This window comes from Neopsephotus bourkii, unplaced genomic scaffold (genome assembly GCF_033783945.1).
Source record: "Neopsephotus bourkii isolate Nb327-2 ecotype Australia unplaced genomic scaffold, CSIRO-AGI_Nbou_v1 NB_284, whole genome shotgun sequence".
NCBI classification, from domain to species: domain Eukaryota; kingdom Metazoa; phylum Chordata; class Aves; order Psittaciformes; family Psittacidae; genus Neopsephotus; species Neopsephotus bourkii.
Genome location: NW_026900793.1, coordinates 313,625 through 384,356, shown reverse-complemented (window position 1 = coordinate 384,356; position 70,732 = coordinate 313,625). Strand labels below are relative to the sequence as shown.

The 70,732-nt window shown below is 47.7% G+C and overlaps 2 protein-coding genes across 5 annotated transcripts in view; one reads left to right on the top strand and one right to left on the bottom strand.

Annotated features, from left to right (window-relative positions):
* LOC133208793 (semaphorin-3D-like) overlaps positions 1-7,816 on the top strand; it is a 22,311-nt gene extending 14,495 nt beyond the window's left edge. The window contains exons 3-18 of the mRNA XM_061346926.1: positions 1,550-1,710; positions 2,362-2,424; positions 2,630-2,749; positions 3,056-3,158; positions 3,600-3,728; positions 4,028-4,173; positions 4,367-4,481; positions 4,635-4,704; positions 5,052-5,196; positions 5,276-5,498; positions 5,698-5,786; positions 6,203-6,244; positions 6,443-6,600; positions 6,771-6,835; positions 7,025-7,155; positions 7,240-7,816. Of these exons, the coding sequence (XP_061202910.1) occupies positions 1,550-1,710; positions 2,362-2,424; positions 2,630-2,749; positions 3,056-3,158; positions 3,600-3,728; positions 4,028-4,173; positions 4,367-4,481; positions 4,635-4,704; positions 5,052-5,196; positions 5,276-5,498; positions 5,698-5,786; positions 6,203-6,244; positions 6,443-6,600; positions 6,771-6,835; positions 7,025-7,155; positions 7,240-7,656 (2,177 nt within the window). The 3' untranslated portion in view covers positions 7,657-7,816. The remainder of the gene's footprint in view (positions 1-1,549; positions 1,711-2,361; positions 2,425-2,629; positions 2,750-3,055; positions 3,159-3,599; positions 3,729-4,027; positions 4,174-4,366; positions 4,482-4,634; positions 4,705-5,051; positions 5,197-5,275; positions 5,499-5,697; positions 5,787-6,202; positions 6,245-6,442; positions 6,601-6,770; positions 6,836-7,024; positions 7,156-7,239) is intronic.
* Positions 7,817-10,731: 2,915 nt separating this feature from the next.
* RAD54L2 (RAD54 like 2) lies at positions 10,732-55,877 on the bottom strand. 4 transcript variants are annotated; one of them, XM_061346921.1, is made up of 22 exons: positions 55,651-55,876; positions 30,833-31,031; positions 29,341-29,480; positions 27,584-27,715; positions 26,586-26,818; positions 25,933-26,115; positions 25,525-25,658; positions 24,069-24,265; positions 23,213-23,555; positions 21,424-21,601; positions 20,583-20,834; positions 19,877-19,995; positions 19,454-19,569; positions 18,378-18,477; positions 17,828-18,033; positions 16,544-16,719; positions 15,615-15,811; positions 15,307-15,503; positions 14,742-14,831; positions 14,095-14,187; positions 13,425-13,889; positions 10,732-10,837 (listed from the first exon to the last, which is right to left on the bottom strand). In XM_061346921.1, the coding sequence occupies exons 1-22, from the start codon at positions 55,799-55,801 to the stop codon at positions 10,770-10,772; spliced, it is 3,969 nt and encodes a 1,322-aa protein (XP_061202905.1). In that variant the 5' UTR covers positions 55,802-55,876; the 3' UTR covers positions 10,732-10,769. The 4 variants fall into 4 exon arrangements, with proteins under 4 accessions (XP_061202905.1, XP_061202902.1, XP_061202903.1 ...); XM_061346918.1 differs by lacking the exon at positions 10,732-10,837 and having other exon boundaries at positions 12,400-13,889; positions 55,651-55,877; XM_061346919.1 differs by lacking the exons at positions 10,732-10,837; positions 55,651-55,876 and adding an exon at positions 42,022-42,594 and having other exon boundaries at positions 12,400-13,889.
* Positions 55,878-70,732: the final 14,855 nt, after the last annotated feature.

The following is a 70,732-nucleotide window of genomic DNA, read 5'->3' as shown; positions in this document are numbered from 1 at the left end:
GTGGGGCTGTGCACGGTGGGGGCAGGAGGAGGGCCAGGAGCAACCTGAGGCAGGCTGGTGGCAGAGGAGGGTTTGTGTCCCGCAGTGACTGGAGCCTGACCCTGGCCGAAGGGGAGAAGGAAGCGCCAGTGGGAGTGAGCCTGGCTACGGCGGGTCCGGGCAGCGCTCCCTGCCTGCTGCCGCGGCCCGGCAGGTCCTTCCCCCGCACGGACCACGGACGTCAGTGGCATTTCCAGCCCGCAGGCACCGGCCCCGCTTCCCCTCTGCCCTGGAAACGGGGGGGAAGGAAGAGAGACGCAGGCTCCGGGGGAGCCGGTTCCCGTCGGATGGAGCCGTGCCCGTACCCACGTCCATCCCACCTGCACCCGCGCCCGCACGTCCACCGCTCCCTCTGACAGCTTCCCCCTCTGCTCTGACACACTGCTCCAACCATTTCGGGTCATTTCTCACACTGGGGCTTACGGATCGCCCTGGCCTTTCCAGCCACACTCCACCTCCCATCCAACAGCAGGCTGTCTCCAGGCCCCCTTCCCATGGCCCTGTGTTTGCACCTTCTCCTGCACAGCACCAAAGGCAAGAGCAGCCTTGCCAGCGTAGCCAGCCTGTCCCTAGCGGTATCCTGCCACTCCTGAAGAGGAAAGCAGTGTGCTGTGGCTTCTGGAAGCTGTGAGGTCCAACCTCACTGCTGGCCTCCCTGCCTTTATCCCTGCGAGCAGGCGCTTGCTGGGGCGGCAGCTGCTGTGATCCCATCTCCGGTGCTGGGGGATGCTCGCCCCAGCAGCCAGCCCCAAACCTGGTGCTGCACATCACAGCCCCAGGGGTGTTGTTTCGGGAGTGGTTAACCAGGAGACAAGAGCTTATTGTGCCTCTCGCACACCCACATGCCTGCAACTGGGCTGGAAGGGCCATGCTGGCCACCTCGGGCTGCTGCACAGGAGGGGCTACAGCCTGAGCAGCAGAGCCTTTCCCACTGCCGTGTCTCTGCTCCGCATGGAGCTAGGTCCATGGCACACTAAAAGGCCTTAGGGTGGGCGAGGGAAGGTGTCCCGATAGGGCTGTGGTGGCACATACCCTTGGAGGGATGCTTTGCCCCAGCAGATAGCCAAAACCCATTTTTTATGTAAACTCCTCTGTTCTGAAGCCCAGGGAAACACGCTCAGAGTTAGAGCAAGCAATTCTCCTCTCTTCTTAGCCCTCTCTCCATGGTTTCATCGGGCAGAGGCTTTAGGACTCCAAGAGCTCCTCTGAAATGGAGCCTGGGCTCCTTGGGCCCCCAGCCCTGCAAACCAGCCCAGAGCATGGTCAGCGCAGGTTTCCCCTTTGCAGGGTAACTCACTGTTTCCTCCAGGCAGGCTCATGGGAGCAGGCTTCAGGAGCTTTGGGGCACCAAGGTGGTGGGGTTTGGCTAGGGCATTGGCTGGGAAGTTGGGCTCCCTTGGGCAGACATGGGTAGCCAGAGCTGTCCTGGAGAGGGGCAGCCCGGGGCCTCTGGCTGCTGCTTGTGTTGCTCATGGATGGGTTTCTCTCCCTCCCACAACGCGCTCCCCAGATCTGCTGAAATCCAACAGCTCTCGCCTGCTGCTGGCCTCAGGGGACGGGATGGATTTCCAAGCCCTCCTGGTGGATGAAGACAGGGCCTGGCTGATGGTGGGAGCGAAAAACCACATCTTCCTGCTCCACCTGGACCATCCCAGCAGGGAGCCTGAGAAGGTCAGCGCTGGTCCCTTCCTCCCAGGAGCCGCTCCTGGTTCCATGCGGGGCGCGGAGGTGGATGCGCTCGGAGCTGGGCTGCTCTAACGTCACCAGGGACACATTTACACCAGGATGTCCCAATCAGTGGGGTCATCCCAGCCCTGGCGGTGCTGAGCCCCACTGGGATGGGCCGACGCCAGGGAGGGCCAGGGCCAGGAGACCTGGGCGGACCTGGGTGCGGTGCAAGGGCAGTTCCCCCATCCCTGTAATCCCACCTCTCCCTGCTGCTGGTGCAGGAGCTCCAGCAGCCAGAGCACTAATGTCATCCCAAGACATCCTGCTGGCGGGTGCGCCGCTCCAGCCCCACAAAGGAAAAGCCCATTAAGGCGCTGCAGCCTGGCGTTCCCATGGGCTGGGATCCAGGATCCCCTGCCCACTGCCGGGCGTGCCGTGGCCCACCCAGCCCTGACCCCGTGCCAGGTTCCCTCTGAGCCTGTTTGCAGGCTGCCTGCCAAGCTCAGCCAGGCCCCGGGGACCCAGGAGCGTCGGAGCCAGTGCAGAGCAGCCCCTCACCGTGTGCCTAAGCCTGGCCTCTTTGGCCAAGTGCGCTCCCATCAGTGCCCCTGGTCAAGGAAAGCAGGGCTGCATCCTGGGGTCTTTGTGTTGCAGATATTCTGGCCAGCCTCCCGGGAGCAGGTCGAGCACTGCCAGCTGGCTGGGAAGAACGTGGAGGTAAGCAGCTTACCACGGGTATTAAACACCAGCATCACCCCGTAACGGAGCCCTGCGCCCTGCCTGACATGAGGCTGTTGAGCCAGCCAGAACTCAGCTCAGCTTGCCAGCTGCCAGGGCAAGAGCTGGCGGGGCTCCTGCATCCCATCCCACCGTGGGGCTGGGCATGGGCTCAGCCCTATAACAACCATCTCCCCTCGTGCAGACCGAGTGTGCCAACTTCATCCGCCTCCTCCAGCCCTTCAACAGGACCCATGTGTTTGCCTGCGGGACCGGCTCCTACCAGCCCGTCTGTGCCTTCATCCAGCTGGGAGCCCGGGGGAAGGTGAGGGACACCCAGGCCAGACCCCCCTTCCTTCACCCCATTGAGACCTCCCTTTCAGCAAGTGGGGGGTACTGGGAGCCCGGGAGTCAGCCTGGTGGTCCCTGGCACTTATGCGTCCTTGCTGAGCACGGCAAGGAGCAGCCCTGGTGTGGCAGTGCCATGTGCCCTCCATGGGGAAAGCACCAGGCCATAGCAGCCCTCTCAAGTGACCTGCTCATCAGAGCTGAGCCCTTCCAGCTCTTCTCCATGCACCCAGCTTGTTCCCAGCCTCCCCCATGGCTGACACGTCCCCTTTGGCTCTGGCAGGCTCCTGGAGCTCCCACCATGCGCTTGGTGACTCACTCCTTGGAATCGGGGCGAGGACGGTGCCCGTACAGCCCCCATGAGCCCTTCACGGGGCTCCTTGTGGGTAAGAGGAGAGGGCAGCAGAGGATGCTGAAGGTGGGAGTGCTGGGACCGGTCTGTGCTGGGAGGTGCTGGCAGCAGTGCCTGCTCCTGCTGTGGTCCTGTGCTGATGCCCAGGTGTGTGTGAGCGAGAGGAGCCACCCCGCAGAGCCTGCTCCTGGCCCAGCTCATGGCTCCTGCACAGAATCACAAGTGCGGGTGTAGATGGAGCAGGGCACACATGGGGAGTGCAGCAGCAGCAGCAGCAGCAGCAGCCGCCTGCCCACCTTGTACCAGCACTGAGGAAGGGGCAGGCAGTGGCTGTGCTGGCTCACGGGCCCAAAGGATGCTCCCAGCCAGGCTCTGCGACCTCCACCCTCCCTGCACCTCCGGGGACACAGGGGAGTCCTGCCAGGGAGCCTCCATCAGTGGCACCCAACCCACCCAGCACCCCTCTGACCCGCAGATGGGGAGCTGTATTCTGGTACCTCCAGCGACTTCATGGGCAGCAGCGCTGCCTTCTTCCGGACCTGGGTCCATGGGGCCGAGCAGAGCTACATCCGGACGGAGCAGAACCAGGACCACTGGCTACATGGTAGGAACAGGGGCAATGGGGGCTCTCCTGCCCGCAGGGGAGAGGCTGTGGCCAGCACTGGGCCCAGAGCTCGGTGGTCTGGTTCTCTTCACCTCTCCTGGGGGAGGCACCGATGAAGCCTCTGGTGGGACTCAGGCTCCAGCGCACACTCTGCAGCCCGAGCACCAGGAATGGGGCTCTGCCACGGGGCTCCATGGGGCTCCCTCCGTACCCTCAGCACCTCACACCGCTGCCAAGGGCAGTACCACAGGCTCAGATCAGGGCACAGGGACACGTTGTGCTGTTCCTTCCCCCTGCAGAGCCCGCATTCGTCGGTGCCTACGCCATCCCTGATACCTACAACCCGCACGATGACAAGGTCTACATCTTCTTCCGTGAGACAGCCATGGAAGCTGGGCAGTGGGAGAGGCGGCACATCCATGCCAGGGTGGCCCGGGTCTGCAAGGTCAGTCCGCAGAGGCCAGCAGGCCATGGCTGGGTGTCCCATCAGGTGGGATTCACCTCCTCCGGGCCAACAGCAGGACATGAGGGTGACAAAGAGCAGAGGGCTCAGGGCTGCGGGTGACCTGCTATGGGGATGGAGGAGAGAGGTGTGGGGGAGGCTCGGAGAGGGCTGAGCCTGGCTGTTGGTGCTGCAGAACGACGTTGGAGGGAAGCACAGCCTCATCAACCGCTGGAGCACGTTCCTCAAGGCCCGCCTGGTGTGCTCCATCCCCGGGCCCCACGGCACCGAGACCCACTTTGACCAGCTCGGTGAGTGCACAGCCCAGTCTGCAGCTGGAGCAGCGCGGCCGTGGCTGCTCCTCCCAGCATCCAGGGGGGTGGGACTGGCACTGAGGATGCCCACTGCATCCCCTGGGCTGGCGCTCCAGCTCCTGTGCCTCACATCCACCCCTCTCGTTGCAGAGGATGTTTTCCTCCTGCGCACCCGGGACCCCCAGAACCCCCTCGTCTTTGGGCTCTTCACGGTCTCCAGGTGAGCAGGGCTCTGCTACCCCCTCCCTGGGGCAGTGCAGACCACCAGCCCCTCGCTAGTGCTGCTCCATGGGGAGATGGGCAGTCCTGGATGGGCAGAAGGGCAAGAGTGGCACCCAGCTGGCAGGAGAAGGGCCACCAGCCAAGTCACTGCTTCCCCTGCTGCTGGCTCACCAATCCATCTGCCAAGCCACCAGGCTTGCTGTTGGCATGGACAGCAGTTGCCCAGGCTGGACCGGCTGTGCCAAAGGGACTCCATGCACAACCCCAGGGCTGACAGGAGTTGGGTGGGCTCAAGGGTGTCCCCATGGAGCAGCAGGGACCCCGACAGCCCCACGCTCCCCACAGCGGTGTCTTCAGCGGCTCTGCCGTCTGCGTCTACTCCATGGCTGCTGTGAGAGCTGCCTTCAGCGGCCCCTTCGCACACAAGGAGGGGTTTGACTACCGCTGGGTGGAATACAAGGGCCGTGTCCCCTACCCTCGCCCTGGCACGGTAAGGGGCTGGGGAGCGGGGTGGGAGCGGGCAGGACAGAGTGGCCCGGCCCTGATGCAGCCTCCGTGCCTCCATGCAGTGCCCCAGCGAGACGTACGACCCCCTCCTGCAGTCCACCAAGGACTTCCCCGACGAGGTGATCAGCTTCATGCGCACCCACCAGCTGATGTGGGAGCCCGTGTACCCGCAGGGCCGCCAGCCCGCCCTGGCCAGGGTCAACGTTCCTTACCGGCTGCGGCGCCTGCTGGTGCACAGGCTGGAGATGGAGAACCGGCACTACGATGTGCTCTTCCTTGGCACAGGTGGGAGCTCACTCTGCCCTGGGGATGCTGTCCGCATAGGGATGCTGTGAGCACGGGGATGCTGTGAGCACGGGGATGCTGTGAGCACGGGGATGCTGTGAGCACAGGGATGCTGTCAGTAGAGGGATGCTGTCTGCACAGGGATGCTGTCAGCAGGGCACACCAGCCCTAACAGCTCCTTCTCTCACTGCATTCACAGATGAAGGCAAAGTCCTGAAGGTGGGGCTGGCCGGTGGCGTGAGCCGTGGCACGGAGGTGATCAGCCTGGAGGAGATCAGTGTCACTAAGGTACAGGAGGCCAGGGCTGGGCCACGCAGCCACCCCTCACCCTTTGGCATCCTCCCTCCAAGCTCCTGCAGCAGGTCACTGGCCTCTCTTGGGTCCCTCGCCTCTCTGCCGGTGGCAGCCCATGCAGTTACCACGGAGGGGAAGCAGGAGCACTAGAGCCACATCATCTCCCAGCTCCCGATCCACTCCCTGGGGGCACAGGGGTGCCCACCAGAGCTTGAACTGAAATGGGGGGGGCTGAGCCCAAGTTTGAAAGCGTGGCTGCAGGCAGGGCCACATGGAGCAGGGCTCAGGCTGCTCACATGGAGCCAGAGGAACTGGGAGCAGGGACCGGGGCCAGGGTCTCCACCCCACTGGCAGGATGGGGCACCCAGGAGGTGCCCCCAGGGCTGCAGCGCCCTCTCCTTCCCCTCCAGGTGCCTTCTCCCATCCTGGACATGAAGCTGTCACTGAAGCGGGTGAGTCCTCCCTCCTGCCCCAGCCGCTCTGCCTGGCTGCCTTGGCCCCAGTGTTTGCATGCGTAGGGAATGGGATCCTGCCAGGGCAGCCTCGCATTCCCCCTGCCTCCCAGTGCCCCCACCCCAGCACGGCCGGTTCCGCAGCTTGCCCCAGTCCCCAGCCATGGGTGCTGACTGCTCCTGTTCTTGCCTGAGCAGCAGGAGCTGTTTGTGAGCAGCACCCACGGGCTGATCCAGCTCTCCCTGTACCGCTGCGAGCTCTATGGCAAAACCTGCACCGACTGCTGCTTGGCCAGGGACCCTTACTGCACCTGGGACAGCAGGACCTGCGCCCCACACGTGCTCACCGAGAAGAGGTGAATGTGAACCCGCCCCAGCCCTGCTGCTCCCATACAAGGGGATGGTGTTTGCAGCAGGGAAGGGCAAGCTTTGTCCACCGGCCCAGACCCCTATTTCCCCCCTGCCCTCCTTGCTCCCTGCCTGCTCTGCCATGAGGGGTCCCACAGCCCTGTCTGCTGCCCCACAGGCGTGCCCGCTGCCAGGACGTGCTGAAGCCGGACCCGCTCAGTCAGTGCCAGGACCCCGCAGAGGGTGAGCCCCAGCCTCGCCGGGGAGCCCGGTGCGGGCACCAGCTCTGCCCAGGGCCAGCGCGGTGCTGGGACCCCAGTGTCCAGCGCAGAGCCTGTGCTGGGTGCTCCGTGCTTCCCTCCCTCCCTCCCCGCCGGCCACACGCAGCTCCCGTGCAGGATGCTCACCCTTCCCCTGTCCTGTCCTGCCCAGGGCCGGCTGCTGTGGAGAAGCTGGTGTTTGGCGTGGAGAAGAACTCAACGTTCCTCGAGTGCCTGGCGCGCTCCCCGCAGACCACGGTGCGGTGGCTGGTGCGGCACGGCGAGGACACGGACCTGAGCGAGGTACGAGGGGCCGGGGCAGAGGGACGAGGCGCAGGGGTGGCTGTGTGCCAGGGGCTGACCCGCGGTGCTCTGCCCTTGCCGCAGGTCAGGAGCGACGGGCACTTCTCGGTGCTGGAGCAGGGGCTGCTGCTGCGGCAGCTGGCTCCGGAGGACGCGGGCACCTACGAGTGCCAGGCCATGGAGCGCTCCTTCTCGCGGCCCCTCACCCGGTACAGCCTGCGCGTCATCAGGCACGAGGCCATGGAGCTGCCACCTTACAAACGGAGCAAGGGAGCCGAGCTGGGAGGGAGCCAGCAGAGCCCCCGGCCCCGCATTGACCTGCACCCCGGTTACAAGGGCTTCCCGCGGGCCCTGGGGGCACCGGGCACCAGCCTGGATGCCTACTGCAACGCCCTGCGCCTGCAGGAGAGGCAGCGGCAGAAAGCCTGGCACCACAAGTGGCAGCACCCATCCGCGGACAGCAAGAGCGGCCGGGTGCGGCGGCACCGCCGGCCCCTGTGAGGCGCAGAGGAGCCGGGGCCGCCCGCTGCTCCCTCCCCGCTCCGCCCGGGGCCCTTCTCGCTCCCAGGATCCGCTCCGACCGAGACGCCTCAGCTTCCTGCGCACAAAGCGCCTCGCTGGTACTACCTCAACCCTGCCAGGCCCCTCCATGCTCCCCACAGGGCACGCAGCCCGCCCCGGCTCCGAGACTCAAAGCTATTGACACCCTGCAGAGTATTTATTCTCCCCGTTTTCCCCTGGCCCCTCATGACAATTGTTATCCGCAGCAATAATAAGCACAGAGGACAGAGAAGGGGAAGGGTGAGCTCCCACAGATGGCTCTCCAACACCCAGCAGCATCCAGCCCTGCCATGGACATCGTGCCCCCAGCCTGCCTCCCTTCCACAGGGAGCAGGCGCCTGTGGGGTGCTCACTTGGGTGGCTGCAGAGGTACCGGTGGATTCCAAATGGCACTGGAGCACCTGGGGTTTGAGGAGATGCCCATACCCAGCTCTGCTCCACTTCAGAGCACACCAGCTGGTTGATTCTGACATGTATTTTACAAAAACAAATCAAAGAGAGCCACCAGGCAGTTATACCAACTTACAATTTATTATTTTTTTAAAAAATGACATGAAACACAAGTAAAAATAAATACATCATATAAACAACAAATTGTTCAAAGTCTCTGTTCTGGGAGATCAGGCGAGTGCATCCCGTTCAACACAGGGAAGAGGGACGCACACGATCACGCGTGGGGCCATGCGACCAACCCACCCTGCTAGCGAGACTCCTCTTTCCAACCACAAGACAGGCCACAAACTAAGGCGGTAGTGAAAAGAAAACCAAACCAGGAAAAGAACCCCAAACCACCAGAAAACCCCAGATGAGGCTCAGCGATGGAATCCTTCAGGCTCCCTGGGTCTGCCAGAGACTGCAGCTCCGAGCCCGGTGCCACAGGCAGCCCCGTGGGAGGCAGCGGGTTGCTCTCCCTCCCTTCCACTGTGTCCCCTTGAAGGGAGCCCTTGCTCTGAGTCACAAGGAGCCATCACCTCACTGTATCCTAACTGGACTATGTTCCCCTCTTAACCTCTGCCCCCCGCCCCAGCCCTCCCACCCCGGTCCTTCCAAGACTGGATTAACAAAGTTCACTCCAGTGTGGCGAGAAACACCGGCCATGAAGGTATTGCCTGGAAACCACTCACAAACCAACAGCAATTCTCTTGCATACACCCATTTGCTGACATCATTAAGCCAAAATACAAAGTGAAGCCCCCATGGAAATCCCATCCTTTGCTTGCTGGAGTAGCGGCTCAGTGAGCACCTGCATCCACCCCACCCAGGCACCCCAGTGCAGTCAGTGTGCAGCAGATCCATGGGCCAGGCTGGGCTGCGTTGCTCCCTCCCCACAGAGCTTCCCGATACCCCAAGGGCCACACCAGTAGGAAGCAACAAGAACATCAAGACTGAGGCACAGCCACAGTCCCTCTCCCTGCCCCGGGCATTATGTCCTGCAGCAGTACCCAGCCTTCACCCACTGCACCCAGGAGGGGAAACCTCCCACCTTAAGAGAAGGGCTGGGTGCCAATGTGGGGTGCAGCTGGACACCCCCACAGCCCTGTGCTCAGAGATCTTCTTTAGTGTCCAAACCCCTCTACACTGCTGCCCTCAGCGTCACCCAAAGCCCTGGCACCAACTGGCAGCTGCTTCCATGCGGTCATTGGGAAACAGGAACTCAGCAGCAAAAGCAAAAGTTAACCCCTGCAGGGAGAGCCTCTGTTCTGGGCTCAGGGAAACGCAGACAGAACCCTCTGCAGCACAACCACAACATCTGGGGAGGGAAATCCCATGGGAGAGGGGGTTTAGGGCTCAGCGAGGTCCCCCCCACTTGGAAAGCCCCATCATAACCCACACATCCTCATGGCATTTGTGGGGTGGAGGAAACCCTTCCCACCATGCTGCAGGTGCCCCCGGTTGCCCTGGAGGACCCCCAGCTGCTGCCAGCCCCCAGCCAGGGTAGCACTGTTACCGCTGTGACCACCTCCAGGCAAGGCTCTGAGGCAGTGCCCGGGGCTGGTGAGGGGGACAGAGGTGCTGCATGGCCCCACCATGCTCAGGATAGGTGCCTGGGGCTCTAACTTGGGTGCTTGCTGGGCAGGGTCACCATGCTGTGGCTGTCTCAGGCTACAGATGTATCCCAGCACAAGGAAGCCCCTCGCAGCTGGTTGCATCGGGGGACAGACACAGCATGGGAGGGCAATGAGGGGTCTTTAAACTGCCATGGCCATGCAGGAGCCAGGAGAGCCCTTGCACTTCACCCTGGTGCACTGCCAGCCCATTGCACAAGCATGCATGGAATGGGCTGCCCAGGGAGGTTGTGAATGCTCCATCCCTGGCAGTGTTCAGGGCCAGGTTGGCACAGAGCTTTGGGTGCCATGGGTTAGTGTGGGGTGTCCCTGCCCATGGCAGGGGGGTTGGAACTGGATGATCTTAAGGTCCTTTCCAACCCTAACTCTTCTCTGATTCTACGCACCCTGCAGCAGCCAAGTGCTGGCCACCGCCAGCTCCTAATAGCCACAGGGCTTGGGCTGTGCCGAGGAACCCCCAGAGATCAGACAGCAGCATGGGATGCACCAGGGCCCACTGAGGAAGCCCCGGGTGCTCTCCTAGAGAGGCAAGGAGCAGAGAAAGGAGCACAGGCCCAGGTACCACATCCAGAGCCGCAGTGCCAACCGTGTCCCAGCACAGAGCCACAGAGGGTCCCTTGGATGAATCCCGCTGCCCTGACGGCCACCCATGAGGACAGGGGCTGCAGCAGGGCACTGGTGAGGGGCTGCTCCCACTCCGGCCTCCCGCATGCACCCACGGGTCTCAACACTCGCTACTCTGGACAAGGAAAGCCCTTGCCTAGGTCCATTCCCCAAATCCACCGGCAAACTGACAGCCTCACAGGAATGCAACGGACATCTGGGCAAGCTCGTCATACAATCAGTGTCACAGGGTTGGGCATGAGGTGGACACACAGAGCACAGGAGGGCACGACTCACAGATGCAGCACTGTCAAGTCTTTGGAGAAACTTGCATGAACACCATCAGTTAATTTGCTTTGTTACTTTTGTGGGGGGGTTTGATTTTTATTTCCATGGTGCATCCAAAGACAAGTTGTCCAGCAGTTTGCTCAGAACCCCTCGGTTTTCAACTCCTAGGATATGTTAAAGAAGAAAGCACTATTTTAATGTTTGATTTTTTTTTTTTCAAAAAATAATTAAAATAATTTGCATAGCTAAACTGTTGATCTAAGGCTTCTATGAATGGTGTGGTTATGTTTGACAGACAATGTCCACTGAACAGAGAAAGACACTAGGAAAGCCCCGTAACATCTTTTATTATGATTTTGTAATGCACGTATGCACACACACCCCTCTCTCACTCAGGAAGGGAGGTCCCAATCTTCCATCGCCCCTTTGATGGAGGATGTCAGGACATCCCGCTCTTTCCTACTAGTTGGTCCCAGCAAACACCAGTGACTGCAGCTTCCGCAGCCTGAGAGGTCCCCTACAAGCTACCAGTGCTCTAAGGTCCCAGGAACATCCCACATAAGGAAGGGAGCACATCTGCCTCGTAACACAGACGCGACACAGAGATTCCTGGATTCCAAGTCTCCATCCTAACATGTTCACACACAGTCACACACACCAAGTCCAGCTGCAGTTGGGTAGCCCAGCCTCTCCTCAGGAGCCCTGCACCAAGGTAAGCAGCCAGCATGTTTGCTGCCAGGGCTAGGGCCAGCCTCTGCTCCCATGTGCAGAGCTGGTCTGAGCCAAGCACAGCAGCTCTGCCTTCCTAACTCCGCATGCCCCACAGCCCTCTTCCTCACTGGGAAGGAGCATGGGAGGCTTTCCAGCCTTTCTACTTGCCCCAACACAACAAGAGGACTCCATCCTCTTTCCAGCTGCTGCAGAACACGCAGAGCAGCTCCTCCCTGCTCTGACATGATCCCCTGATGGGCACATGCAGCCAACATGACACGGCTCAGAAACAGGCAACCTCCGCAGCTGGCCCTGCTTCTAGGCTATGCTTTGGTCAACCGGCTGCTTCTCCCCACACAGATAACCCAACAAGCAACCACTGCACGATGGAGGCCAGCATTTTATTTTTTAACATGGAAATGAGTTTAAAAGTAGAAAGACTCCTCCAAACAATAAATACAATGCCTTCAAGAAATAAATTAATGTAGAGATTCTGTGCAGGGGGAAGTTGCTTCAATCACAGATTCAACAGCAACCAGCACTGGGTCCAGTGTGTGTGTGTGTCCCTCCAACCTTCTCCCTTGCCTTGAACTGTTCAGAAGCAGCAGGGAGCCCACCTCCTGTGGTGGGCCACAGCTGGGTGGGACATGGCCATGGAAAAGCCACAGAACCAGGGAAGTCACCAGGATTCCCCTCTGATGGCCACTGAGACATCTGGGATTGCTTCACTCATCTGGCACACAGAGCTGGCATGAGAACCACAGGACCAACCTACCTTGGATGGGACCCTCCCGAAGGGCCCAGGGGAGCCCCCACCAGAGCCCTGCGGCAGGGGCTGCCGGGAGCCCTCACGCTAGTTCCATGTGGATTTGAAGAGGATCACAAATTGTTTGTGGGGTGTTTCTTTTTTTCTCTTCTTTTTCTTACATCAATCCCACCCCCCATATGTGATGTAGAAGCCCCCCCCCACCCCACTCCCTCCCCAGTAAAAACACTTCGTCCCTGGAGTCACCCCCCCCACCCCAAGCCCACACCTCCAGGAGTGAGAGAAGTTCACAGATAAGGCAGTTCATGTGAAAGGGAGCTCGGCCCTGCCAGTGGTCAAGCCTGTGCCTCCAGGCCTGAGAAGGGCTTTGACTTGCAGCACCAAGCCTCCCCCTTCCAGACAAGACAGAGAACAGTGACAGACAGACAGACAGAGCATGGGAGGGAGGCACTCCTATGGTTTGCATTGCTGCTCCCCTCCTCCCCTGGCTCTTGCTCCCCTCGGCCCTCAGGCCCTCATGGGTCCTCTCTCTCCTCCTCCCATCTCCCAGCCCCTAATACAGTTCAGATCCTTAACAGCTAAAACAACAACGAAACAAAATGGAACAACGAAACAAAACCACCCCCACGCCACACCCTTCGCATCTTTCTCCACCTGCTGCAGTGGCCCAGAGGGGAAATCCTGACTCCCAAAAACGTCCTGCAACTTTTGCCTCCTGGCAGAGCTGAGACCGACCAGGAGCTGGGCCCATTATTTCCCTGTGATCTCTATAACATCGTCGTCTTTGTCCTCGTCATTAGAGCTGCATCCCACCTCTGGGACCTCCTGGGTTTCAAACTGAGGCACCTGGGACCGAAGGAGGCCCCCAGCCGGGTAGCCCGAGTGAGGGGACATGTAGCCAGGGTAGGCAGATGCCATGCTCCTGGGAAGGCTGCTAGGCAAGACGGGGGCTGGGAAAGGAGCAAACATCCTGGGCTCGGGCAGGAGTGACTGCGTGAAGGGAAGCGAGTAATTGGGCAGCACCCCTGTCAGAGAAGGGTTTAGCATGAATGAGGGGACGCTGGCGGTGACTGAGGTAGCAGCAGAAGAGCTGGCGGTGCCGGCTGTCAGCAGAGGGTCAGTAGTCACAGGGAACACCAGATGAGGGTCTGGGAGTAAATTGGGCAGCTGGTAATAAGAGGAGCCAGTGCCCATGTATAAGGAGTTTCCTGGTTGGGAAGCAAATGGATGGGTTAGGTTGTGGTTTAAAGAGACAGGAGGCATGGTGAACCCACCAGAGACGGGGTACCCGTGTTCGTACGGCTGCACGGACGATGGCAACTGCCGCTTCTTCTGCTGCCGGCGGGCTTGCTCCTCTGGAGCCGACGGTGAGGTTGACTTGCGCTTGTTGCCCCGTAAGTCCAACACTGAGTGGGCATCCACGTGCTGGCTGGTGGCTGGCAGGGCGGAGGACACGGAGGGAGCCATGCAGTGAATCCCCACATGCTGCTCAGCTCCTCGGGCTGCTAAGCCGGGCGCGTTGTCCGTGCGGGCAGGGAGGCCTTGTGCTGCGTTGGTGCTGGGAGAGCTGTGCCGGGACTCCCGGGCAGCCGCTGCCTCCGCGTACTGCTGCAGCTCGCTGATGATCTCGGGGCTGTCAGGGGATATGGGCCGAGTGAGCTCCTCTGCACTGGGGAGCTGCGGTGATGAGGCACTGTGTCTGCCGTTGCTTGTGGACTCCAGTGATGAGCTCTGGGAGCCTGGAAACAAAGAGACGGAGGAGGTGAGAAAGCCAACCTTGGAGATGAGAGGCAACAGCGGAAAGGAAGGTGGGGATGATCATGGGGAGACTGTGGGGCCTCCTCTGAACACAGGCATGATGGAACATGGCCAAGGAACACCACCCCAGACACTCGGGTATTAAAGCATGTGAGTAAGCCCCACACAGCACTCACAAGCCCCTACCTGAGGCAGCTGTTCGACGGTCTTCGTTGCCCTTTGGCTTCCCAGTGGTCCGGATAGCAAAAATCCGCCCATCGCTGGTCCGGATATACGTCCCTGGAACAGAGGCAGAACAACTTCATTCATCCTGAATCCATGAGCCTGTGAGACTGCCTGGACAGGAATAGGACAGCAGTGCTGCAAAAGGCCAGCCCATAGATCATGCAGGGAGGTCAGTGAGGGGTTTCTGCCCCCTTCCTCATTCATCACTTCCACTCTCAGCTTTCCTGTGTTGGAGCTCCCCCTCCCAATGTGCTGTGGGACAGAAATGTGGAACTTCATGCTTGAGACTAAGTTTGCTCTGGGAGCACCAGGAAGTGTTTCGCTGCCACAGTATATGCAGTATGTGTTGTGAAAATGAGACACCAAGCCACAAAGTTCAACAGCTCCTCTCAAAGGCATGAGCAGCCACTGTTGCAATAGTCCTGACACATCAGCTATGGTAGCACACCCGAAGCATGGGCTGCAAGCAAGCCACTGAAAGTCTAGATCTCCTCCCCTTCTTGTTTCTTTTCCTCTCAAGGGACTCATTCATGCTTTCACATCCTTGTCTTTGCTAATTAGCATTGGCTAGGACCCTATCCACGAGTCTTACCAAGACAGAGCCTTACCTTTTGTCCCTCGGATGATGTGGATGCTCTCTCCAGCACTGATTCTTGCCTGTACATCAGTGGATGTGTTCGTACCAGGGATCACAATATCTGGCAGTGGGGAAGAAACAGAACAGTGCCCATGAAATCACACACCAGCCACAGTCAGGAGTGGGGAGATGTACCACCAAACCCCTTAGCTTCAGTGCAGTTTCTTCTATAAGTGCTGCTAGAAGCAAGCCCTGGGTTGATTTCTGAGCAGCATCAGAAAGGAGCAGAGGCTCCAAGGAAGCAAAAGCCATGCTGCTCTGGCACAGCATCTCCCCTGTTCCAACAAGGACAATTGGTGATGGTACTTAAGGCCCTCTAACGGGAAATTCACTCTAAACAACTCACTAGGCCCATCCCCTTTGGACACCTGCAGGCAAAGTCCCCCAGGTACAGAGGAACCACTCAAATGCAGAGGTCATATCAGTGCTTCTGGTGGCCATCTGCCTACAGCCCATGAGGGCATCAGCAACTCACCCTACTCCTCAATTCACCATGGGCATTACAGCTCAACTCACTGTGAACATCAGCCACTCACCTGTGGTGGTGACAATCTTCTGCACAAAGACACCAGCTCGCTGTAGATAGTTGATGGGAAAATTGACAGCAGGGTTGGAACTTGAGGTTGATCCTGCATTGCCTATGGGGACATGCCGAGGCATCATAGGAATGGGAGTGGATTGAACTGGGCGGACACTTGCCACTGGCTTGTCCTCACCCTTGAGGGCTGGTCGCCTAGTGAGAGAAGGAGGGAAGTTCAGTGCCTCAATTGACAGGGATAAGCATCCTCTGCCTCTTCATTTCATGTCTATAGCACGGGAAGAAAAGGAAGAGGCAGGTACTCACCAGTTCCTCTGGCTAAAGGCAGGGATGCTTGTCAGACTCTGATCACTGGCTGGGTAATACTGTGCGTAGGACGGCCGGGTATAGGGGACGGATGCTCGCTTTTCCTCCTCATAGCTCTTCTTGGCTGCTTTCTTCTCTGCCTTGGTCAGCTTGTGCTCCTTCCGGTCGATCAGCAGTGACTCATGCTGAAAAGGCTCCTGCAACCCCACAGCACCGAGGTTTTGACACCAACATACCACAAGAGGGAACCAACATGCCTCAAATGGCAGCCACCCTAGTCCTGCATCAGCACTGTCTTCATCCCAGGCAGGAGCAGCAGAGAGGGGAGCTGGAGGCAGAGCTGGGCACAGCAAAGCATGCGTGGGGCAATGCTTGGATGTGACCAAAGCTCAGCTTGAAGAGTGAGAGAGACAGCTAAGCCATCACTAAGCCTGCCCAGCCAAGGTCATTGCTTACCATGAGCACACAGTAAAACCCACAAGCCAAAGGCCAGGCTGAGCACAAGCACAGAGACTACCAAGATACTAGACACCAGAGCCCCATGGCACGCGGTCACAGGCCCACTGTGCAGCACCACCCTGCCAGGGGAACTCTTGACAACACAGGCAAGTGCTGGCTGTCACAGCTTTGTTTTAAAGCCACACCAGGAAGAGAGGTGGCAGCAAGCTGGGACATGCCACTGCCACCTTCCCACCCAGCACCAAGTTGAAGAAAGGGATGCCCTACAACCTGCACCCAAACCTAATCAGGACAGAGGTGGCTCTAAATGTGCAGAAGATATTGCAAGGCTCTTAGGGCCCCCTGTAGAGGATTTTTTACCTATTTGCACCAGCACACACACGTATCCTCCTGGCCACCATGTCATCATCACACAGTCAGACTCCTTCAGACCTACTGCCTGTGCCAGCAAGGAAGCAGGCTGATCTTACCTTGGTGATGAGGTGAGGATACTTGAGACAGGCTAATTGTAGAACAGACTCCTTTATCTTGCTTGGATTGAGGGAGAGCTGAGCAGGGTCAGATTCCTCCTCCACAAAATGCAGCAGGTTCTCCACCTCTCGTCGAGTGAAGTTCAACACTGGGTTCAGATCATCCACCACCCGATCTGGAAAAGAGGGAGCAGGGTGAGCAGAGAAGGGAAGTGATAGATAGTGCTGCCCTTCCTACACTAATAGAGCTCCCTCATTGCCATCTGCACCATCCTCAGAAGCCTTCTGCAAACGTCAGCCACGTTCAAAGCCTGTTTGACCAAATCAGGCTGACAAATGCCTTGTCCTCCACACTGCACAGCAATGCAATCACTGGGCTACTGGCATACACAAACATGAAGCTAATTACAGATGATGTCCCATCTCACATCACAAAATGGGAAACATACAAGCCCTGAGACAGAACTGCAGCTATGTCAGTATGTGCCCTCCCAGAAGTCCCACTAAAAAAGCTCAAGTTAGTAACCAGGAACTGAAATTTTCATAACTCTGTTGAAAGCTCAGAAATACAGCAATGGTCCATCGCCCACAAGAGCCTAAAGTTTTCCTTGGACATTCATTCCTGCACACAGGGCAAATGGGAGCACATGGAGAAAACATTCATAGCCAGGACTCTCCTGGGAGCCAGGCCAGCTGCCAGGGGTCTCCACCTCGAGTGCAAGACAGCACGCTGGGCTGCTGTCTCTGGAGTTAGATTTCGAGACAAAGAAGGACATGGGCAGCAGAACTGTTTCTGGGTCACCCCAACCCTCAGCTGCCTGCTCTACGAGAGCAGCTTGACAGCTGGCACAAACCAGCACAAAAGGTATTTCTGGTACAAGCGCAGGTCAGAACTGGAATGAATTCATTATTCTTGGCCCTTAAGTAAGCACTATCAGTCAAAGGTATCAGTATGTATTTTAATCTCGCTATTTCCCCCTCTTGCTGCTGGAAAATTGAAGCACAGAGCTATTTAAACAACCAGTTGAAGACAGGTTGTGCACAGCCCTGCTGCAGGATGCTGGCTCTACAACCCCTACTGCTCTGCCATGAATTGCTTATAGGATGTCACGTCACTTTCAACTCATAAATGTCAAGCAAAGCCCTAGGATAGTATCTCTGTCACTTTGGCTGTCTGCTTCTCAACCTTATGAAACCAGAGGTTATGAAAACCACAGAAATGGAACTTAAAGGATCTAAAAGGACTAAAAACTAAGAGTGGAGTGCCATGTCCCTCAACATTACCTGACATGCCCTGCTTGGAGATCTGACGGTCATAGATCTTCTTCTCAAGAGTGTAATCAGACACCAGTCTGTAAATGTGGCATGGCTTCTTCTGCCCGTAGCGGTACACTCGGCACACGGCCTGGGCGTCATGGCATGGGTTCCAAGAAGCATCAAACACCACCACTCTGTTTGCTCCAATGAGGTTAACACCCAAACACCCAGCACTGGAAATAAAGGCAAATTTCAAATTGCTGCCTTGGCCAATTTTCAAAGCTTCTAGGCAGGGACAATCATCACAGCCAAGAGTCCATGAAACGCCTATGGAACATTCCCTCCAATCATGCAGGTAACTTCAAACCCATGTCTGGTTTCCAAGACTGTTGTTAAGTGTTGCAGAGGACTAAGGCTAAAATTCTACACCCCTAGGGAATTCAGAAGCAGATGGCACTATCATCCCATAGAGTCTTGAGACCATGTTATGAAGAAAGTTAAGAACTGAAACCTCGTGAGCATACAGAGCATCAGTGTGCGAGTTCTCCACTCTGGCTTTCTGCTCCAGCCAACTTACCGTGTGGACAAAAGAAAGAGCCAAACAGAGGTGTTGCTGAGATCATTGAACTGGTTAATCAGTCGTTCCCTTTCTGAGGCAGAGGTGCTGCCATCCAGTCCTGAGAAGGAAATTGAAGACACATTTAAAAGCTCTGTTTGGGGGAATCCCATCAGAATAAAGCCACTTCCCAAACACTGAGCTTTGTAACTTGCTCAGAACCAATTACGAGTCTGCCTCAAGCCATGCACTCCAGGACCTCAGCTGGGCCACTCTGTACCTCTAATTTGCCCAGTCAGGCAGGTGCAATACAGTCAGCCAGGCTGGGATTTGTTCAACTGAAAGATCAAGTGAAACATTATTCAAGCTTGGCAAGACCAGGACTGGGAGAGCTACAAAACACCTAGCCCATTAAGGTTCTGTATTAGGCAAGATGGATAGCAAGCAAGAACAGCAGGAACAAGAGAAAGCAAAATAATGAAAGCCTTTGGCAAAACCCCAAAGACTGGATTTGAGCACAGAGAGTACTGGTCTAAAGGAGTGCAGGGGGTATCATCTCTGTTCCTGGGCAGCAGCTTACTTCTGGCAGCTCTGCAAAAATCAGGAACACCATATTCACTGCTCCTCTCAGTCCTGGCTTGTAAAGTAGCCACACAAAACAACCGCCCATGCCAGGACAAGATTTAAAGCTGGGGAAGAAGGGAGGAGGAATTCACAGCCCTGAGCTAGTGGAAGCATTCCACAGTGATTCTGGCTTGGGAAGCAAGATCTAGAAGATAGCCAAATGGGAAATAAAAAGTAACTTTTCCAACTTAAAAAAGCACTAGTAGGCGAGTTGCTAAATATGTCTAACATCTTCTAAATAAGATGTTGAAAAGAGGATTTAGAAATTATCAGTTATTTGCTATCTAACTGACTTTGTCTTCTCAAGCACCTAAAGTAGGAAATCTGAAAGAAACTTCATCAGAAGAATGCTTCAAAAGAGCATTTTCATGCACAGGGACAATTACAAGAAGGTAGGTGACTTTCAGGAATTAGTCCATCACAGAGGATCAAACAATGTCACCTCGAAAGAGAGGAGGATTGGTTGCACTCACTGTAATAGTTGATGTTTCGGACCCAGTTGTGAACTCCCCCATCTGAGCCTGGAGGACTCGGCATAGGTCTCTTTGCCAAAAACTCTTCAATGACAGATAGGGTAGACAAGCTCTGGCTGCAAAATCAAGATCTCTGTTCAGGAGAATGCCCCACAGCAGCAAAGGTGGAGAATCATAACTCTTTCCCAACCATGCCAGCACTGGTGGTTATCAAACCCCAGTGTGCAGCAGCACACCTCTCAGTAATAAATGATAGTGGCAGAAGTATAAAATCCATGGAGGAAAACCAGGATTTAATACAACAAAGGAGAAAAGGGGAACTGCCACACTATTCACCTTGTGTAACAACCTCCTAGTACCAGGAGGGGTCCAACTACTCCAGCATTTAGTGACTGTAGGATCAGTGGTTGAAACTTTGCTTACCTGAAGACCAAGATCTTGTCTCCAAGCTTCACACTTTCTTCAATTAGGTGGAAGAGTAACACCATCTTAGGTGAGTTCTCCAAGACTCCTGTCTGGTAATCACACAAGATGTCTTTGGCCTACCAAGAAACAGAATACTATTACAGGTGGAGTTGCTCATTCACTGTTCAGTTCAACAGTGAATGCTGATGAGAGAAATAAGTCATTGCAGAGAGGTTACAGACATTCAGTTGGTTCAAGTGACAATGTCACTCCCAACTACTGCTGCCTACTTCACATTCCAGAAGCTCCAGATGACAGCCTTCTTGGAGTATGGACGAATGAGCATCCTCTTAACCTCTCCTGACTCTTTATCCCAAGACCTCTCCTTCAGCCCACTAAATTCACCACCATCTTATCTAGATTAAACTTTACCCTAACACCTTTTTAAACACCCTTTTTGGTCAGATGAAATCAATGGTATGAAAGAGGGCTGCCTGCACTCCAGCCTCAGGAGAGTCCCCCAAACCTCACCCTAACACCTTGCAGACATGCTTAGCAAGATGCCATGTGGTAAAGAGAAATTCCCAACTCTTAAAGAGAGGAGTCTTTTCTTTGTCCTACTTCTGAAAAATGCCTTAACAAAAACAGTTACAGTCTTCCAAAGTGTCTAACTGATGTTTATCATAACACTCCAAATGAAGAGTTTTCTACCACTGGTACTTACCCACTCATAAGTAACGACCTGATTTGCTCTCTCTTGAAAAGGGTTGAAGCCAACACTCTGGAGGAACTTGCTGTTGGTAGCTTCTCCAGCTGGTGATGCCAAAGCATTACTCTCTGTTTTGACTTTAATTCCCTGAGGCTGGCAGCGGGAATTAGTACTTGCTGTGCCAAGGTCATCCACATCTAAATCCTGCTCGTTTGCCAGATTTTGCTTTTGCAGAGCTTCGTACAACACATCTGGATGGTTCCAGATCTGAAGGGGTAACAAAAGAAAGTGGTTAGGCCTGCGCTGGCCTGCTGCTTGCCAATGATTGTGGACTGAAAACTCCCGCAGCTATTCAAAGGAAAGAAGTAATAGCTCAATCATCTCACCATCCCCACATGGAATTGCAAGGCGCTGCAAAGAAAACAAGTGTGACTGCATTAAGGTACTGAAAACAGGAAACATGACTCTGCCACAACACAAGGTATAAGCCATCTTAACTCAGGCTATCCCAACTTTAAAACTGCTCAATTCTTTCCTTGAGAAAAAACCAAAAGGCCACTGTGCATCCCACATAGCACAAACACAGAGGAAGTTGCCTGTTTGCACTGCAGCAGGTAAAGAGATAAAAGTACCAGCTGATGGCTGCAGGTTTCTTACACAAATACGAAAAAGACATTTAACATCTCTGCACCCCAGTTCTGGAAGTGGGGATAACAATTCTGCTAGGCCACTGCAGGGCACTCTGGGGAGAGAAGATGTGCCTGGTCAATCACATTCCGAGCTCCTGTTTTGACTCCTATTCTTGGCTTTCCCTTACATCCTAGAATATTTCTTTACATCTCCTGCCAAAACCTACCTTACAACAGACGCAGAAAGCTTTGAGTGGGTTGAGCCCCAGCCAGCCACTGTTGCCTGCATCTCGGAACCGGTTCATGAACTCCGTATAAAGGGCCCGCTGGATCTTTGATAGACGTACCAAAATGACATGTTCTTCCTTAGATGGGAGCTGAACCTTCAGCACACTGTGGCCTCGCCTGTGGAGGAAATAAAGAGAGAGATTAATAGAGGGAAGGGAATTTCCCATCTGATCTCTCTGTGGGTGCCTGTATAGTAAGATTTTGACTTCTTGTCCACCTGGCTGCAGGGAAAAAGACCTCTAGTTGCATACTTCTCTCATGCACAACACTTCCAAGATAGTCTCCCTGCAGCCAAAACCAACTGTAAGCACAATTACAGAGATCTCGAATGTTATAATCTTCTAGCACAGGTCGTGGTGTTAAGAGGGTGATGAAGTCCTGTTTTCCATGATCTCTTTTTAGCTCTGCCAATGACCAAAATCTCCATTCAAATCACTGATCCAGCATCTTAGAACCCTCACCTGAGAAGCAAAGCTGATTTGTTTCCAGAGCAGTGGAGTTACTGTCACTTTTCATGACTGAAGGCTCATGAAACACTTTCAGATCCTTGGGTAAAGTATGTCAAGAACTGCACACTGAAATTAACTATTAAGACATCAAAATAAAACTGAAATCACTCGTGCAGTTAGGGATATTATTCTCCATTGTCAGAGACTGTGGTACCAAAGCAAACCAACTTTACTTCTAACCACAAGGCAAAACAGAGCCATAAGGACCACTTTACAGTCAACAAATTGAACAAGACAGAGATTCTGAGGTAAATATGGAGCTGCTAACCCAAGAATGTCCTCTGTATGCTTAAGATCCTCCCAGAAACACAATTAAGGTACCTATTTAAAACTCAAGCCTAAGAAGCTGGATTGATGGGCTAAACTCAACTGTATGAGGTTCAACAAGGCTCAGTATTCTGTCCTGCTCTTGAGTCACAACAAGCCCATGCACCACTAAGACTTGGGGCAGAGTGGCTTGAAAGCTCCCCAGAGGAAGAGGACGTGGGGGTCTTGATCAACAGCCAGTTGAATATCCTGGCTTGTATCAGCAATAGTGTGGCCAGCAGGACCAGTGCAGTGATCATCCCACTGTACTTGGCGCTGGTGAGGCCACACCTTGAATCTTGTGCTCTGTTCTGAACCCCTCACTGCAAGAAAGACAGGTACTGGAGTGGGTCCAAAGAACAGCAACAAAGTTGGTGAAGGATCCAGAGCACAAGTTGTGTGAGAAGCAGCTGAATGAACTGGGGCTGTTTATACTGGAGAAAAGGAGGCTCAGGGGAAAGCTTACTGCTCTTCACAACTACCTGAACAGAGACTGTAATGAGGTGGCTGTTGTCTCTTTTCCCAGGTAACAAGTGACAGGACAAGAGGAAAGGGCCTCAAAGCTGTGCCAGGAGAGGTTTAGGTTGGGTATTAGGAAACATTTCTTCACAGACAGGGTTGTCAAGCATTGGAACAGGCTGCCCAGGGAAATGATTCAGTCACTATCCCCAGAGGTATCCAAAATATGTGCAGATGTGGCATTTAAGGGCATGGTTTAGTGGCAGACTTGGTAGTGTTAGGTTAATAGCTGGACTCTATGATCTTCAAGGTCTTTTCCAGCCTAAATGATTCTACGATTCTATAAGGCAGTTAAGATCAACTATATTGCAATAAACTCAGTAAACAAGCAGGCTAATTTGGGATGAAAGAACTCTTTGCATGGACTACCATCAAGAACTCTTTGTGGACTCACCGCTGCACAAAGCCTTCCAGCAGGCTATGCAGGACATGACTGCGATACCTCATGAGACGGACATCTTGAGGGGTGCTGTCAATACACTGCCCATTCAGAATAGGGCGCTCAAACATGTTGCTGAATTCCTGACGAGAGCCTAGAAAGTCAGGCCGGACAAAGTCTACCATGCACCAATACTCAATGAGGTTGTTCTGGAGCGGGTAGCCAGTCAGCACCACCCGCCGGCGGGAGCGGATGTTCTTCAGGGCCTGCGAAGTGCTGGCATGGCAGTTCTTTATCCGGTGTCCCTCATCACAGATAACCACATCTGGGCCAGGGCGAGACAAAGCTTTCTCAATCCCTGAGGACAAGGAAAATGAAGTCTTAGTTAGAGCTGAATAAGACAAAGTTGTGATTTTATATGGTCACCAACTTGACAAACGGAAAAAGAAGGGCAGTTCTGAAAAAGAGCGGTATTCATGAGTGACAGAGAGCAAAGCTGATTCAGGAGATAAAATGTGACTAGCTCCAATTGAGCATAATGTCATAATGACCAGACATAATTGTGCCTTGATTTCTGCTCAATGACCTACACTCTATCAATCTGGGTTTCTTGCATCAGATAGGACTGGCAAATCTCACACAGACAAATCCTCAAGTCCAAACTTTTATACTTACTTACAGCTATTGCAAGAAACAAAGGACTAAACCAAAGCTCAACAACCTTCTATCTCCACAGAGGATCCTGCCCAGCAGAATTTGATTGTGTCAGGGATGCTAAAAGTAAGTTATAGGTTGTTTCCCTGGGCTGCCAGAGCTGATAGCTGGACAACAGGATCACACTCTTCATCTCTCTCAAGGACTGGCTTCCCACCTTTCAGAAGCTCTTGCTGCCGGTCTTCTTCATCCAAGTCAATAATGACAGGGCCAGCTTGTTTCTTTGTTTTCTTCTTCCTGCCAGTGGCAAAGGACTTCTTCAGTGAGAGAAGACGGTACATCTCATATCCCATCAGCAGCACACCACCTTCTGTCACCCAGTCATTCACCACCTTTGCACGTGCAGCTGTTGTCCTGCAAAACAAACCAATCAGCCAAATAAGCTGTAAGCGTTCTCTCCAGTTTCAGTTTGAACTACTGGATTGGAGTCTGCCCAGAGCAAAAGAAACCTGTTCAATTAATTAAACCACTTTTCAAACCAGACAGAGGAATACAATGAAGTTTCCTCAGGACACAATCTGGTAGAGGAAAAGAAAAGTTGTCTCTTATGTGCCACAGTAGCAGGTTGAGAATGACAAATCCTGACAGGAACTGAGCTGTAAAAGGTTCTCATGTACAAAAGCATGTCAAACTCGAGAGCACCTTTTTAAAGAGCTGTTAAGGAGATGACCTCTGCAAAAAACATTTTCATTAACGTACATGGTTGTAACTGTCTAGTTGTTTAGCCCGCCTTGTCATCTCTTCCAATGCTAGTGTCCCTCAATTATTCCTTCTCTGCCAGCCTGCTCAGAATTGGTTCAAATCAAGACCCCATCCTCACTCAATCCTCCCAGAGCACACCAGATCCTATCCAATAGTAAACATATGGTTGAAGTAGCATCAGCAGATTCAAAGTACAATTCCACCCAGAAGGTGAAGATCTCAGCAGATTAAGTGCACGAACATATGTGATAAACAGAGAGTTCCTCCTTAGGATCACTACATTGTCCTGAGCCATGCAAGACAAGTGATCAGAAAGGAAGCAGAGACCCATGAGCCAAGAATATACTTCAGACCAGGCTGTAACTGCAATCACTAATCTCTCCTTTCTGGACAAAGGAGGCTTTGTATAACTTGCTAGAATCCCTCCAGGACAACAGAATTCACAGAAAGTCACAGTGCTGGGTAAAGGAATCCCAGTGTGTGTGAAAAATCTCATGAAAAAAACAATCCACATTTAAAATGAGAGACACCTGGTAGAGGGAGCACATGCCTCAGGAATCCCAAGCTTCTGACAGAACTAGCAGTGTATCACCAGAAACAAACCATAGCACTTCTGCACCTCTCTGCAGAAGGAGCTCTGTCTCTGGAACTGGGTTCCTGATCTCAGCATATATAGAAGAACAGTGTGAGAAGGAAGTACAAGATATAAACACTGAATGAATGGCAGTTATTCTTTCCCAGGTACCAAAATCCTCCCTTCAAAGACAGTATCCACAACAAATGCAGAGGGGTAAAGATCTGGGAGTCAAGGGCACAGAATTAGCCCAAACGAAACAGTCTGCAACAGCAATACTTATAACAGTTCCATAAGATGCATTTCAAGGGCTCAAAAGGGCTTTAGTGGCACGTACTTGTGTTCATCGTTCAGGATGTGGACTTTGAAGGTGCGGGGCTGGACCTCTTTGGAGTTATGATCAGCAGGAAGGTTTTCAGGTGCTGGGAGCCACATGTTGAATTCTGCTAGCCAGTTTTGGAGTGTATTCACCTGAAAGAAGTTAGCCATGGAAGGATTAAAAACCCAACTGAGGCACTCAGGATTTTAAGAGTAAAAATGAGAACAGGGAATGACACCCAGCTGTGCCCAGACAGGAGCAGACCACAGCATGTAAACTCAGGGATATAGGGGACGAAAGAGGGAGAAGAGCAGCAAGGGTGTGACAGAGCTTGTCATGAGATGCAACAAATAATTGATCTTCTCTATGCTAAGAAAGAAGTAGGGCAAAGAAGCCCCACAGCCAGCCCTTCACATGGCTACTTACAGGTACAATGGCAAGAACAGTCTTTGCCTCTGTGTGCCGAAAAAGTACATCCAAGAAAGAGATGACCTGTATTGTCTTCCCCAGGCCCATGCTATGTGCTAAAATGCACCCAAACCCACTGCTGGTTTTAAATCTCTCCAAAGACTCAATCAAGTTGTCATACAGGAATCGGATCCCACCAATCTAGACAGAAAAGTATAAAAGGTATTAGAATTGCAGGAGGAAAAAAAACAAGGTGGGTATGAATTTAGAGTGGTAAGCACATCAGGATTGCACAAACCATGAAGATATAAAAGGGATGTTTCAAGTTCACTACAGTACTCTAATCTAGGGAGAGCTCAGAAAACATTTTTAGATACTCATAAAACTTCCTGATAATATAACAGAAAATCAAATTTCACATATATCCAGAGAATCTGAATTGGGGTTGATTAGTTTGAGTATAAATATAATTCTATTTTTAAAGTGTTCATCTAAATCTGCAAAGGTCTGATGATAGCAATAGCCCTGGCCTTCCTTTAATTTGTCCTTACCATTTCCCTGTCCACAACAGCCACCACCACAACCTGAGGGGTCAGAGAGCCCACCAAAGAAGTTCTGTTGAGATTACAATTACCTGAATTAATTGCATTTTCAAGACTATTAAAGCCTACCTGATGAGGTTTTACTGCATGTGCAAGCTGGGGAGCTAGGAAAATGTCCTCCTCGTTTGGTGGATGGTTGATATTGACAATGACTTGCCCCAGAGCATCTGACTGATTTAAGGCATCATTCACATGAGAGCCACTGCTCTCTTCACTGCCATCCTCCTCCCCTTCATTGCCAGAGTCACTGCTGTCCACAATTTGGAGGGCATCATCCTCTCCTGAACTCAGCTCAATCACTTCTGTAATGTAATCGAAACAGCAGAGAGTAAGGGTAAAGGTTAACGTGCTATCAGGATTATCATGCTGCTGAGAAAACAAAAAATCGTATCAGGAAAATAAGGCTACCATGTTTTATAGTTCTACAATTGCCTAATGACCTATTCTGAACAAGTAGGCACAATGCATTGTGCACACATCAGGCCCCTCAGACCAGCATGTAAAAGCATGAGTTTCCATGAGTTTCCCCATGTTTCTGAGAACATTACCCCAAGCTGATCCAAACAGAACATGAGACAGTTTCTGTAAGTCTCCTCCACAAGTCTTCTTAATTCCCAAACCCAGAAACGCATTTTATCTGTTGATATAATGTCTAAAGACCATCAAGGAAATCAGGCACTCTACCAGAGTGGCACAGAAGTGTCAGGTTAGATCCATATGGGACAAGGGACACAAAGACCACTTTCAGTTGCAGATCTGAATACTCTGATGCTTCTTTTATACACAGCACATGATGCCACATCTCATATAAACATTCTTCAGCAGAGCTCTGAGCAAAATTAAGTGCTTTTATAAAGCAGAAATAAACACAAGTTTGCAAGAGTGCCTGACAGGCCATTTTATAAATGTCAAAAGTCCAGAACTGGCCATTTATTTGGAAACCAATAGGTCTACAAAAATCTGCAGTGATTCACTGCTGGAGCATCCGACCAGATGAAAACAGGAGATTTGTGGCTAAATAAGCAGCATAGTGTGAGAAGAGCAGGCCAAGGCAATTGGTCACTTACCATCTTTAATGCTATTTTTTCCTTTAGCATCATCTTCACTGCCACTGCTGGTACTATCTAGGCAGATCACTTCCTCAGCCAGGACCTGAGGAGGGAGCTGGGTAGCCTCAGCTGTTCTGAAAACTATGTCCTCTACAAACATAAATTACAAACAATAAGTAATTCATAATAATGGGGAAGGAGACAAAACTGTTCAGAAACCAGACAGTATTTTCTTCCACTTTTGCTTCAATAACTTATCCCTGGAATTTTCCATAACAGACTCTCACTGTCTACAATACTGCTATGACTCAGCTTCCTGGGTCACAATCTCCTTCTTTCTCAATATGCCTAACAATAGCCCATTGCTGAAGGCACCCTCTCTGCTGCATACCCTGGATAGGGTACACCAACCATGCAACGTGCTGAAGTCCCTTTTTTCTGGGGGGGGTGTCTCAGGAGTAAAAGCTGCTCTTCCTCCAGCAGAGAAAGTACCAATTGCTGAAGGGATGATAATGGCCCTTTGTTAGTAGGGACACTGTAATAATTACATCCCACATATCATAAACAACTTTTGATGATCAAGACCATTTGTTTGCATGTTTAAGTGCTGCCATGTGGGGAGAGACTAGCTAACGGGACCAAATCAGCACTACTGCAGTGACTCAGCAAGCAACGATGTTTTAAGGGCTGCAACCTACTCTGCAAGAGTTAAACTGTTTTAAATAACTGTTATTCTTTCTCCCCTACTTGTAAAAATGTTTTGAATGCTTGCACTTGAGGGAGAAGATACATTTTCTTCAGAGGCAAAGTCAATTCAAGAACTCCTTACCCCCACCACAACTTCCAACTGCACTTCTCTGCCCTTTACACCAGTCTTAGAGGCTGTGCTATGAAATATAGCACAGAAATCACCAGCTTATAAGACAATGCAAGATGACATATCCACCAGAAGACAAGGGTGATGCTTAACCATTTATACTGCCTATTTCACTGCTTGCTGAAACATGCAAGAAAGGACAAGGTTACACCATGAACATATGTGCATCCAGCCTATTATTCTACCATCCCTAGTTTCAGATCTATGCATTACCAGATCATTCACAGTACAAGTATAACCTGGGTCAAGGTCACAGCAATTCTGTCAAGACCATTGGTTTAAGGTTCCACAGCAGTTGGAAAGGTATGAGAGACCTGTTCCAGCATCCTGCTTACATGCAATTAACTTGTCAAAATACCTTCAACAAAAGTTACCTCTCACCATACAGCCACAGCATCTTCATTCAGGACTAACTCAGAAGTGGAACTCCTGAGTAACTACAGTGAACACTAAATACACTGAACACTAACTTCAACTTCTGAGTTACTACACTGAATCCACAAGTGGTTTGGAACTGCCCTTTCAAGAGTTTACACTTGAAAGTCCAAGCGCAGCATAGAATCATAGAATGGTCTGGGTTGGAAGAGATCTTTAAAGGTCGCCTAGTCTGACTCCCCCTACAATAAGCAGGGACATCTTCAGCTAGATTGGGTTGTCCAGAGCCACATCAAGCCTGGCCCTGAATGTTTCCAGGGATGGGATATCTACCACTTCTCTAGGCAATTTGTGCCCATGCTTCATCACTCTTATCATACAAAAAAATCCCTTGTATATAGCCTGAATCTACCTTCTTTTAGTTTAAAAACATCACCCCATGTCTTATCATGGACAAGCACAGCACTACCTTCTTCTTCTGTCCCTATGAATATTGCTTCAGGTGACATCTTCCACTACTTACCAGGAAGAAACTCTAGGGGTACGGTTGGTATAGTGGCTGGATAATCCTTCCGCTGCTGCTCTAGCCGTTTCCTTCTCTCCAGCTCTTCCTGTTGGGCTGTTTTTGTCACAGCTTCCAGTTGGTCCTCACGCAACAGCTTTCTGAACACAGGAGTAGAAAACCATGATTTAGTTACACTCAGTTTCTTCCAAAAACATGAATGGCTGTACTGCTGGCTCAAAAGATGATTGACAAGCTGAAGATAGTCTGTCAGCTACACAGACTAGCAACATCATCTCCAAATTCTATAGGCAAATTCTACAGCTATTTCAGGCCTGTGCTTCCCAACTATAGGTAACACTATTATTAGTCAAGGAAAAGATGAAAGTTTGACAGAAGCAAAATAATGAAAGACGGAAAACTAGGAGTGGGTACGAATATCCTTAAACTAGGTTATCACTGACAAGTTCGTCCACCTGAAAGGATGTTATTTATTGCCATGCAAGTTTACAAACAGAAAACACACAAAGTCATGCCAAGAAGATACAAAAGGCATCAATTTATTCACAAAAAAGTCATTACCCTGATTCTCCCCTGATGTACTATTTTCAGGAACTAGGAATTCTAATGGCTTTAGCAATTGTTTCAAAGGATGCTCACAAAACATCTTAATTTTACAGGTAATTCTCATTACTTCCAAAAAGTTGCTCCCCTCTTCAGTTTCACATGTGCTGCCTAGAAATGAAGGCTCTTTTGCCAGAGGAGGGGTGCAGCAGAAGGAGTGCTAAAATGCAGCTCCTTGAAATTAACCTTTAAATCCACCCAACCCACTTTCCAAGGCCTAGTCAATGCTCATTTCTTTGGCTTTAGGAAAATCAACCTGCACAAGCTTAAGTATGAACCAAAGACCACCAGGGCATTACATACAGGGCAAAAGAGCTACTTGCTGCCACTGGAGTTCCTGCTCCATTGTGACTTCTTTAAGCATTTTAGATCCCCTTGAACAGAATTTCAAAGGGAATTACCACTTCACAACCTGTCGAGGATATATGTGGTGACTTATGCAATCAATTACTGCCTTATAAAATCCAGGTGAAATTGATTTCCAACATTTCAGTCACAGCATCCTGCCAACAATTAACCAAGATAGTAGAGAGGAGGACTGTATTTTAGGCTATTTGCAATAGGATCCTCATCAGCAAATATCTGAAACTGGATATTTACTTAATGGTGATGCTGTTTTTCAACTGCATGTTTTAAAAGCCAGCCGCAAATACACCATTTTTGCAATATATTCCATATCCAGATATTCACTCTCCTGAAATACCAAACAAGTCTGCACCCACATGCAGCACTCCAGTCTGAGAACATACTACTCCCACTACTGAAATCCTAAGGTTTTGGAAAAGAAAAGCCATCTGGTTTGCCAGCAGTGGAAGCAAAGTCCAGAGATTTTGCTTTTACCCAAAGGGCTATTATGGGACCCTAGCTCCTTCTGTCCTGCTCTGTCTACCTTATGTTCCTCCGCATGTGAGACGGTTTCTGAGCCCTCTTCTTTTTGGTGTCCTCAGAGGCCAGGCTCTTGTGCTGGTTCTGCAAGTGTCTCTCTGCCCGCTCACTCTGAGATGAGGTAGTTGAAGTAGAGCGCTGCCATTCTCCATCCTCTGTGTGCTCAACATGGTCACTGCTGAACACAGCTTCCTGGGGTTGGTCTAAAAACACAAGGAGGTGATAACATGAGAACAACTTTGCCAGGCTGGCTTTTACCTGAGCGTTTGTCAGTATTTGAGCTGAATGGAAACCAACAATCCCTACTCACACTCATTTGCAAGCATGTTTCTCTCAAGGTGCAAACTGGGGTTATCTCCGACAGCCAAAGTGTGTTAAGTTTCACAGCGAAGGGTCTGTTCCCAGTGAAAGCCAAGACTAACACACAACCCAAAAGCATCCCAACAAGAAAACAAGGCAAAATTATTTCAGTCCATGTAGAGCACTTGCTGCCTCAAAGGCCTGTTTTCCTACTCGGGCTGATGAGCTCTGATGAAAACAACTCAAACCTCTTTCTTTGTTACACATCATTCAAGAGAGGTGGAAATTTCCATTTACATGACACCTGTAACCACCTTCCAAGCGAGCAGGATATACCATGCAAGAGGTTATGTCTTTCAAACACTGGCCCATGGCTTAGCAGCCCACTCTGTGGTTTTATCACCAGACTCCATTCATGAGTTAAATGGTAACATCTTGGCAAGCTTTTTTATACACAAAAGGTAAGTGGCAATACTCTTTCCACATTATAAATCACATGCATTCCCTTTCATCTGCATTCTACTGTTTTCAGACTTCCATTAATGGCTGATTTCAGTCTTAAGCACTATGTGAAATGACACCTTGTTCTATGTGACATTTTGCTCTTCAACAGGCTGGCAGTGACCAAACTAATACTTGCAGAACACAGAAAGAAAATGTTTCTTATCAAAAGCTTCCCTTGAAGTAAACTGGTTTTGACAAGCATTGTAATAGCTTCTTCAAAGCATCTTGTTCCCTTGTGTCAGGCGAAGAGATACCCTGAACCTCATCTCATAACCAGCTTTCTTGCTTATACAGTGTATCTGTGCTAATGACTGAACTGGACTGACACTTCGAATTATGAAGGAAAGACAACTTTAGTGCAGAAGAATGTAGCAGATGAAGTAATACAGAACCAACAGAATTCACATTGTGACTCTGGGATGTGGAGGCAAAGAGCTGTGAGCTTAAACAAAGGATGCTTCAGTATAGCACATTCCATACACAGGCGCCTCTACAGCTGCCACGTTTATGTGCCTACTAAATTAACCTTACCACTGGTATCACCTCTTAAAATCGAGATGACAAGAACTAGATCCACACCTCAGTCAAAAGTACCAATTTTGCAAGCTTCCTCTCCAGACATGCCTCCAGACCTGCCCCAGCATTTACTCAAAGTCTATCAGAATTTCTTTAGGATTTCAGGGCTCATCCCACCATGGATCAGTACCAGCAGGGCAGCTCAAACATTTCTGCAAACATCATCCCCAGCAAGTCCTACATATACTGGAAAAACGGGTATCCACAACTTACGGGATGAAACAGATCTCGTGATGAATGCAAGAAAGAATTACGCTGCATGTGAAGCTAAAGGCAAAAGGGTTTGCTGCTACAACCACGGTGGTTCTGCTGCCACAGCCAAGGTCTTGGAGCCCTGTCCTCCCACCACGCCTTCTTAAACTTCCAAGCTCAGATATGACACATCACATTCACTTGCAGACAGAGAACTGTGCTGGGAATAAACCCGGTTTCCCAGGCTCTCCAGACAACAGCTCTGCTATCTGAGCTATGGACAAGTTTCAGCCACACTACCTGCAATTCTTGGACACCGTTTCCTTCCCCCTGGCCCTCTCAACTCCTGCTTACATAACTAGATCAAAAGACTGGATGAAATAGGGCAAAGGGAAGCAGGGAGGCTGTACACGTGACCACACGCACTGGGATGAGTCATTAAACCGGAGACAAACACTGCCATGGTTACACTGCTGCCATCTCACCCTGGGCCCAGGGGACCTTGACAAGGCATCGGAGAGCACAAAGTCATGCTTGTTTGGAAGAGGAAGCACTTTTCTCCCCACACCCCTGCAATTATCCACGTCACCTCCTTTGGCAGTGACTCTGCCACCCGTTTTGCCATACTGGGAAAGGGTGCCTTCAGGATGGGGGTGATGCTAACAAAACCCAAGGGCTCTTCAGCCGAAAGATGAGGCCATTACATGTCTCCTCTCTATGTTTTCCTATTTGTCCAATTCCTATGTAGACTCATTCCACCTCTGCATTTTACCTTTTCTTTCCTCTTAATCATATGTAATACAAGTTCTGGTGAAAACTTTGCACAGCTGGATCAGACAGGGGTTTTTAAAATATGACTTATGTGACCAGGAGCCTGAAGCCCAAAATCTGATGATAAATTTGGTCCTGCACTGAGTGCAAGCTCTCAACTGCCACAGCCATGTCTGCTCAGGCTGGTGTTTGCCCTGTCAATACAAGTTCTGAGGTGAGGAACACAATCTGTGTCTCAGCCCACATTCCTGACACATATGTATGTAGACACTGAGATCTCTTCTGACTTAGTGACAGAGCCAAACATCACACTGATTGAGGTGCAGCAATCAGCAGAGAGGACAGCCCGCTTCCTGAGGCTGGGCTCATCCTTGCCACTATAATGAATAAAGCCACTTTCAACAAAGCTTAGTAACACAGTGATAAAAAGACAAGTTTAACCATGCAACAGCTCCCACCACACCTGTGACACAAGCTGGCAGTTACTAACTGGAATAGTTTGGTTGATGTTTTGTACTAAACTCCTGATTGTGTACACAGCCTGTGAACAGCGAGGCTCCCTGCTGCAGCCGTGTGGCTGTGCTCCAGCACGGTGAGCTCCAAGCTGTGTAACTGGGACCCACACTGGGACAGGAACACAACAGGAAGCAATAAATACATACACAAAAACCTATTTTGTACAAGACAAAGTTGCAGTTGGGTTGGCGTGAGTGTGGGAACAGCCTCATTGAACAGGTCCCATCAGGTAATCGATGGAATAATACCTGCCCCAATTTTGCCAAGACTAAATCTACAAGAGAAACACAATTATGGTTTTGTAACAGGAGCTCAACACGTTACTCTGACATGGCTATACAAGTAGCTTTTTACACAATACACAGATTCATCAATTCATCAGCTATGTTTGCACTTTGACAACTGCCTGATCATGCTCACGCTGTTGCTGTACTCTAGGAAGATGCAAGCAGTTACCCACACTGCCTGAATGAGAAAAGCATTGCCACCAGCCCACAGGTAACAATCCAACACAGCCTTGCACAGGGAGATCAGCCACATATGCCCAAGCACAGCTGGATGAAAGAGTGGCCCAAATCTGCTCAACAGGAAACAGCCATGGGTCAGTTGTGGCGGCTGATGAGGATGTAAACCCATCCATGCTTACACACTGTGGGCACTGAGAACCAGCTGGAACGCAAACAACTGCTGGGTTCACACCAGCTCTGTTGTATGTTTTGCACTGTGCTCATCAGAAGAGGTACCAGATCTACAAGAACAGTTTCCTGAAGGTAGTGGTGATAACAGCAATGCAGACAGTAAGCTTCAAGAAGCTTATTCAGGTGGGTTACAGCTCTCCGTTTGAGAGGTCCTCAAGCAGTTCCCACTGTGCGGGTCCTGGGTTAGACACTGCACACACCCAAGCACTCTAGCCTGCAAGGCATCCTGCATGCCAAGGGGGGCACAACTATTCTGTCATGCACTTTAAAGGTTTATATGTGCCGGCACTATCAAAACCCAACAGACATGATTGCAGCATGGTTCTGGTTTGTGCTGCAGACGAGGGGTTGCCAGCTTTCTTTGCTCAATAAGCAGCAGCAACCACCGCCCCCAGCCATACATACATACAGGGGGAGGTGTTTGGCTTCTCAACCAACACTAGTGTATTATGCTTTAGAAGTCTCTGTAAGGAATAAAGTCGTGACTGCTCTCATTCTGCTCTGCTTTTGATGCTCCCTATGTGGTGTGACTGCTGGAGCTGCCCCTAAACATTGCACACAGGTGTGACTCATGATGCCTGACAGAGCTAATGATTTGTCCCACAGTTGGGCATTCTATTGCACCCACACTTGTCCTTGCAGAGTACTCTCAAACTTCCCTTAAGACAGCATGGGAAGCAGCTGGGAGAATATTCTCTAGCATCTTCAATTCAGCAATGAATTGCTCTTGACACACACAGCCTTTGCTCTGTGAAGAGGCATAGGTTGCTGTGAAGTGTCATGAAGCAGCAGGTATGTCTATTTGAGGTGTGAGATTTCTTTAACTAACAGCCTCCTGACACCAAGGTGTGTGAGAAACGGTGTTATAGTTGCATCCAATCTCCACACTCTAAGGCAAACCTTGGTAAGTCCATGTGTTTGTGCACACGCAAGTGGACATCCACAGCTCTAGAAACAGTCCAGCACTCCTAGAGGCATTGAGGGTAAGGCCTGAAGGTCCCCTACCTGAGGCTGTTGCTCAAGGAGGCCCAAGAGACCCCTCATTGGACAAAACGCTGTGTAAGATGATTACTTCCTTACCTCTCAGTTACTAGCTAGCTCGTGTGGGTAGCTAGGAAGTACACCATCCTCCTGGGAGGCCAACTTCTCTGCTAGAGTAACATCAGCATCTCCAGGGAAGGCACACCATTGAAAAGCAGACACTTGTTTATTTCTAAAATCATTTCACTGTGGAAACTCAGGTTACTGAACAGCACTTATTTATTTTGCTGAGCCTTTGGGAATTATTTCCTATCCTAAGGACAGGTGTGTACACGTGGTGAGGAAGGCAGCTGCACAAAGAGCAGCAGGAGTTAATTCTTACTTTGGGAGCTGTCTTTTGTCCCGCACAGTGAGCAAGAAGCAGTTAAATATTATTGCAGGCACCCTGGGAACTTCCATGCACTTTGTGGGCAAAGGCTTGTCAGAGACTAGCTAGTACTAGCTGGTACTACTGCAGCCGGTCCTGAGCTGTCAAAGCAAGAATGGGAGGAGCACTGAGGGATAGCACAAGCAAGACTAATTGCACAGCTCCAGCTGCAACACTCGCAGCCACTGACACACTGAACTACAACTGTGCCAAAGGCTAGAGAAGGGAATCTGCAGAGCAAGCCTGACTGCAAAGGCACTGACAGGATGGAAGATGTTCTCTGGGGTTATGTGATGCTTTCCCAGTGCACTGGGCACTGGAGAGGTGTGCGGCTGATGCCACAGTTCAACTGCACCTGAGGAGCAGCAGTTCTCTGACTGTGGTGTAGCAACCACCTCAGAGGCTGGCAAGAGCCAGAGTGCTCTGGCTCATCCTGTATTCAGCTGTGGAACATAGAATATTCTGAAAATATTTGATTTTTCTCTGTATGCAACTGGTGCATGGGTGTCACGCAAGAAGGGAGGAGGGGTGTCTGCACAGAGCACCCTCTCACAAAGGCAGCATTGACACTCCACGGCTGGAGGCAGGAAACTGCTTGTGAAACCTCTCAAGGACAGTGTAGGCGAAAGCAAGGGGGAAGCTCAGACTCCCTCCTCCTACCTGTTGTAACACCCGGGAGAGCCACAAAGCCCCCTGCCAGGGCTTGACACACATCAACACCTGGTTCCTTCCTCCAGAAGCACCAGGAAAGCCACCCGCAGTGGGGATGGAGTGGAACACAGCCCCTCGGGGGACTCAGGGCCATGGCCACCCCCTGCAGCCACTATCAGGGCAGCTGATTAGCAACAAGGCTCTGCTCTCCTCAGAAAATAATGGGGCTCAGTCTCGGAGGGCAGGACGCTCCTCCCGGCCACGGCTGTTCAACAAAGCACTAATTATGTAAGCTTTACATAACCCAGCACAGCCACCCTGTGCCCGTGCAGCAGCACCCTGTGCCCATGCAGCAGCACCCTGCGCCGGACACCTCTTGGCCCTCCCCAGCTGCCCGTGCACTGCCAGCACGAGAGCTGGCAATGAGCAGGGATCGGCCTTCTGTCTGCACCCGTGGGTTCCTGCACGTGTGGGGTACCCCTGCGCTCACCGGGGTGCCCCTCAGGGATGTCCTCTCTGTGCTGCATCCTGGCAGCCCCCAGCCCCTTGCTGCATGCAGTCCCCACTTGACTCCAGCGCAACGCAGCCCACCGATCAGAGGAAGGACTGATGGCCACGGCTGCTCTCACCCAGCTCTGTGCTGGCTGCAGCGGTTGGTGTCCTGCTGAGTCACAGCCACAGTATTTCGAGGCACAAAGGCATCCTTTGGGCTGAGTCTGCCTAGCCCCTGAGCTTGCCTGCTCCCAGGAGAAGCTTCCCTTGCCTGTCAGGCAGCACATACATCAGCTCTAACATCTTCATCCCCGTTGCTGATTTATCTAGGAGTTAAACACCTCAGGACTTTTGCTCAGACTTGTCACTGTAACCAGACACAGAGACTGTCATATTGGTATAACAAATAGCACTGCTTGAAGTCTGAGTAACACATTTCTCATTTCTCTAGGTATCTGTAAAGTGATCGGCTGCTGAGGGTTCAAGACACCTACATGGAGTATGCTGGGGAGAGATGGCAGGCTGCCTCAATCCCCAGTCCAGGACCATGGGATGGAGGGGAGAGATGTGAAATGAGCTCTGAAGAAAGCACCACCAGCACAGGCTCTGTGGGCCAGAGCGCAGGGAGGGAGCCAGACCAGGAACACACAAAAGCCAAACCCATCTCCAGACTCCTTCTTGGGCAGGAACTAAGCCCCAGTCGATGGAAAACTTGAAAAGATAAATTACAAGGCAGCACTGCCCTTCTTTTTTCCCTTCAGACGTCTTTCAGCATATCAGTTACTGATGAGGTTATGCTGCAGAATAAAACTCCTCTCCTGGCCTGAAGGAATACTTCAGGAACAAAAGGCAGCAGAATTGAAGGGCAGGAGCAAGAGAGATACCACCCAAAAACCAAAGGGAAAGGAAGCAGCCAAGAAGTGCTGAGAGGCAAACTGGAACACCAGAGAGCCAACTTTGGTGACAGACAATATATCTTCTAACCCTGGGATTATGCAAGCAGAACCGGGCCCCAAATACCCAAGAGATCTTGTTCTGGCGGGGCCTCAGCACTGCGGACACTGAGACCCGGGTTACATAAACCCCAAAGAGCACTTATATAACAGCTGTATGGCACAGGCTGCCAGCCACCAGCACCCCATGACACCACAGCCCCTGCACAAGCCCACCTGGTTGCCCTCCCTCTCACCGGCACCACCAGGAGGAAAGGTGGTTGGTCACTCTGGAGCACCGGGCAGCCTCCTGCCCCTTCCCAGCTCTGATATGCTCAAAGGTGGGCTGTGAAATTGAAAATCGGGCATTTTCATAGTGCTCTGAGATGGCCAGAACTGGAGAAAGGTGACACACTGCTACCTGGCATCCCTCTTCTACACCCGCAATCAGAATTACTGCTCTCAATAGCCTCAACCCTAAAATGTAAACTGCCTCCTTCTCAGGAGCCTCCCCTCTCTCACGCAGGCACTGTGGGCATTAGTCAAGACAAGGAAACAAAGCCAGGAAACACAGGGAGTGAAGCAGGGATGGGTTACATTTGTCCTTTAGCCGGGGGTGTGTGAGAGCAACCGAGTTACATAAAACTACTGCACCGGAGTCAGGAAGTGTTCCAGGCTCGAGTGCTGGGAAGTTTTGAACAAGCTGTGCACAGGAGGGAGCTGAAACCTCCCCTTTGTGGCTATCCCAGTTAACCAGTAACCCAGAATACAGTTGTCAGCCAGGTGACAAAAATCACCGCAGGGATCTAAACCACCCGTAACCAGATTTAACTACCAGATCTTCCTTGTTTCCACAAGAGTTCAAAACTTCATGAAAAAAATCAAAGGAAAATCTGCTCTATTCTGTTAAGGTGGGTAAGTACTGATGTAGGTAACAGAGATAAATTTCCCCTCCCAACTTCAGAAAATAGATGCATACGGGGGCTTGACTGTTCCCAGCACAGTGAATCCAGCTGGCTGCAACCGTGACTCTTCTAGGGATAAATTTCAGGGACTAAGAAAAGAGGACGAGTAGGGGAGCAAGCATTCTGCATTATGCAATGATTACATAAGCATTAGTTTACACTAGGTAGCTGGGAGTTGTGTATTAGCTTTATACCAGAACACCCTCAGAGCAATGAGAAATAATAAAGAAGGGATTATTGCTGCCACACGCTTCCAAGGCCACCAAAATGGCAAACAAACAACAAGCACAAGCCAAGCTTTAATCTCTGCTTTAAGCCCTCACCATAGCTTTGTTCAGGACCTGTTAATGGCATGGGGGGGGGACGGGACATGAGACAATTGATACTCCTGATTTAAAAGACCAGCATGGGACATAAACCCAGCATAAAGTATCCTTCAGCATCCCCGTGCGCCTTTGTTGTTGCTCATCGTGGCAATGATACGAAAGATTTCAGAAGTATAACACCTGGCATCTGCACTTCAGTGTCAAAGGAGTTCACAAGCATGACCCAGTCATTACACTAACCTATGGTACACTCTCCTGTCCACCTTGCAGAGGAGGAAACTAAAGCAGAGAAACCAGGTAGGCATCAGTGCTGAGTAACTCCCAAGCTGCTGGCTCCCTGTCCTATGCTCTGACCAACAGGATCTCTTTCCTCTCCTGAAATATAATTTCTCTCTTGGAAAAGCAAAACATAGTTGTGGATGTTTTTAGAACTGTAACAAAGCACAGAACTTCCGCTGCATTCCCCTTTTTCTGCTTCACTCTCTAAAGTCATTTCAGAGGAATTTTTAAGGACTCTGTTTAATTAGGGAGGCATCACTTGGGTAAAAATGCGAATTGCTGAGTTTGAGCCTGTGTGCCACCGCATTCCACTGGCACTTCTCCCATCAGCTGCAGCCAGAAAAGTGACCCAGAGCACTGGAGAAAGCTAATGAGAGCAGGATGAAACACCATCACTCAAAGAACAACCTGTTTCTAGTCTTCCTTTTCTAAATATTGGTACTGCTCCATGTGCTGCTAAAGGAGTTTGACAAAGGGCTGCAAAGTTGTCCATGGCACTCAGACGCACACAAATTGAAGCCACAATGTCACAAAGACAGCCTCATCCAAAGTGTGTGACACCCCAAAAACTAAATACATTGCAGCCTGAAAAAATACCAAACAAATAAACAAAGCAAACACTGGTGCCTTCATAAGGCTGCTAAAATTACAACTACTTCTACAGTCAAAACAGAAGCATGTGTGTATATGGGGAAGAGACAGGGCTCATATTTAAAGACATTTTTCTTGCAGGGCAATGGGTGATGTACCGCAACAAACCTTGATGTTTTAGCCCGTGGGTGCTACCAAAAAAAACCAACTAAAATCCTCTCTACCTTCCCCAAAACACTTATAAAGTAATCAACAGATAGCAAAGCACTGCATATACAAGTGCTTGCTACTCTGAAGACCCCAAAGAAGTGTTCAGGCACCTGGAGTGAGAAAAAGCCATGTAAACCACTGGAAAAGAAGCACTGAGCCATGGTTGAAGCACAAGGGCAGGGAAGAACACGGTGTGTCAGCTCTGCCCCTGACTCACTCTGTGACCTTGTGTAGGTTTATCACCCTCTCTGGGGACAAAAGGCAACGGAGAAGTGGGATGGAGACCCTCCTGGATCCATCACTCAGAGCACAGCCACATTAGATTGGCTACCTCAAACAGAGGTACTTTTCCCACTGGTAGAACAGCCTGTGATAAACCTTGCTCTAGACTTTATGGCTTGACAAGCAATGCTGTACAAGGTGTTCATCTGCACTCTTGCTCTTTTAGGTTTGTACAACTGACCCCAAAATAATCTTAAGACAGAAATTTTTAGAAGGTCTCTAACCTTGCATTCTTCCTTCAACAATGACCTACAGTCTCATTTCCAAATCCATCTTTCCCTCCCGTCTTCCCTTTTTTATACCTATTATCCAGACTGAGTTACATAAGCCACTTGTATCACCCAGATTCCTCATTTATCCAAACTCATTTTGTATCGTAATTCCTTTCTCAGTTCACATGCTCCCAGAATTAGCTGCTTTCTCCTGCCACCACAACCACAGAAATGAGAAAGAAAGAAAAGATGGAGGGTTTTCTGCTAGAATCCACTCCCTTCAACAAATACTGCACGGCTTATTTCCATCAAAACTCCTCATGAAGACCATGCTGCACTGGACTCCTGCAATAAACTGGAAACCCTGAGCTGGAGCTCCTGGGGACCAGTTCTGACCTATTAAGTTCATAGCATGAACTTTGGAGGTATTTGTCACGTGAACAAGGTGGAAGAAGCTTGGCAGCCCCGAGGACCTGACCTCAAAGTAACAAGTTATATTACAGATTCAGAAAGTTCTTCAAATCTGAACAAAGTTTTTTCTCCAGCACACACCAGCCTCCCACCAGCAAGCAAACTAAACAGCAGCCAGCCCCAAACTGTAAACTCATGTCAGGGTTTCACCAGCATCTTCCATTTGATAGAGGGGAAAAAACCAGCCAAGTAGTTCTCAGTTTGTTAGGCACTACCTAGGGGATCTGGAGCAAGCACCAACAGCTCTGCCCAGTGCCCATACCGCTGCCTGGTCACCAAGTCACCCTATATTTCACCAACAAAAGAAGCTCTGGAAACTCTTATAAAGTAGGATGTTAGGGGAAAGTATACACAAAAAGTTGAAGGTGTGGGGGAGAGGACATCAGATATAAAAATCAGACTGATACAACACATTGATATTAATAACTGCCTCCCCTCTTGCTAAAAATTACTCTTGCAGCATTACAACATGACAGTGGCAGAAACAATAACAGCCAGACTCAGAGCGTCACATCAAAGTCTTCAGAATTAAAAGCACAAAGAGAAAGCCAGCTTCCTTCTCATATCCCCTCCATCAAACCAACAAGCACTGCAAGACTCTGAAACCTTAACCATTTCCAGCCCTGCCTGGTAGGTAGTGAACTAAAACCTGAGCCCCGCAGAACAGTGTGGGTTCCTGAGGCACTCTATTAGCCACTGAGTAGGGTGCTCCAGCACAGGGGCAGGTAAATGAATGGTCTGTAACAGGAAAGCAAGAGGCAAAAGAAAACAGGGAAGGGGGGAAATCAACCCACAAAAAAAGCAACCTGTGTCCTACCTGGAAACTGCTGAGACTCATCCAAGAGTAACATGCTGCTCAGTGCACCGAGGCAAGAGCTCTGCCCCAGCGCTCGTTCAACGAGGCTGCACACTCTCAGCCTTCTGCTATTCTTGTCTCAGGGTCTTCAGGACAAAAGTTTCCAGGCACTCCTGAGAACTCCTTATCTCTGCCCACAGCCCAGCGAACACTAAATCCACTCCCACTGGCTGCTCAGTCTGCAAGCGGGAAATGCCTCCTGATAAAACAGTCCAGGGTACAGGCAGCGAAACCTGCACTTAAGGTTTCTGAAAATAACTTTGGTAAATAGCTCCTAGTGCTTGAATCCACCCAGCCGGTGTGACGGGAATCAGTACGCACATATCCTCCTGCACCCAGCCGAGACGGTCCGGGTCACTTACATAACTGCTTCAATATGCCTCGTGTTCAGCCTAAATCAAAATTGTGACTATCTCCTCCCCTGCCTGGGGAGTCAAACAACACAGTCCTGCCCGAGGTAGCTGCTGCTCCACTGGCGATGGTGGGCGCCTGGAGCTGCACTGCCCGCCCGGTTTGGCTTCGGAATGCGTTCCCGATCAGCCGGAGCAACCTCAGTTATGCCTGGGAGAGGAGTTTGAAAAGAGAGCAGAAGAGCAGGGAGGCTGGGTGGGTGTGTACGGGGGAGGTCTCTCTCTCCTCAGAGCAACAGATCGGATCCCATTCACTCAGCCCTGATCCAGTTCAACTAGTGGCAGAGACCAAGACTGGGAATAAAATAAAAATCCTTACATAACCGTCAGGCTCCGACGGGGCCCCGCGCAAGGGGAATCCCAACAGACAACAGCACCTCCAGAGTGGGGACATCACCCTGCTCCCAGGTCTCACAGCACAAAAGGCAAAGAGATGGGGAGTGAGCTCAAACAGAAGTGCAGCCTTTTTGGCTCTGAGAACAACTGTGGTGTCTGTGATTTTATCAGTATTTGCCTGCTAACTTCCAAGAAACCTAGACAGCGGGGACTGAAACCGGAGTGACTCGATGCACGGCAACAGGCGAAAGAGCACCCTGTTCTCTTTGTTAACTCAGCAGCTTGTACAGCACTGCTGGTCTGCAGAAGGCTCTTACTGCAGCAAATGGACTACGAATGAGATTTCTCTGGTTTTAGGAAACAACCTGCCTGAACATGTGGAGTGCAAGTTCAGCTAAGCAAGCCTTCCTCCACATTGTCCAGTGACAGGTACAGCAGAGAATAAGTACAGGAGAGAATAAGAACTTTAAAGCTGTGGTTGAACCCTTAAAGGCTAACCATCACACTTAACCTTCTTCAGTGCTACAGTCTTCTTCCATGCCTGATTCCCTTCCTTCACAGGCATACCCAGTGTCAGTAACAAAGAGCAAACCTGGGCTGATAGACACATGAAATCCACTCACTGCTAGCAAGTATTTGTCCACATAATGAAGTCAGCTTTTTGCTTGAAACAGCTGCCAAGTGCAAGTCAGGAAAACCAGGATGGGCTCAAAAAGCCTGAAGTAAGACTGAAGAGCCCTAGCTCTGATCTGCAAGACTCCAGGGTAGCAAGCAGAACTCACAACAGTACACGTTGATTTAAAGGTCTGCAAACGCAGCCAAGGCAGAGCCGCATTACCCTTTGTGTGACTCCAGCCATTTTTATTAGAACTTTCATTCAAGAGGATGGTAGGACGCAGTGAATGCTTGTTACCATCAAAATATCCTTAATGGTACTGTGAAACAAACAACTTTGAAACAAACCAAAGGTGCTACAGTCATCATTAGAGCCATATAAATCTTACCAAAGAAAAGATGAACTGTATTAAAATTAAGAGGCTTGGTAACAAGACAGCCTTTCACCTATGTCACAGATTCAAATAGCCTGGCTGGTACACAAAAACATACACTGTTTATCAAGGGGGAAGAGGGACAAATATATTAAGTACCTAGCTGAGGATCTTGCAAGCAGACCTTATAAGGACTTTGTAGGGTTGGAATAAATAACCAAACATAACCTCAGCATCTGACCTAACAGATTCATGAAACTGGGAAGTAAGATTTAAAGACAGTATTTGTGTAAATACAACTGGGTACCTTCCAAGGCATGCTGTGCTGGTTTTGGCTGGGCTAGAGTTAATTTGCTTCATAGTAGCTAGGATGGGATCTGGTTTGGATTTGTGCTGGAAACAGTGTTGATAATTCAGGGATGTTTTTGTTACTTGTGAGCAGTGCTTACAGAGCATCAAAGCCTTTACTGCTCTTCACCCCACCAGCGAGAGGCTGAAGGTGCACAAGGAGCTGGGAGGTGATACAGCTGACCCCAGCTGACCCAAGGGACATCCCACACTGTGTACAGATCCCATGATGATACAGGACATCATGCTCAGCATATAAAACTGGGGGTAGAAGAAGGAAGCTGGGAACGTTGGGAGTGATGCCATTTGTCTTCCCAAGTCATCGTTACTTGAATGGAGCCCTGCTTTCCTGGGGATGGCTGAACACCTGCATGGCCATGGGAAGCGGTGAATGAATTCTTTATTTTGCTTTACCTCTTAAACTGTCTTTATCTCAACCCACAGGTTTTCTCACTTTTCCGATTCTCTCTCCCATCCCATCAGGGGGGAGTGAATGAGTGAGTGACTGCGTGGGGCTCACCTGCCTGCTGGGGTTAAAACACAACACATGCTTATTACAGCAATCAAGCACAAGGAAAATGGAAGTTCAGTACACTGGGGGAAACAGGTGGCTTATACCTGCACACAGCAATAAAAAGGGAATTTCCTTCTTCATCTCAGTGTGCAAACCAGAAAGGAATTTCTCTAGCACTTTTCTACTCAAAACAGCCTACTGGTGAGGCCATCACTGTTAGCCATGATAAATACATATCCACACAGCCAAGAATTAAATCTGCCAGAAACAGTCAGTTTATAAAATTATCTCCTCATGGAAGGTAATCTTGTTATAGATAAACCCATTTACTGAATAGCTTTTCTGTGAGGCCAGCCTTGCTGGTAAGGAAGAATGCTCTCCTTCCCCTACATGGTCTGAAACCTTACCTAGCTGTCATGCCTCACACCATCAGCTCTCTGCAATTGCATGACTGTGCTATACATCAGAAGAGGCTTCTCAAGAAACTGCTGTCACTTGAGAGGTTCCCTTGCAACAACATATGAGATTCCCTTGGTAAGGAAAAAATAAAAAGTCACTATAAAGTTTGTATTTTCAGAGAATATCAAGACAAAGGCCCTTTAGAACATGGTTTTTATTCAACTGACAACTCTTCTCACCAGCAGTGTCAGCATCCCCGAGCACTGCAAATTCTTAGTGGCTAAAACTTGCACCTAAATCTGCCTACACACACAAGAAGCTCAACTGGAAAGTTTTTCACACACTAACTCCTCTGTATAGCAGAGACCATTGGAGATGGGCAAGAGAGGAATCAACTAAACTCAGTTCAACTAAAAAGGTTCAATAAAGCATTACAAAACCCATCACAAGTTACTCTCCTTCCCCACCCTCTCCAGTTGCAGTAGCTCCTTCCCCATCCCCATGCCTGTTCTTCACTTTGAACCCGGTTCTCTCAACCCACTGCCCCCCCTTGCTGAGCTCTGCAGGCCAAGCAGCTCCAGGACTGCTCAGCATTAACCTGAGCCATTCCCTTCTCTCTAACGACCACCCTGTGTGCTCTTCACCTTCACTGCCACCCTGCAGAACAGAAGGGACATTCCCTGCATATCTCTGACCGCTCCATGCTGGCTGCATACTCTCCCTTCTCCATACTCCAGCTTTCTCACAGGCATGCTCCACATCCACCAGCTGCTTCTACACACCCCGCTGATCTCCAACAAGTACAGAAGCTGCTGCAAACCTGAACTGTTTGTAAGTTGTAGCTGCTAGCTGCTAGTAGCATGCACCAATACCGTGAAGGCCACTTTCCCTGTGCTGTCTTCCATGTTGTTTTAGCAACATGGAAAACACACAAGGATATCAGGTTTGAGCTAGTTATGGTTTAAGGAGGTGTTCATCAACCTAAAACAATTCAGCTGGAATCAAACTTGAACTCTATTATCTGTTGGAAACAGAGTATTGCTGGGCTTTAAGAATCATTTGCTTTTAAACAAACACTGCACTGTAAATAAAAACTCTTTCTGAGTAAGATCTAAACCAACCACAGAAAAACAGAGGAGTCTTTCAATTGACTTTAGTGAGTTTTGAACTGAAATATAAGGCATAAAATTTATCAATCTGTTTTTTTCCTCATCTGATTTGTATTCATATAAACCTTGGTACCACACTCTAACTCACAATGGAGAGTGGGGGGGTGGTGTACCGCACAAAATACAGGTAGTGACAAAATGAAGTGCCTTCTGCAAATACTTTTCCCTCTGTTACTGTGGCAAAACACTGCTTCACACTTCAGTCCCAGGTTTTCAAAGGTTGTTTAAATGCACTGAAGAAAACAAGATGTACTGATTTTAAGTGGAAGGATTTATATCATAGATAGTTATCATCATCTTAAGCTAAATCCACTGAGTTACAATCCCAGTTACATTCAAGAAGTCGATTATCATCTCTTCCTATAACTCACTACATTCCTGCTGCTGAACATGACATGAGGTATTTGTTCACCACAGAAGAGTGATTTTTTTAGAACTCTAATTTCATTTCAGTTTTCATTTCAGTGCAAATTTGACATAAATCACAAGCTAAGAGTACACAAAAGTGCCATTTTTTAAATTGCTTCTAATAGTTCAAGTAATTAAATATTCTACATAGATGAAGATTACCTACAGATGTTTTAATTGCAAAATCTGTTTTGACAGAGATTTAAACAACAAGTTTTTGCTCACCCCAAAAGATTCTCTCTTGCAGCTTCCTCCTGTCTCATTCCTATTTGCGTATTTGCAAGTGAAAATAATGTCTTCCAACTCCTACTTAGAATTTTTTTGGGACTGAGTCAGTGAACTGCATGTTGGAGAAAATGTGAACAAGACCTTTTCAACATCTGTCGTACAAACTACTGTTATTAAAATAAATGGGTCTTGCATCAAAAAACTTTGAGCCAAACCATGAGCCAGACGCTTCTGAAAGTTCACTGTTGCTGTTTTCTATAAAGCCGAAGCAGGAAACTAAAAGCCAATTACAAATAAAGCCAAGAACAGTAATATGATATAATGTGATGTTGTATTTTAAAATCCTAAGAATAGTTCTAATTTAATTAAAACAGTTTCCCCTTCTTCCAAACTTGCTGCTGCTTCTTGGCTGAAAATATGACACCTGTACAACATACACATTTTAGTTAACCAGTCATTAAAACCAGCACAATACCAGATAAATTAAGCAAAAATAAAAATAGGAACCCCTGGCATAATTGCAATTCAAATGCAAAACAGAGAAGTGTTTCACTCAGTACATCTGAAAATAAGAGGGGCACTACCTAAATTGTAAAGCAGAAGATTTTTGTTTTGGCTTCATCACATTCATCGGGTGACCTTTGCAAAACCGCTTTGCCACTTCTTACCTTCCTAGAGGGAAAATACCACATTACATATTGGCTACTTAATTTCCTTGTGATTTCATCATGGTTGCAGAAGTGGCACATGAAGGAGTATGATATCTATGAGGGATGATTTGGTGTGGTACAATGCTTGCTATTGAAAACGTACATAGGGAAAAAGGTATCAAACATGACAGAGAAGGAAGTGCGACCGTTCTTCCTTACAGATTCTCTGGCTGCTTTGGGAAAAGAGAAAAGCAAGTTTTTGGCCAATAAAGCACAATCCCCATATCCTGTAAAGCCTACGAGAAAAGCAGGAAGAAACAAGACACTTCTCTCCACTGAAGACTTGGAAGAATTCTTTGTTAATAACTAATAGCTAATAACTGCTTACTCATTGACCTGCTACCCATGAACCCCTGCTAGTCTCACATTTGTGGCAGCTTTAAGAGAGCCTGTAGCTACAGGTAAAAAAAAAATAAAATTGAAAAAAATCCATGTCCATATATATATATATATATATACACACAATGCAAAGCCATGAACGTGGGCTGTTCTTGAACCACACAGAAGGATGTCTATTTTGTACTCCATCATATGCAATATACCAAAGGGAAGGAGGAAGAAAAGAGGGGGGGTGGGGGGGGAAAAGCGTGGCCAGTTACACCAGCACATCATTTGAGGAGATGAGGCAGTTCCTGCGCCCAGCCGGTGGGTCTGAAGGAAGCAGAGCTCTGGCGTCATCACCTCCTTTTAAAGTAAAGCAAGTCATTACTCCAGGTTATATAACATGGAGACTATGCCAGACTTTGTGCCACCCTCTCAAAAAGGAAGCCGCTGTCAGAAAGCCTGGGAGGCGGGCAGAGGAGTCAGCACCGTTTTCATTCGGAGCTTCCCCCTGCTTAGGATAAGCAGAGGACACCGGGACAGAGGCCACACTTTGAGGCAGAGGAGGCAGATGGTGAAAGGCTCAGCGACTGACCTGCAGCATCGTCAGTCTGTAACTCCCTGCAAAGGGGGCTGGGGGCCAGCCCTGTCAGGATCTCATCCTTCCTTCCCACCGAAGCTGTCAAGCCACACCTCACCCTGCTGAGAATAACCTAGAATAACCTAGTTCACAGGGTTAGTTAAAATGCTGGAGTCAGTCAGTAAAACCCCACAAAGCCCAGTCACCACTCCTCCATACTCCTCTCCTGCCCCTATTCCTCCCTGATTTATGGGCACACAGCCTGTAGACAAGGGAACTCCACCTCTGTCACTCTCCAGAGACCTAAAGTGCCCCAGTCCAGCAAAATGCCCCCAAAGGCAACATGCAGCTTTGGGTTTGGCACAAAGGGAGCTGACAAAGTACACAGTACTGGTTGTTCCCAGCAAAGCACCCATGAGGAGGATTTTTTTAATGTCACCCTTTAGTGAGTCCAGTAAACCCACTTTCAAGGGAGCTGGGTGCTGAGTGCCTACCACGGGTTCTGCATAGGCATTAGCAGCTCCTGTACAACATGCTGGGTATACAGACACTTGTTAGCTGGGTAGGCCCAAAGCTAGCACACAGAAACACCATTCCTTGTGAAAGACAGACTGTACTACAGGAAAACTGACAGAGGTAAAATACTGGGTAAAATACCCAGCCTTCTGTAATAAAGCAAAGTTCCCAGAGAACTCAGTGGGGCTGTTGCCTAAATGAGAGGCAAACCTTCTTCCCTGCAATTCCAGTGTAACCTTTCTGCATTACTCAGTAACCAGGACTGCTAAAATTGCAAGTGCTAATATCCAGTCTCTTCTCACCTTTGATGCTAACTATATGTGCCCTATTTATTCGGCTGGACTGTGGAAACATTGAAGACAGCCAGCTCTGAGCTTTCTGAGTCTTGAGAAAACAACAGAAGTGTCCAATACAGGATCTGCACAGGTGGAGAACTTATGCTTAACAGACAGAAAGCAACTTAGGAGATGCTCTTATCCCTTTTAGGGATCGAGAAAACAACAAAAACCCCTCAATTTCTTAGTTACAGCAATTCACCTGATAAATGCATCCAGTATCTGCAGCTGGACTCATGTTTGCCGAGTTACCCACAATCAGCTGACTTGATAAAGCATATTTAAACACTCTGATCCATAAGGATCATCTGCTAAGGTAATGCAGTTTCTCATAACCTCTGATAAAGTTTAAACACATGCCAATATGCAGGATATTAATTCACAAGTAAGTTTTCACATGTAGCAATTACTTTTGTATCTCTGATATCATACATGACATCACCTTGCATGCAATTATTGGGAGACTATGAAAAGCCACTACAAGCATGAAAATCTGCCTAGTTGTTTAAGCATAGTAAAGTGCACAGTGGTACACAGTTCAGGTTTGGCTTCCCAGGCTTAAAGGTTAGGGTCTTTGTGGAGCCAACAAACTGTTGAGAGGAGGCTTGATTTCCCCAGGATTTGCCCTTTAGCTTCATTAGAAATAGTACTGGTCGACTCTAGAGGGAGCTGCATCCAGCCACAAGTAACTAAAATAAAGGAATCAAGAGAAGAAAGTCCACCAAGAAGGAAAAAATGGAAAGATGTCTATCACCACACTTCCTTCCCCCCTAGAAATCCACTTTTCCACTCTGCAAACAGTGACTTGCAGGTTAAATTATAGGATTAGCACTTACTGGAACCCATCACTCTGCCGTACGTACGCACAGAACACAGCTGAGCTTAAAGCCACCCTCAGTGCTTTTGTGGGTTTAGGGAAGTAATGACTTTTGTTTCTTTCCACACTTTTTTCTCCGACTCATCCACTTTCATCAACAAAAGCCTCCTCTGCGCTCCAAGCTTACCCCAACAGGCCTGTGCCTTTCATTAGTGCTTGCCACCAGCCTCCAGTTAAACAACAAGGGCAAGAGATTAAAGCACGTGTTATCACCAGTCTGAAGCAGAAAACAAGCAGCAGTCAAGTCCACTATACCCATGTAATGCAGCAGATGGAAGCATTTCATTAAAGGGTTCCTCAAGGAGCAGCTATAGTGCCAGAGGCTGCCTGGACCTTGGGCTGCCCACCTACCCTCAATAACCACCCAAAGACACAGTTGTGAAAAGCTGCTTTCTAAAAAGGAATTGAGAGATTAAAGAAACAAGTACGTATTTGCTTCTCCTCTTCTTGAGGGATGCAGTCCATTTTCTACTACATAAGGAGGAAAACTCAAAATCGGTGTTTCCCAAGAGAAAACGTGCATCCTGATCAAAAATAGAAGGCAAAAAGATTTCAGGATGCTGGGGCTAATCTCCATCTACCAATACAAGAAGGACAGCCCAATTGAAGTAAAAAGTGCAAGTTTTTACTTTCTAACAGCAGTTCCCCAGCTTGTGTCTTCTTTTTTCCTCCAGCATTATGGGTATTCCTAAATTTGGATATAAAATGGTCTAGAACAGCATACCATTTAGCAGGGTATTACTGACGAGACTGTCTCCACACTCTGCCTCTGCCTCTCAAGTTTCATACAGGTGAGTATAACATGACCTAATTTACATTAACAACTTCACATGAGAAGCAAAAACCCATGTACACGAGCAGGAGGAGGCTGCTAAGCGAACGGATTTATACCAAAGACTTCCTGCTCTTCCCCTGTAAGGACAAAAGTTTGCTCTGTTCCCAACCCCACACATCCTGCTGGGGACTCCCCCACACACCACAGTTTTGTTTTGTTCCAGCACTTTGTGGGGGAGAAGAAAAGCTGGAACACCTTTGGGCTGGGAAGCACATGAATAACACAAAGCTTCCAAATGAGCAGCATCTCCCCGCACCTCGAGGATGCATTCATGTATCATTCAAAAATATCTTAACCCCAACCTTCCACATGACTTTAAAAACAGACTTCCAGAATAATTTCAGGTTTTATAACCCCAGGCGCCAATGAACTTCCTAGTAAGGATGGTGTTAGCTACTGATTTTTCCCATCAGGTTAGACAAGGAAATTATCTAGGCAGCTACAAATCGATTTCACTTTCAATGTAATTGCACCTCTTGGTGCATGATGATGACCCACAGAGGAACATCATCACATTAAACAAAATCCATTCTTGCTATAATTTCATGCAACGTTTTTTCCCCAACCACCAAGTGAAAATTGTACACAGCTGATCCAGCAGTACTCCTTTAAATAAACAGGCTTTCCTCCTGAAGGAGCTTGAGGAAAGCAAAGAGCTTTTCGAACCTGAATCAACAGTGGCTGTCATCTGAAGTCAAGAACTCCCACCTTGCTACCTTGGGAAACTCAAAACTGTGAGTGCCCAGTTGCACACTCAAGTTCAAACAAAATGCAGCCATTGAAATACATTCTGGATCACGCTCCAGAAACAACAGGTAGCTCTGTTTGAATCTGTCATGATACTATCACATGTCAAAGGTAGGGATGAGCACAGCTTTAGGAGGTGAGGCTCTCTTTCCCCTTACTAACCTCCTGTGCCAAACCTCAGATGTTCTGAGACTTCTGCCTGGTGCCTTCACTCTACTAAGAAGCTGCAGAGCAAAAGAGCATAGGCAGCTGCATGTCCTCCACTTTCCTGGGACTTGGGATTCTGTACCACCACCACAACTGTGCTCCTCATTCACTCCTCTTTAAGGGTCCATATATCCATGGAAGTCCAACACAAATCAGTTTTGTTTAGCTCCAGCACTTTGCCACCAAGGAGGAGTAACAAAGTGAGTCTGAGGTGGGAAGAGGGAGCACTGCCTCCATCTTCTGTTCTCCACTAGTCAGAGATGGCATGCAGAGAGCATGCCCCCAGCCCTGCGGAAAGAAAGAAGGGAAGAGAAGACAGAAAAAGGGCGAAGTGGACAACACAGGCAGAAGACAAGGCCAATTGCATGGAGATTATCATACCACAGCAACACCTAACATGCTATTAGCTGGTGCTGCCTGATATATCCGTGCATTAAGAAGGTACTGGAAAATTATCCACTCCTACACCCCAGCAGCACTGATTCTAAATCTCTGTGTGCTGTACCACACACCCTGTAATGCAAACACACCTAGAAGTCTTTGACAATAGTGTCTGAATGCCTGTGCTCCTTAAGGCATCTTTCAAGAGAACTGAAACAACCAGCCCTTTACACTTTTCCCCCTGAACTACACTTCAAAAAAGCATTTAACCCATATACTCAGAGGTAAGAAAACAAGCAACTTGCCATCACTATTAATAACAGAATTACAGCAATATGTGTAAGAGATGATGAACTCCAGAGACTTCAATCAAAATAATCCAAAGACATTCAGAAAGTGGAAAAACAGAGCACTACAGTGGGATTCATTCAAACACTAAACAGCTTTCCTCAGGAAAGCTCTGAGGTACAAACAGTCCCTGCATTTGAAATGATCTGTAAAACCCATATTGGAGGTTTGTTTCCTTTGTTCAAATTAGCTTTTATTCCTATGGAGTTCTGCACAGCCCTGAGCAACTACCAGGATCAGAGAAGAAGTGCAGGACTTGAAACAGCCCTTTATCTCTACAGTCATCAGTACATCACATTTCAAGTGAAAACGATTTATGGAGTTAGCAAAAAAAGTTCTTAGCCATCACACACTCGTATCACAAAATAAAACATGATAAAACAAGTGCTGCTACCCACAAGTGATGAGAAAACAGATGCAGTGGGCAGGGATGACAAGGCTGGAAAACCAGTGGAAGCCTCCGGCTAGGATTGAAGCGTGCTGCTAGAGTGGGTGTACAGTCTGGCAGCCACTGGGAAGGGGTTATAAGTGTCAGGGTAGGTATATCCTGGAAGAACATGCAAAACACAAGTCACTGCTAAGTTTGAGACTATACGATCCACCATCAGTTGTGCAGATAACTTTACATGAACCCTGGAAGTTTCTTAAGTAATTTGAGTCACCATCAAAACATGGAAAACCTACATTTCTAAAACAAAGACACTATTTTGGAAGCAAGCAGTAAAAATGTTAGGTTTATAATTGCTATAATCACTGTAATTTAAAACGAGCCACCAGTTTCAGTTTGGAGAAAACATATTTGAAGCCTGTTGCCCTTCCAAGGAAGTGACAGTGATAGATTAATAGTCTTCCAAATCTTGTAGTGCTAGAAATACACAAGAGTCTGCCCGCAAGGGAAGGATCCCCCAGGATCCCCACTAGAACATCTACAGAACAACCACAACACAAGGAGAGGAGGAGAACAGCACATCTGGCAACAGGGAGAACAAAGTTTTAACAGAAATTATTAAAATTAAGCTATTAAACTCCATAGTATAAACATAAGAACTTTTTTCTTGTGACTAAAAGTAACTGCATGTTGCCAAGATGATTTTTATGAACAAGGGTCATCGACAAAGAGACAGGATTATAAATATCAGATGGGGAAAATAAAATGATCCTCTTAATTCTGAAGTTAGATGTATTTCATAGGCCAAATAGCAGGAGACTGTTTTTATATTAGATCTAAGGTAATATAGGTATCAAATGACATTTCTGAGGCAGTATGCAGCTGTGAAGAGGTATCAGGAGAAGCCGAGTGGACATCTCCACAGAAAGCAGTAATTATACAGTGAAGCACACAGAAAGCATCCTGCTATTCTGGCAGGCAGAACTAAAGCTGAAACAATCTGAACCCTCAGATGCAATCTAGCTTTGCTCAGATTGTGCACGAGAGAGTTCTGCCTGTACCTAATGGACAACAATAAAGACATTTTGTGTTAGTTATATGTAAATTGTCTTTTTACTCTTCCTTATTATTTCCTACATTTGTTAACATTTATTTTTAATTAGTCACTAAAGAAATATAAAGCATAAACATTTTTCTAGCATTTTAAGATGAAAATAAACAGCTGTCATTACAGCTAGTGATGTTCTGATAAACTTACATTGATTTTACTTGCTTTGGAAAGAATAATCCTGACAATTATAAGTATTTAGCCACAATAACATAGATATAGGTGATAAAATACGTAGGTCCATGGTAAAATAGCCATGGGGAATGACCCACTTGGACATGACATACAGCCACTCCTCTCTGTTAAAAAGTTGGCTACATCATGCTTCCTATTGCTCCCTTGGGTGCAGGTTCCCATAAACAAAGTGAGGAGGTCACCACCAGTCTCTTTGAAACAAAGTAATCTATGGGCCTATAGCTATCCCCTGGGAAAAAAAAACCCACAAACAAAACAACAGAACAACCAAAGAACACTTGAGGACAACAATGTACTTTGACAATAAAAATACTTTAGTAACTAGAAGTGTCTGTCTTTAAACGCATCCTATTCTCGGTAGGTTTAACTTGGTGCATTCCAAAATCTGCTCATCCTTTGAAATGATTAAAAATCACAATTTTAAAAGAAGCAAACACAGCATTCCCTTAGGCTTGGGCTGTAGTTTTATGATAGAAGGAGGTTGTTGGCAAATACAGCATGGGGAATTCCCACCTGAGCCATGTACTCTTGTCTACGTGCCCTCAAACATCAGCTCTTCTGCTGGATCAACAAACCTATTCCTAGGATCATGGCAGGAACCTCACAGTTATCTAATCTAGCTCAAATGTAACCTGCACAGCACAGGTCCACAACAGCTATACTGCTCCTAACTGAAGAGGAGAGTGGGGCAGATACAACTAGGCGAGGATAGAAGGTGGTAACTTAGCACAGCCACCTTTCATATTGTCAATGAAACAAAAATAAACTCAACCTGGGTGCTGTCAGAAAGGAACATTTTCCAGTTGTTCAAGACAATTATTGTAAGTAATCAATAATTGCTCATAGCATCCATTAAATTGTTTACCTATAGGCAAACCGGTGATGCAAACATGTTTAATGACACCAGATCCTCTTAATAATACAAGTAACTAAACTGATTTATTTACTTCTTTAAACAATGGCTTTCCCAAAATCTGTAGCTATTTTAAAAATTCTCTCCTCTTTCCAATGTATGTTTGTGGCTTGTTTTTATGATGAAATTATATTTTTTTTGTGTCCAGAAGTCCAAGTTTAACCTACCTTAAATCCCTATTTAAACTGAACACCCACATAAGAACTTCTCCCTACCAACCACTGGACAAACTCTAACCCTTACGCAATCTACCTATGTGTCACTCACCAAAATTAGTAACACCAGTTTTGTATAACAAATGTATGCAGAGATCCACAACCCCACTCACCACTCTCATCAAGTAAGTCCTCCTCGTCATCCCCATCATTGTCCTCCTCCATCGCCTCCTCCTCATCTTCCTCCTCCTCCTCTTCCATATCCTCCTGCTCCAAGTCCGGGTCCAGGTCCGGATCACTCCCTGAGATTGACTCGTCTGACATGATTCCCAGTGATGCTCCTTGTGCATTACCTGCTCATGTTCTACCGTGAGGCAGCCCTGCAAGAAAAGAGGTAAATAATGAACCCAGTGAATCCCAACCTGTGAGCCTCAGGATCATAGACAGATTACCGTGTATAAAAGCACAAATCTGCCATCAGTCTTTTAAATAACAGTTAAATCAGGCTGCACACAAAATCCTGTGTAGAAAATGGATACCATAAGTGATGTATCATAATGATATCGGCCCAGCATTGTAGAATCAGTATCAGAACCAACATATTGACTAACCTCTAAAAAAAGCATCTCTCTGTTGGTATCTTCGACATGCATACAGCAGAAAGATCCCCAGTATCAATGTCTGATTATACAAAGATGTAAAATAAATGAATGATGTGAACAACTTCTGAACACTACCATCCAAACATGAAGCATAGGAAAAAAAATCAGTCACAGAATCCCACAGAACAAGAACTGGAGCTCGCTGTCCAATTCCTCTGTTACACCACTCCAGTGCATCACAGCAGAAATCATGGTACAAAACTACAAAGCCTAAAGAAAGGGCCAAGGCAATCACAAAGTCACAAATTTATCTCTTCACAACATGCACTGTCACTTCTGGACAGTGACGGGTACTCCTGGGTACTCCTCTTTCATGCACAATGAATTACCAGAGAAGAGCTGCGTGATGGATGCAGAGAAAGAGACACAACCAAGAAAGGAAAATAAAGAAGTCATCTTGATCTCAAGGAACATAAAGCAAAGGATGTGTTCAAAAAAGCAAGCCTCAGAAGAACTACTACCCACACATTCCCCAGAAAGCTTTAAAGAAAGACAAGGGAAACATTTCCTCATCACTCATTTTCCAGTGCCCCCTACTTACACCACATTTCCAATGTAAACTATAAAATGCTTGAGAACTAACCAACCACTTAAAGAAAAAATCAAAAAGGACTTGGAAGCAGAGAAGGCAGCACATATACCTACAAACCCAGAAAAAAAACATTTTCAGTTGTGTTTCAGCAGTAAGTAGATGAGCTCAGGAACCTGAAGGTTAAAGACACAACTCAACACCCCTGTAAGCAGGGCTGAAAATCTAACTGTCAAGCATGCTGAATTATTCCAGCTGAACTCATCAGTTCCTGCTTTGCCTCTCTCAGCTCCTCAGTAACATTGAAGTGTCTGAAAGAAAGAAACACGAGGGAAGAACAGGCTTGTGGAGATTGATATTGGAATGGGAAGCCTTTCACCACTAGGTCCCAGGAGCACTTTGCCACCAGGCAGACAACTGAAGTCCCTACACTATTACACATGCCACACAAAATAAGTTGGCTTTGTTGAGCAGATGGTGGAAAAGGCCAAAATCTAAATTAGCTCGGTGGAACTGTGCCAGTTTACACAAGCCAAAGAGATTAATTCAGCTTCTGTGGCCTGCTGGTAGGCAGGTACGGAGCTCTGCTGCTGTCAGCCTGCTGCAATATAGGGACCTGCGGCACCGCTTACTTCTGATGTCTGGTGACTTCAGTCAAGGACTGCAGGCACAAATCAGTTTATAATCAGAAGTTTTCCTGACAAACGCTGTGCTGAAGTCTACATGTATTTCAAAGCAGTGGTTTATTTTTACTTTTAAATAGCAACCACAGGGCTCTTCCGGCTGATATCCAGCCCTACAGAAAACAGACTTTTCTTCACACTTTATAGGTTGCACTCAAACCTGTAACTGTAAAGGTGCATGTGTTTCTTTACATTTCAGGAGATGGGCAGCAGTTTTACCTTTGTGGGTCTTTGCTGGTCACCTGGGATTTCAGAGAGATTTATTTATTCCCGTGTTGTCTATACTGTGCTATAAAGCACCGTGCACGCAATCTGCAGGAAACCGCACCAACAGAAGCATATTAAAAAATATCCATGTTTTAGTACCCCATTAAACTAAGCACCAACCTCCCCAAAGCCCCAACAAAACAGACAAAAAAGAAGAAATACAAACACTATCAACATGGCAGGCATGAATTCTCATCTACAAACAGGAAAAGCAGAAGGGCTGAATGCCACTAAACACTCCAGGTCAAAGAATGACACATGATACAGTTTCTCCCATCAGCATCCTCCTGTGTGTCATCTCTCATGTTTCATCATTTGTCGCAGATCGGGGGGGGGGGGGAGAACCCCACCACAAAACACTTTCTGAAAACTGTTTAAAGGAAAGAATAGAAGTCTTTATATTTCTATAAATAAAATCAAACTCAGTGGAGAGCAGCTGTATCTCAGGCTGGAATACAAAAGGGCTCTAATCTATGCTTTATTGTTGTTTAGCAGTAAGTACATGTTCTTTATAAGGTAACTCCCGACATCCATTCAGCAGCCCCAGCCATATGCAGGAGAGTTAAAAAGAAGCTTTCAAAAAGACTTAATTAAATCTCGCAGAAGCTGGGTGAAACAAAGATGGTTAACTCCTCTGTGCCTATTGTCATGCTGCTCTCTGGCTTCCTCCCTCCCATCCTGCTCCTCAGCTCTGGCAGCTCCACAGCTGCTCCCCATTGCGTAAGCCCAGGGTCTCGGGAGGGCTCCCACCCTGCCTGGTGGCACTGGAGCACACAGCGGGGACATGGCAGGACAGGCAGGTACACATTACACACCACGAGACTGCCCTCGTTTCTCCCACCGGTCTGACCCAGTTCAGAACCTTCCACCAAGGGGAATTACACAACAGGGCCAGATTGTAGCTGCCGCTACTATTTTATGGCCGAGTGACTCCAACATGCCCCGTCTCTTGCCCTTGCACACACAGGCGCACCACACTCAACATCTAATCACTGTAGGAAGGGCACTTTGTGAGAGATAAACAGATTACCTTCACTAGTCAAAGTTACTGTTTGTCTGGACTTTTTGGCTGTTCCACATTAAACCAATCCACAAACCCTCTGCCCTGATGCAAAATGGGATGCTGCACCTCAAGCAGTATGCTGTAAGGAGGGTTTACCACCACCAAGAAACACAAACCAAGCCAGCCACACCATGGTTCATCACAGAAAGCCAGAAGTCCATAGGGTGCAGCACCCAGTCCAATACATGGTGAGGCTGCTGGGGTATTGGGTGAAAACACTGAAAAATTCCTCTTGCTTCCTCAGGGAGGAGAAAAGAACTGTCATGTTTATCCTACCCAGGATGTTAAACCCTGCAATCAACTGCACATCAAATTCACATCCAAGACAGCCTCTCTCATGTATTATGTCCTATCTTTCAACAATGATAAAAATAGTTCCAAAGTTTTGGGGCCTTTGCTTCTTTTAAGGTAGAACATGTGATGATGGCTGCTGCCTCCTCAGCAGGCACAGGAAGAAGGCCCAGCTCTGGACGAGGAAACTTCAGGAGCTTGCACATTTGGGCACATTTCTGTTGTCCTTGGGTTTTTCTTTCACTCTGCAAGGGCTTGAAAAAAAATAGTCACCATTTTTTCTTACATATGAAGTAGAGAGAGTGACAGTTTTTTACTGCAGGGTCACACATGCCATAAGCCATGCTATTAAGTAAAAAAAACAGCAAATATCATGGGATCTGGTGATTTCTGTACAACAGTGTTACTTGCATCAGAGTACTCAGCAACACTATAAACTAAACTATTATTTAATTAACTACTACAAATCTAGACAAGGAAGGATGCAGGGCAGGGCAGATTAGAGTCCTTCCCCACCTGGCCAAGGAGGAGCAGGATTCCCTTGGGCCTCCAGGTTTAACACTAATGCTACTACAGTGCTGAATAGTAAAGAGGATTCCATCACCTCTCCAACCTCCAGCCAAGCCCAATATCTGGGACTCATCAAGATTTGTCCCTTAAAGCCTGTTTTGTAACCAAGACCTCACTTCAGTCATTGTGGTGCCTGGCCATAGGAACAGGATTGAGCGCGCTGGCAAATCACAAGAGGATTTGCACAGACAGCTTAATAAAACCAGGTATTTCAAAGTCAGTGCTGCACAACGCTCTCCAGTTTCTGCTATATAAAGTCATGTTCTAGGGTAATAATAATTTCCTTTACCTTTTTTCTTTGGCAGCAAAATGGTGGGTTGGCTGGGGCCACAAGACTCCTCTTATACACTCAGCTCACACACAAACCCTTCAAACTGGATGCGTACATAGGTAACAGCTGGCTCATCTGGAGAAATCTCTTCTTTTTGCTAGATTGCTGCTAGCACAGTTTTGATAGCTTACAGGTAGCCTTCAGTAACTAATGGAAAATTACTATAGAGCATACTATACATAGACGCATCACTAAAAAAGTCATGACCTTAAGGTTCTCTGTATGATAAAAAAATCTTGTAACTGTTTGCAAGTAATAACCTGCAATGTTATTGCAAAATAACCAGTAATACTTTCCTGTTCCATTCAAAAATGCAGTAAGAAATAAACCTGAGATCGGTGGGTTTGGGTAGTTTGAGTCTAACAAATATTAGAACTTCCCCATTTTACATTATGTAACACTAACATCTCTATTTTACATTCTCATGTAAAAACCAGAGGGGGGAATCACTCAAAAGGATATTTTCTCAAATAAGAGCCAACAGTGTTACTGACCAACACTAAACTTGCAGATCTCCTACATGTTTTTGACAAAGTGAACTTGAGTGCTTACTGAAAAACCCACAGGAACTTCTTTCCCCCAGCTATAACTCCCACAGATTGCCTTTAAAGCAATCCTTAATTGATTACTTCGTGATTTAAATCCCTTCTTCCTTCGCAGTCTGAGACTGTTAGGACTCGAGCAATGCAGTTTTTCAGCTGTGACTCACAGGTAACTGGTGGCCACACATTGCTCGCTGGGAAGGAAGAAAACAATTCTCCTTCATTTCCTCCTGCTCAAATCACCACAAAACTAAGTGGCATTGATTTTCTCTATAAGTGATACGTTTACTTACAGGAATATTAAACTGAAGAAAAGACAAAGCAGCAGCCTGTAAAATAATAAACTGGAGAGCATCTGCTTGCCCTGAACCAGCCTTCTGAGCAAGAACGGATGCTTCTCCCCACCCCACATAAACATAGGCACAATGCATTTAGTCTTCGCCCACGTTTGAGGCGAGTATTAAGGAGCCCACTGTGATCTGTGGGGAGCAGGAATCAAGAATAAAAATAACAGACTGCTTTAAAAACCACTTCAGTGTATCAGTCCTGGAGAGTTGCAGGACTTGCTCTTTCATTCTCTCTAGGTTAACAACCGCCTTCCTAAAAGGCAACACACTACTAAAAACAGCCTGAAACTGGTTGTTCCCTGAGAACAACATTAACAAAAGCTGCTGCAAGAAGGGGTAGGAGAAAGCAGAATAATGAAAACAAAAACCAACCAACCACCCTAAAACCAACCCATTAAAAAAGAAAAGGGAGAGCTAATCCTTCCCCTCTGCTGACATGACAGTGCTGGCACGGAGAATGTGACAATGAACATTACATAAGGCCTGGCTCCCACTGTGATCCCAAACAAAAAGAGCTAGCTCAAGTCAGTGGCAGCAGCTGCAGATCTGCCACAACCTGAACTGGTGGTGGCAGTGGCACACACTGGGCATCATTCAGCTCCTGCAGAAACCTCCTGCCACAGCGTCCTCTCTCCCCTGCATTTTAGCAGGGATGTGGGCACACCCTACTGCCAGGAGTGCCAACGTTTTGTAACCTTTAAGGAAAAAGCCTCAATACTTTGCACAAAGCATCAGTGCTCACTTCCCTCAGATGTTGTAAGGCACTGACAAGCTCTTTACCTCTGGATAGCCAGCAGATACAGGCAAACTCCTTTAATGCCTGTGCATATGTAAGTGTACAGTCATGTCACTAAATAATGTTGCATTGCTTTTAAAAGTGATTTTATTTAATTATATTACAGTAGAAACTGACTTCCTATAAATCAGCTCGAAGTGTTCTTTACCCGTGAACCACACTACCTAGATGGGCAGTTTGTTTTGTGCTCCATAAAAGCTCAGGCTGAGGTAAGAAGCATGTGAATGGCTTTGCTTCCAGTAATTACTGATATTCATCTGGATCAACACTATCACAAATGAACAAAAATCTTGTCTCTTACTTCACAGAGCCTCCAGTTGTTTTCAGCTCTGGCAACGTCTGTATAAATGGCACGTGCATTCCTGAAAACGTTGAGAAAAGGGAACTCTCTTTCCTTGATCCCTGTTTCTGCTTTCAAAGCAAACAGCATTTCAACATAGAAGACACTTCCAAGTGTGTTTTTATGTGTTTTGCTCATGGTGCTATAGCTATAGAAAAACAAACAGTACCTTTGAGGAAGTAAGATAAAAGATTTCAAATGATGGGTAACACTTGATAGTAGGGCATAGCATGTCAGGATCCCAAACTATATTCAATACATAGCATATGGCAGAGTCGTATGGTGCAAATTCGCCTACCCTGCAATGATAACCATTCTCAAACCCCAAAAAATAGATTTTAGAAGTCAGTTCATGAGAGAGGCATGGCAAACCTTCTCTTTGTGAGTACCCAAACTATGTCAAGACATAAGTCAATTCCCGCAAGCAAGGCAGATCCAGATAACTGAAAGATCCCTCTAGGAGTTTAAGCTCTTGTTACACATGCATAGGTGCCAGAGAAGTTATGTAATAAATCAAGAATAAATTACATAAACAGAAGTAGTGGAACAGAGAGGAGTGAAAAAGCAACAAGCTAACCTCCTTCTCAAGTAAAGATCAGTCACTGTCACTTGATGAAGACAAACTATGGCTCTGGTCATTGAGATATGCTAACATTATGGCTTACTTCCTTAAAGAGTATCCCACAGAAACAGACTGAAATAGCCCATAAATAATGTTTTCATCTTTCAAAATGGGGAACACTGCATGTTTTCCCAATGCTGAAAGGCCTAGTTGATCTCTCCTGTTTTCTCGGTATCACTCCATACACACACTCTTGTTCCTCTGCCTCCCAGAGCAGCACATTTCATTATGGGGGAATGATTCATTGCTTTTGACTGTGTCTCTGCTCAGGAAACAAGCTTTCCCACCAGCAGCAGCAGGCCAGGGCAACTCACCATCTCCTCTGAGACAGGCACCAGTCACAGTGTGATTCGTTGATGACAGTGTGCAAAGTAAACACTGCTCAACTCTTCCTTTAGTTGTATGTCTGCATTTCTCTAGAAAGAGATGAAGAGGTCTGGAAGTCTGCTTCTGGTGCCTCATCTTTTCTTCATTTTCAGAACTGGACTAAAACCTGAGGTTCTGGTTGATGCAGTTTTTAGAAAAAGGAAGAATTTAACATGGTTTTGTTCCTCTCTATTCCCTATCCCACCTCCAGCAATGATAATTACACTAGCGACGAGAAAGCATTACTTATGCCACCTACAGTTTACCAAAGAGACTTGAACATCAGCGAAAAAAGAAAGAAGAAAACCAAAAAATCCTGAAGTAGGAGGAAATGGAAATAAACAGTTTTGAACTCGCATGATACAAAGATGACAATTAGCATATGTTAGACCCAAGTTGCTGCAGTCTGTCAAGCAATCAGACATTAAACTAATTTTTATTGGATTCCACTGTGGATTAAGAATCCATTAGAAGATTAAGAACTGTCAGAAACAGGGGTTTCTTTCAGAGTCATTCCTTCCAACAGAACGTACTGCTTGCATAGTGCTGGGAAAACTTACAATATGCAGCACCACTTACAAAGGTCACTCTTCTGCCGGTTTTGAGAACAAAGTGACCAAAATCTGTTGATTTTTGCCTTTCCCAGTAAACAGGTCAAAATAAAACACCCACATAGATCCTCACTATCCTGCACAAATATATTTGTTTCAATAATACTTAAGATTGACACTACAGGCAGCTCACATGGAAAGCGACTGGATGAAATAGTCTCCTGTGGTTTTGTCCTTTGTAATGGAAGCACCACTTTAGTTGCACTTTGCTGGCTCAAAACCTCCCAGTGGTTTGGATAGGCCTGCAAGGGAGAAGAATGGAGGTTACTGCCTCTCACCACACAGTACTGTTAGGGGATCATTTGCATACACACACAGAAAACACCCCACTTAGAGATAATAGGTATTATTTCACAGAAGAGACTGAGCTATGAATCTCATGATGTAGTTATTACATTTTTAGCTTATAAATTTAGCTTATTGCTTGTTCGAGCAAGTCCAGAGGAGGGCCACAAGGATGATCAGGGACTGGAGCACCTCCCACATGAAGACAGGCTGAGAAAGCTGGGGCTGTTCAGCCTGGAGAAGAGAAGGCTGCGTGGAGATCTTATAGCAGCCTTCCAGTATCTGAAGGAGGCCTATAAGGATGCTGGAGAGGGACTCTTCATCAGGGACTGTAGCGACAGGACAAGAGGTGATGGGTTTAAACTCAATCAGGGTTAGATGTAAGGAAGAAGTTCTTTACTGTGAGGGTGGTGAAGCACTGAACAGGCTGCCCAAGGAAGCTGTAAATGTCCTATACCTGGCACTGTTCAAGGCCAGGTTGGACAGAGCCTTGAATGACATGGTCTAGTGTGAGGTGTCCCCGTCCACAGCATGGGGGCTGGAACTAGATGAATTTAAGGTCTTTTTCAACCTAAACCATGCTGTGATTCTAAGCTTGTGATTGTATGACACCACATACTTAATGTTACTTCCAAAAGAGCTTTAAAAGCAGCACAATGCAAGTTTGGCTAAGGAGATACACAAACATTAACAGAAACATAATATACCCTGTGGGTCACCATACCCTTTTGGTAAACATATCCAACTGTCCAGTCCCAACAAACGTTAACCAGTACATGAATTGTCATTATGAACAGGCACAAGCATATCCAGTGTTAAGAAAAGAAGGTGCAGTTGAAAAGGAACGTACAAGAAAATACTAAAAATCACTATGGTGAATAAGCACCACAACAGTCAGCTACAGAATTAGCTGCTGGCTATTAGACATGACTCTTTTACAGTAAAAATGTCACCATCTCCCAAATGTATAAATCCTCTTTCATAAATGTTAGGAATGTATTTTGTAGTACTTGTTCTTACTGAAGAGCCAGTACTGTAGAGAGATTCATACCCATGCAGAATCCAATGTTATGTTTCCAAGATTCAGAAGCAGAACGATACAGAGCATTCAGCTGTGATCTTTAAAAAAACCTTAATGCTTTGTCTCAAAGTCGAGTGCAAGTTTCAGTCAACTGCTTTCCCCAAGTGACCACTTTTTCTATCCAATCTCATTCAGCATTTGCAAATGCTGCCTGATGGGCAGCCATACCCAGTGAGCACGTACAGAAGGAACTGCAGGCAAGCCAGTTCTCCCAGCGTCCTGTTGACACGTTACCATCCCGAGCAAAGGGGACCATATGCTGTAAGAAGTCAACATCCCTACGTTCAGCAGCCTCTATGTACCAAAATATAACAGGAACAGAATTTCTTGTCCCATCTCTATTTTTTCCTCCCCTCCTCTTCAATTATTAGCTGGATTATTGAATTATTAGCCTTGAATCAAGGTTGCCAAGTCATTTTACTGACTACCCATTTGTCTAATTTGTAGGAATTCTTGATCATTACTGATTTGGGTTGAACCCAAATTTGAATAGTAACTAGAACTCTTCTTTTGACATGAGTTCTTGGCTGTGATTAGTAGCATCCTTTAACAGAGAAAACTAGTTATATGGCAGGCATTTCCAGAGCAGACCTACTGGCAGCCCTGTAAAATCTCACTCAATTTAACTCATTTAATTCTGTTAGGAATGAAGAAAGCAAGTAAAAAAAAGTTAAAGACTTCCTAGAGGATGTACCTTCTCATCACAAGAAAAGTGAACATATGTGTATATAAAGACATATTCACAAAAAGGTTCCACACCAGCAGCAGAGGCTAACTACTCATCTCATTCTATTAAAATAAGCATTTTACTGACCAGAAGTGTTGATTTGGTTGAAATAAAAGATCTCCCCTCTGGTTTTTCACAAGTGCTATGGTAAGTACCAGAGGAAGGAAAAGGCACTTCTTTGGTTTGAGTTGTTTGGGTTTTTTTAAGGGAGAGTCAGAAAAAAACATCTTCTTAAGGAGTGTTCATGACAAAGCAGATCACCCATTTCCTCAGTGTTCTCTGCTCATTATCTGGGTCTTCTTTCTCTGAAGTAGTTAGCCATTGCCATTACGAACCAATTCAGATTACACAATAAAGACCTTAGCTGCTCATATTCCTTGGAGAACAGGATGCCAAGTTACAGGGGACAGAAACTTAAAAATGCTGGCTAAGTTAAGTATTACTGTGCATTGTCTGGAGTTAAGAGCTTCCCCGAAGATAAACCAGCTTCCCCAGGAACTTCTCCTCTAGAGCTAACAGGACAACATGTCCTCTTCCGGGGTAACACCTTTTCCCCAAACATCTCATCTCAAAAGCAGCTAACTTCTTCAACCCCAAACCTTCTTTATTCTATGCAATAGTCATCTTGCCATCCAGTTTTCAAGGCACTTGCTTTCCAGTTTAGAACCTGTGATACACTTCATCCACCAAGTGGTGCAAGGCACTGATTTTGTAAGGTTTATTTTTTCGGTCCTGTCCCCTCAATTTGTTGACACATACGGACAAGAATCTTAAAACCCAACCAGTGACACCACCCCTACAACAACTTCTTGATTTAAGAAATACTCTTTGTTCCTGCTACCTCCCACACCCCAACATCCCCTGCAAAAACAAGCTCACTTTCCTTATTTCCCATGCCCAGAAGCTTGTGCTTGGTAGCCAAGATGCACTCCATAACCCTGGCACTTCTTTTAAGGAAGGAATATACAATTCTTGCACCAGTTCTGGAAAGGAGAAGCCAGAGCCAGCCACCTTTTCAGACAAGGAGCAATGCAGCAAAAGTAATCTAAACCTCTGGACAGTTAGATTACACTATGAGTGCAGTTTCTTTCACTTTCATCCATGAGTGATGCAAATAACAAATGCAAAGACTAAAGAGAGTAACAAACAGAAGATGAAAACCAAAACCTGATGCTAATCCTACCAGTTAGAGAGACAGTGACATGCCCTGACATTGACAAACAGTTTTCAGATTTCACAGGCACCAGAAAGATAATAAAGATTTGGCCCTCATTAAATTACCCTTTTCCCCCTCTTGCAGATTGCAGCTTCTCAGGCCTCGGACACGCTCTCTGCAGCAGCTGCTCTTTCCCACCAGGCACACAGCTCGCGTACTGCGCCAGCACAACTATCTGCACGGTTGAACAGCAAACTGATTCAGCTGAAAACCAACCTGGAAGCAAAATTCAGCTCCCATACGCATTTTAGTCCAAGGTTCAACAAGAGCTGTGCAGGCACAAGGGTTAAAACAGTCAGATAATGGGAACATGCAGCCCTGGGTATGGCCTGACCAAGCTGGCATCACTGTCCACAGAGCCATGGAGAGTGGCCAGAATGCTATTGCAGAACAGGGGAGGGACAGCGTTTTGATCTGAGCAAGTGAGGTGGTTCTTGTGACAGTTTCCTTACCTTCAATACAAACATCTATCAAAAGGCTGGTGCATGTTATCTGAGGCGAGACATGAACATTCTCATACCTAGTCCTCTCAATTGTCTCCTCCTTTAAATAGTCATGGCATCGCTGTGTGGTTTGTGTTGAAGGGTATCTATTTTTGAAGTTCATTTTGGGTTTGGGTTTTTTTTAATTGACAAATCAATGCAACTGCCATTCAAAGGGCAAAAGTATCATCAAATATACCATGCAGTTAGACACCTTTGCTGTGCACATCTCTCTCCCCATAGCAAACAAATTTAAACTGCTCAGAGCTCAAAGCAAAATACCAATAGATCTCCTCACTTAAGTCCTCAATATTTAACTATAACCTCTATGAACAGGTCCTTGCAATTACATTTGGGTACTGCATTAAAGAGGCAATAAACAGATAAGGCTCCATTCTGGGGAGCAGGAAGATAACCTGCCCTGACCCAGAGAAAGTAGTAACTAGCACTGACAGAAACTTCTCCAGGTAAGGGCAGATGCTCTCCTAAATGCACTCAAGCAGGACTGATGAAAGGAACACCTCTGTGTGGTACCAAAGGGAAGCAATGCAACCTGCACTATTAGAACAATTAGATAATTTCTTTAGCCTCATTAACAGGAATTTGCTTTGGCCACGATGCCCTTGCCCGAGATCAAGGGCTAATTTTTAGTACCTGAATAAAAGAAAATCACTTGCTTTATCCCTCTACCTTTCTTTGTTTTCATGTTGTATTTTATTACATCTGGGATAAGCAGATATTCCTGGGCAGTCCTAGAACATAGATCTTTCCCTGAGATCTGCAGGGCATCAATATTTTATTTATTCATGATGTCAAACACCTTTGCTTTGCTCACAATCTACACTATACTTTGCTGTCTGCTTGAGAAGCCCAGCTCCTGGCATACATTGCTTTCTCCACTTGAGGACTAACCGTCCTGCAACAGCGGGACACCTCAACCCATCCTGTGCAACCTAGGGCCACTGTGGAGTTCCAGCCATAAATACATACTGGCATACATAGCCTCTCACACATTCCCTGCTGGCTTTGTGCTTGTTTCACTTGACGCTTGAACTTCACCCAAACTGCTCAAGGAGTCATAATGACCTTTGTCATGAAGTCCTAAAAGACTTTCCCTATTCTTTCTCCTGTTACCAATGAAGTTGCCACTCCAGAAACCACTACTCTTGATCCCCATTTACTGACCCAGGCCACAGGTAACCCCTTAGACATTTTACAACCTAATATTAATGTCACAGACAAGCAAAGAGATAGCAAGGAGAGAAGAGACAGGACTCCTCAGCAGTAATGAGAAAGACACCTGTCTGGTATAGGATGAAAGAGGAGTTCCAACACTGTAAGACATAACAAAGCAGAAAAACCTGAAATCTCCCAAGTTCTACAATCCTCGCCCATCCCCAAAATCTCACCCAGACTCCTGGACAATTAACTCTGTTCCCCCTCAATCTTCCCTACCATAAATACAAGAGAGGTGGAGTTAGCTGATAACACCCATGGGGAGCAGCAGCATGAAAGCGATGGGATTTTACAGAGTAACAGCCAAAAACTTGTTTGCTTCCCCTGTGCAGCATCCTTTTTTATTTTCTAAGACATTAAACACAAATCAAAAAGCCACTCATGAAGAAAACAAAACTGAGAATCTCTAAGAGCTCAAAAAACCCATTAAAGGGTAGGGTTGAGTTTCTTTTGGCTAGCATGTTACTAGCACAACCTAGCTAACCTGAAACCTGGACAGTAAAAAATGAAGGTGAGATTGCAGGATTGTTTTTACTTAAGGAAAAGGCATCTCAAATGTCAACTTTCAAACCCGTTTTCTGTAAGGTAAAGGTGACGGGCTTTTTACTCAGTTTTTAAAAACACAAACTGAAGTTCAAAAGGAAGATTAATTACTTCTGGAAATCTAGAAAGAGTGTCTGGATTCAAAGTTGGGTTTTCCTGGTACCATTCTGGAGTTTCCATAAGGAAATGAACAGAAATGTTAGCTAAATTACAGCTTCGTTTTCAGCTCTCACTCGTCTGCAGTTCTTGCAGTGTAATTTTTCCACAGTAATAACAACAGCTGTAGTGAAATCAGCAAGACTTGGAAAAACTAGAGAATTCCATTTAAAGTGCATGACAGTATATTTTAAGGAAATCTATAACCCAAAATATTAGAAAACTGAGATTGGCAAAAAATTTAGAAAAGAAGGATCACTACTTTCAGAGCCATTCCAGTTCACAATGATTACCAGTAAGAGAAAAAGAGAAAGGAGCCTCAAGTTCAAGGTTTGCGTCCTCTTAAGTCTGGTCTGCTGTGGAGGCTGACAGCCCTCCAGAATGACATACAGAGCTCAAAAATGCTGTCTAGACTGTGACTAGGATTGTAACTCATCATTGCTGCCTTTCTCTTGCCAATCACTGAAATCTCAGGGCTACACAACGAGTTGTATCAACTCTCCAAAGCTTGCATTGAGGCATGAGACCCCGCAGCCAGATGCAGGACTCCACCAGCCCTCTAGTGATGCAGCTGCCTGCAACAGCCACAGGCAAGGAGAAAAATGCACATGTGGGAAAGGACTTTCTAACTTAAAACACTCCTTGGGCAGAAGCAAATGTAAAGAGAACCCAGAAGATCACTTACAGAAAAAGGGGGTCCTTGGAAGACTCACTGCTTTCTCTTTGTTAGCAAAATGAATCAGATGAGGTAACAGTTTGGAAAGACACACCCCCTCCAAGAGGCAAGGAATTTCAAAGATTAAGATATAAACAGCTTCCCTCAACAGAAGGATTTTATATCCAAGTCTTTCTTCACAGGACAGCCCAAGAGTGCAAAGAACAGAATACAAGACCTTGCCTGCCTTGATAAAATAATAATATAAGCAACAGAGGGGGAAAGGGAGCACTTGGCTGGAAAATGGTCCAAGGACATGACTTCTTCCAACAGGACAGTCTCTTTGTGGTAAGTCAGTCGCTTGCTATAGCATCTGCCTTTCCCCAAAACCAGAGCAACTGAACATACATATTATGTCTGACATTCGCTGGAAGCACCTCTTCTGCACAATAGGTGTTTGGTGTACATACCCGCTTCCTACTGAAGCTGAGGGAGCACCTGTGGAAAAGCCCACCTAGCAGCAATGCGCCACAAGGAAAGCATCCAGCTCCTGTAGGCTGTTTCCCACTGCCCTTTATCCATCATGTGACTGGGTCCACATTCTATGATAGGGAAATGATCAAGATGTCTGGAAAAATGCCTACCAGGAGTAAGTTGCTGTCACAACTGGCCTAGTTCCCATCAGCCTCCCAGAAGGGTTTAGGAAAACATCCCAACCACCTGTCCTGATGTGCCACCAAGAACCTGCAAGCAGATATTCCAGTTTGTTCAGGAAATGAAAGAGTCATCCCTGTCCTTCCCCATACAGCCCCTTCCTTACCACATCATCAAAAATTACAGTGGTTCATATGAGT

Excerpts from the sequence above, each read along its gene's own strand:
- RAD54L2 (XM_061346918.1), bottom strand. The coding sequence starts at position 55,801 with ATGTCAGACGAGTCAATCTCAGGGAGTGATCCGGACCTGGACCCGGAC. Across the intron at positions 14,832-15,306 it reads GAAGATTGTCACCACCACAG|ATATTGTGATCCCTGGTACG; the intron begins GTGAGTGGCTGA and ends CCCCACTGCCAG. Across the intron at positions 13,890-14,094 it reads CCGTCGAACAGCTGCCTCAG|GCTCCCAGAGCTCATCACTG; the intron begins GTAGGGGCTTGT and ends CTTTGTTTCCAG.